General features: G+C 34.7%; 2 protein-coding genes across 2 annotated transcripts; both read left to right on the top strand.

Annotated features, from left to right (window-relative positions):
* The first annotated feature begins 28,332 nt into the window (after positions 1–28,332).
* LOC149240103 (MATH domain and coiled-coil domain-containing protein At3g58250-like) lies at positions 28,333–28,882 on the top strand. The gene is made up of 2 exons (XM_089367258.1): positions 28,333–28,552; positions 28,644–28,882. Exons 1-2 carry the CDS (start codon positions 28,440–28,442, stop codon positions 28,828–28,830), a joined length of 300 nt encoding a protein of 99 aa, XP_089223384.1. The 5' UTR covers positions 28,333–28,439; the 3' UTR covers positions 28,831–28,882.
* Positions 28,883–29,898: 1,016 nt separating this feature from the next.
* Positions 29,899–43,722, top strand: LOC149240102 (uncharacterized). The gene is made up of 3 exons (XM_089367257.1): positions 29,899–30,105; positions 30,535–30,797; positions 43,439–43,722. The coding sequence occupies exons 1-3, from the start codon at positions 30,087–30,089 to the stop codon at positions 43,634–43,636; spliced, it is 480 nt and encodes a 159-aa protein (XP_089223383.1). The 5' UTR covers positions 29,899–30,086; the 3' UTR covers positions 43,637–43,722.
* The last annotated feature ends 28,367 nt before the right edge of the window (positions 43,723–72,089 follow it).

Below are 72,089 nucleotides of genomic sequence, written 5' to 3'. Positions count from 1 at the left end.
GTTTTTGTTTTTGTTTTTTTGTTTTTTTGTTTTGTTTTTTTTTTTTTTTTTTTTTACAACTTCCTGCATAATGGAAAGAAATAAAAACCAAATTGCAACTATTTGATGAATGGAACTAATTGCAGAACTGGAAATAAAGAAAAACTATATTACAACTACTTGCTGAATGGAACTAATTGCAAAATTGGAAAGAAAGAAAAACCACATTGCAACTATCTACTAAATAGAACTATTTGTAGAATGAGAAAGAAATAGGGAAGGAAGGAAAGAAAGAAGAAATCACATATACTCAGACACCTCCCTGGCAACGGTGCCAAAAAGTGATGAGCACCAGTATTGCAGAAAGAATGTTGCAACTCCTCGGGCTACCAAATTTACTTTAGCAACCCGGGGTTCGTACAAACTTGGAGGTGACAGTGCTATATACACAAATAGATGTAATGGTCTACTCTTTGTCACTTTTCAACTGGGGCGATAAACCACTAGGGTTTCTCAAACCAATCTTATATTGACTAGAAAAAGTCTGACTACCAAATGGATAAGGGAAAATTATCCTTAATGAAAGAAAAGGAATGCTACCTACTTTAAGGAATGAAAGACTGAATTGGAAGATGCTTGTAAAGTGACATGAAATATTTTAGCTACTCATTGACACCTTTTTCTTGCAAAAGAAACCTATCTTATCCTTATTTATAACATGTGATGATCTAAACTAACTGAGCATGGAATCTGATCTAGGGAGTGTTATAACTGCTACATGCATGTGCTAATTTAGAAATTGTAGAGAAAACTCTTTTTTGATGTTTTCATTTTATGAATGCAAACGCTCATCTTTACTTGTTCTTTGGCAGGGGAGACAGGTAAGGAGGGAGAGGTCTAGACAAGTCTTCAAGGTATGGAAGCCAAGTGGAGGCCTAATCCAAGCTTAAATGAAAATTTTGCTAAATTTAGGCTCAAAACAAGCTACTACAAGGTTTCCTGTAGTACTACTACAGGATGTCCTAGTTCTACTACAGGATGCCCTATTTTACTATAGGAAATAGGTTGAAAGCTTAGGAGATTGTAGGAAAGGTGAATTGAAGTGTGGGAAAGGTATATAATGGTGGAATATGGTATGGAGGAGGTGAATACTATCCAAGGATCAATCAAATGCTTTAAGATGGTTAGATTTGCTCAATGGAAATGGAATTTTTGCTTACAAAACAAGAATTTGGATTTAGGGTTTAGTGGACTTTGGAAACATGGGTGGATAAGGCTTGGATGAGGAAAATGAGATGAGGTCTCCCTAAAATTTAGAAGCTCTTGTAACAACATACATTCTTTTCTTCATTTATGCACAAATTCATTTATACATGGGAAAGATTTATTAAATGGAAGAAAACAAAGTTATTAGCATCTAGTGGCTAATTTCATGAATGGAAGTGCTTTGAAACAAATGAAAAACTTAAGAGATCAACAATGAAAATTGTAACTCATCCTAAGAAATCCAAAGAAAATGACTTACTCATCAAGAAACCCTAGATTATACAGCAAAGAAAGAAATTTGTTTTTGGGCTAGATGAATAGAACCCTCAAGTCATGATCCCATAAGGGAGACGAGGTGAAATCTACTATCACCATCTTTTCTAGAGTGACTTATTTCACTATGATACCACTCATCTAACTATCCACAAATGGAAGCAAACTAATTAATCATTCAAATACTTTCAAATTAACAAAACCTAAATTACTTCAGCAACTAACTATGAATGTAGTTTAAGCATACATGTACAAAAAGAGGAACCTCTGCTGTTAGGGTTGGGCCCTAACCCAAGAGTTTCAGCCATGTGAATCAACTCAATTCTGGATCAAGGGAATGGTTTTCATTTTCATTAATATATTAAAAATACATAAGAGCCATGAGTCACAATGTCTTAGCTCGAAAATTCCTCTTGGCTACAATAAAAAAAGTCAAATCCTAATGAGGCTCTTGGCCTTATTATTTATACAACTAAAGTTACCAAAAACTTCCTTAAATTTAGGGAGGCTTGGCTCCCAAACTCGAGACCAATTGGTCTTCAACTATCACTGGCTTGGCTGCCAATGATCTTAATGGCTCTGTTGCTTGGAACTCCAAGCTGATGAGATTTGGTGGAGGAATCTTCGAGTGAGTGAGGAGTTAAGGAGGGATATCCAATCTCCTAAACTCCCAATTTCTTGTCTACTTCGAGTTCCTGCACTTTCATTACCCAAAAGTTGCTCCAAAACCTGAAATCAATGCACATTAGACCACAAGACATGAAATCTCATCTTTACCCTTCTCATTAAGAAAAATATAACAAAACATGTAAAGAAATGTGACAAAAGTTGATTTTAGTAAGTTGGAGAGTCACAATAAGGTCCATATAATTTACACATTGATGAGCCTCATCACTCTGCATCCTGTGATTTATTTACCTCTCCATCAAAGGTAGGTGTATTTTCTTTCTTAAACTCATTTTGAAAATACCCCTTATCACTCCTCTTGTAAGGTTGATATCGATGATGATCATAGTGCCTATCTGAATCATAACTAGAATAATACCTATGTCTATCCCCTCTCCTATTCGGAGTTTTCAACAATCTTCCATCTCTAACCGTGTCATCCCTATCTGATCTATGACCACCATGCAATATACTACCATATGCCCCATTAGTTTTGTCCTCCTACTCATGGCTGATTTGAAGTGGTCCCTGTCATTGCAAATCTGAAAAGATATAAATTATTACCGTATTTACCTCTACTAGATTTTCTTGTGCCAGTATGATTATGTCATTATATGCCTTACAACTCCTTATCTCTTCCTTCAAGCTCCTTAGTGTAAATGCCAAATTGGAAGAATTCCCAACACCATAATTCTCTTCTAATTCATAGGGAGATTCTTTGTAGTCAACTATCTTGCTATCTAATTGATATTTCTTCCTACAAGGTATATCATGTCAGCTAAACCAAATCACAATAAACCAACGTACCTTAGCATAGCTCGGGGAGCATACCTTGTCTACAAGATCAACAAACCATTGTGATGCATGTATAACATAATCATGACAACATATAGAAAAATAACATATAAGAATATAACCATCAAACTGCCATTCTTGCTAGGGTCCTGTCATCGATGCATGACCTTAACAACAACACATACTACAACCTCGTGCATGAAAACAACCACTACATCAATGTACATTTGACCACATGAAAACATTAATATACATAAGCATGACATAACCACACACACCATGATATTATGCATGATGACATAAACCGTACCATTGTATGTGGACAATGCACAACCACAATGTAGAAAATACACCAAACTACATGCAGATAGCACTCAAGCACAAATACAGACCACACCCACACGTAACACATATAGTCAAGCATAATTTAACAACACTTGCAACAACATGTAGAAATATGTAACCAAGCATACAAGAATGATACATGCGAACCAAACATGCAAGAATGTAACCAAGTGTACCAAATCATACATGTAAGAAACATATAATGACATATAACTAGTCATACACTCACGATGATGCATTCGACAATAACAACATCAAATTCCACATGGCGACATCACTACAACTATGATCAACATTATGAAATTGCAACAAGCACATGGAATGCAAGTGTAAGAGACACACATGTAACGGACATGCATGCATGACCAAACACACAACCCTTCTAGTGTGAGGGGCGAACCATGCTCTAATACCACTATGTAATACCATCCTCCCACATCTACCCAAGCAATCGTCCAATATGGGTAAACATGTGATGCGAGCCCACTGTGATATGATTCGAGCCCCTAAGTCACATTAAGGAAGTGGAACCAATGGAAACACACCATACAAACATTCAACATCAGCTACATGATCCCTGAGAATCATGCCAACACTTCAGGAAGCTTGCCCCTATGTCCCACAGAGCTTTTGGAAAATTTAACCGCCACTCACTCTCATGCTATAGGCATGCCAGTGTCTAAGGACCTTTGGTCTCTCTCACAAGCCTACTTGCCAGCATCCAAAGACTCTTTTTGTTAGTTTCATGCCAGCGTCCCTGGGATTTGAGCCACTTTTTCAGTCCCAAATCCCAAGCCATTTCCTAGATTTGGATCACATATTTAGAAAAGTAAAGTAACATTGAAATGATAGTACTAAAGAAATCACTTGGTTAAGATCTTGACTGGACCCATACTAGTCATGACAGACGTTTCGTCAAACATATCACGAATATGTAAACTATAGGTTTGAAGAATAAATCTTAGCATAGGGGTCTCATACTTAGCTGGGGATCGCTAAGAAACATTGATGCCTCAACACATCGACTATCATTCCATCCATTAGTTCATAGATACTTTGATCATTCAATTACAAGTCAAAACATGATAAGAGCCATACATAGCTACTATCATAAAACAAAAACATAACCAACATAATAAAAACAGAAATGATCATGAAAGTACAACCATATATATCACATATAATCCATCAATATACTCATAGAAATACAAGTAGAAATAACCTTTCATTAATGATGAAAAATCCAAACCCGAGATGGGACTTGCATGCTCCACCCAATCATAGAATGACTGAGCCAAATCTCTCTTCAATCATTCACTCCCTTGCCATATTCCAAGCATGAATGTGAGATCTCATAGAACACATCAATCCAAAACCATCCAAGGTTTCTAGAGGCCATCCACCTCCACCCATCAAACAGTGATTCCACCTCATGGTTGGACATCACAAAACCATCATTATATCGGTCTCTATCCAAGCCTTCGAGGGTTCCAAAGTGTTTGTCTAACCAAGGCTCCAGGACTAGTAACTAAACTCACAGCTTTTACCGGGTTCCAGAGCATCTGTACAACCAAGGCTCTAGGACTAGTAAGCCAACCCGCCAAGGGCTCCAAACCATTTGTCCAACCAAGGCTATAGGACTAGTAACTCAACCCAAGCTGATACAGGGCTCTAGATAATTTGTCCAACCAAGGCTCTAGGACTAATAACTCAACCCAAGATAAGGAAACACGAGAACAAATAAAAAGAAAAACAATGAAATGAAACCACAATATCCATGGTTATCCAAGAAATGGAAAGGCTAGGAAATCCACTGTTAATCCCGGTTATCCTCCATGCCAATGACAGATCACAACCAACAATCCACATGCATATGCCATGCATGCCAAAACTAATGAAGAAAAAATACTTGCAACTGGGTGCCTGCAAGAAAATTTGATGTAGTTGCTAACCCCAATGCCCTCTTGCACTTTGCTTCTCTTTGTTTGCCTTCTTTCTCCAAGAATCCAAGTTTTCTACACCCTCCAAGAGTGCTCAAATAAATATCTAAGTCTCCACGAGTATGAGAGAGAGAGAGAGAGAGAGAGAGCGAAGAGAGAGAGAGAGAGAGAGAGAGAGAGAGAGAGAGAGAGAGAGAGAGAGAGTAATGAGAGCTCTCCAACACTAAACTAACAAAAGGTTACCAACTGATCCTCAGAAGCCTTTTTATGAATGAGTCCTTTATTTTCTTCATTTTCCATTATTTTCATTCATTTTTCTCCTCACATGCAACCTGTGACATTTCACCTTCTTTTTCTCCTAATTTCCATTATTTTCATAAATAATTGTGCCAAAAATGCCATTTTCCTTTCCAAATCCTTAACGATTACCTTTGCCAATTTCCTTAGCCATTAAACAATTACAAGTGATCCCCATCACTAGGATTTTTCCCAACATTCAGCTTGGAATAATTGTCCCATCAACCGTGGTTATTATTTTTCCTTTATTAACTTTTATTACATGGAATTTTCACTAGGGCTTTTACATAAACCACATATAATCTAGTATAATACTCATACAAATACAAGTAGAAATAACCTTTCATTAATGATGCAAAATCCAAACCCAAGATGGGACTTCCACGTTCCACCCGATTGTAGAGAGGCTGAGCCAAATCTCTCTTCAACCATTCACCCCTATGTCATATTCCAAGCATGAATGTAGGATCTCATAGCACACATCAACCCAAAACCGTCAAGGGCTTCTAGAGGCCATCCACCTCAACCTGTGAAACAGTTATTCTACCTCATGATTGGACATCACCAAAACCATCATCAAATCAGTCTCTATCCCATCCATCTAGGGCTCCAAAGAGTGTGTTCCAGCTAATGCTCCAAGACTAGTAAATTAGTCGACAACAGTTGCTGGGTTCTAGAGAATTTGTCCAAACAAGGCTCCAATACTAGTAACTCAACCCACCAAGGGCTCCAGACTATTTGTCCAACCAAGGCTATGGGACTAGTAACTCAACCCAAGTTATTTTAGGGCTTGAGAGTGTTTGTCCAACCAAAGCTCCAAGAACTAGTAACTCAACCCAAGCTAAGGAAACATGAGAATGAAACAAAAAAAAAGGAAATAAACCTACAATCTCCATGGCTATCTAGAAATGGAAAGGCTAGGCAATCCACTATCAATCTAGGAAATTCTCCATGCTAGTGACATATCATGGCCAAAAGTCCACATGCTTTCCATGCATGCCAAAACTAGTGAAGGAAACATACATGTAACTCTGTACCTGCAAGAAAATTTGTTGTAGTTGTTTATCTCGATGCCTTATTTCTCTTTCTTGCTCTTACTCTTCCTTCTTGCTCAAAAATACAAGTATGCCACACCCTCCAAGAGTGCTCCAAGAAAAATATAAGTATCCAAGAGTATCAGTGAGAGAGAGAGAATAATGAGAGAGCTCCAACATTGAACTGACAAAAAGGTTACCAACTGATCCTCATAAGCCTTTTTATTAATGAAGCTTTTATTTTCTTCATTTTCCATTATTTTCCCTCAATTTCCTCCTCACATGCAACGTGTGACCTTTCACCTCCTTTTTCTCCTAATTTCCATTATTTTCATAACTAATTGTGCCAAAAATTCCATTTTTCCTTTCCAAATCCTTATCCATTATCTTTTCCAATTTCCTTATCCATTAATAACCAAATGAACACCCACACTAGGATGTATTGCCCACCATTTAGCTTGGAATAGGTGTCCCATCAACCGTGGTTATTATTTTTCCTTCATTACTTTTATTACATGGAATTTTTAGTCAAGGCTGTTACAAAAACTGAGGCTAGTAATGTATTAAATTTGGACTAGATAATTGGTGGATACCATGTAATGATGATGTGGCAGTGATGGCCTCTATGAAATGTCTACTATTGAAGAAAGTGATGTCAGATTCCCTATTGAAGTTGGGGCATCCCTATTAAGGCTATGGAATATGTGATGAATCTGGGGTCGTTATGGAATTTATGTTGACTTTGGCTCCCCAAATGGATATTATTGAAGAAAGTGATGCAAGAGTCCCTCCCCAAATGGTTATTTTTGAAGAAAGTGATGTCAAAGTCCCTGTTGAGGAGGATGTTAACTAATGCATCTGATTCGAGAGTCTTTGTTGGGGTTGTGGAGATCAACTCCCTTGGCTTTCATCAGGCTTCCCAAATGACTATTAATGAATGAAGTGATTTCAAAGTCCCTTTTCAGGCTTCCCAAATAATTTTTATTGAAGAAATTGATGTCAAAGTCCCTATTGAGGATGTAGAGATAAACTCATGGTGATGTCAAAGTTCTTATTGAGAATGTGGACATAAAATCCCTACCTAATTTATCAGACGCTTTTCACTTTGCAGATGCTCTCCATGTCTAGATAGTTTATGCGTCAACATATATTGCCATGCATCAAACATATATCATTTGAGTTAGAGAGCCATGGAAAAGGAAAATAGCCACAACAACGATGACGAATAGCCACACTAATGCTCTGCAAATGCTCTCCATGAATTAGGATTGTCTAGATATTTTATGCATCAATATATATCACCATGCATCAACATATATGGCCTTAGAACCATGGGAGATGCCAATAGCCACATAAACGATGACCAACATCCACACTATACAACGGAAAAATGAACAACATGCCAACAACCACACTACACATCAGACAGATGAACAACATGACAATAAACACACTATACTATACACTGAACACGCCACAGTGATAGCTAGCCACCAAACTCTGAGTAGATGGGCAAAGCATCAACCATACACCGTCACACATAGTCAAGAGTTTTTTTTTTAGTTTTTTTTAAAGATAAATAGAAATATCTTTTACATGGCCAAAGAAGAAACCATACACCATGACACATAGCCAAAGAGTTTTTTGAGTTTTTTTAGATAAAATTAAATAGCTTGTTTCATGGCCAAAGTGGCAGCCATATGCCGTCACACATAGCCAAAGACTTTTTTTTGAGGTTTTTTTAGCCAAAAGGAAATTTCTTTTCATTGACAAAGTGTGTTTTATGGAAAAGGAAATAACTTTTTTCACAACCCCATTTTTTTATGGAAAAGGAAATAGTTTTTTACATAAAAGGAAATTCCTTTTATAGCATTTTATATTATGGATTTCTTCCATTCCTTAATGAATCTCATCGCAATTCATTGTAACTATATCATAACTAGCACAACCACATTAATAAATTTGGTTGATACACTCCATGGGCATATAGGTCAATATTTCACCCAAATATATAAACTAAGTGTCCATACTAACCACACCTACGAAGTAATCCAATGTAAAACATTACAAAAATCCTCTATGAAATTGGGGAAGATAGTAAATGCTAGGGTTACATTTTAACACATCATCTAGTCTGCTAAAAATAGTGACCTCAGTTCATAAGTATTTGTAGCCTCACATGATCTGAAACTACCATAGATAGGGATGATTAAAGAAACAAAGGATTGAAAAAACCAAATATTTTAAAATATTCTCATTCAAGATAAATTTATAACTATACTACAAACATTTTCCCTATATCGTATAAATAGATTACTAATAATTTGGACAGTCAAAAACATTTAGCTTTTCTAGAAAACACTTTTGACTTCCAAGCAAGAATATATTTCTAGACATGGAAATTTGTTTTAATTATAAATGTATTATACCCAACTATAATCACCTCATAACTTGATTTGGCTTCCATCAATAACAATAATTTCATATGGTACTTATTAATTATTGTTACATTCATGCTCAATTCTTATATGATAGATATATTCAAAAGATAAAGGCACGATTTAATGGAGGAGTTACCAAAAGAGACGTTAATCTATGAATGCCCTCTGGTGGAGGTATATGTGGAGCTCTCGAGGGAGAGAATGTTTCCCTACAAATATTCTATACCATTTGCACTGTACTACTACTACTCGTTTGCTCTATGTAAGGAGTATCTTCCATTGTTCTCAATATTTTTAAGCCAGAAGACCACTGGCTAGATCTGTGACTTTCCTTAACTATAGTTGATTGGTTATTTTTAATATGAATCCGAGAAGCGATAGAAAACCCAAAGTTAACTTTATAATGGAATATGTATTTATGTTGTGCAATTGCAGGACACAAGGATTGGATATGATCGCATAAGATTGATCAAAACATTCAAATGTGATGGCCATGCAACAAAAAATGTTCATGGTTTTGGGAGCAACAGAAAAGAAAACCAGTCATTGAGTATGCGTATTTACATTTACAATGAGCTACTGGACAGTCATCTGGACAAAATGAATTGAAATCTCAATACTTTTTATGTTCATTTTGTTATAATTTTAAAATTTTCATTCCAAGTGAATTCTTGAATAGGAAATGAGATTGTTCCTCCACCTCGGGAATGGAAGTATTTTGTCCATTTATATTTTCTAAAGCATCGGGCAATACATATATGAAGGTTTTCATGTTAATGAGACTGTAACCACCCCTCCCATATCTACCCAGTTTCACAAGGTGGGTAAACATGAGAGGAGGAGCTACTATGACATGACTCAACTTCCTAGGTATAGTTCAGGAATTGGAATCGACAAACCAAAACTTTATTGACCTTCCTCAGGAGCTACAAGACCTCCATGAGCTGAAAAACTACTCTAGGTGCCCAAAACCTAAGATAACTTGCCTTTTTAGGGATCTGAACTCCCAGTCTCTTGCATCACAAGACAACCTAATGATTGTAACCCTCCATTCGCATGGATACCCTTCCTCCCAGTGACTGCAATTAAGAATTCCCAGTTTTGTGCATGTGACCCCGGAGTCTGAGCCACGTTTTTAAGGTTAGGGTCCAGACCTCTCCCTAGAACTTGATAGAACTTTCTAGAATGATAAATGAAACTAGGACAAAGATGTTAACACAAAACATATACAATAAATTGACCTATCTAGGCCTAACCATGACAGAAATTTCGTCAAACACATTGTGAACATGTAATCTACAGGCCACAAATGCATATCTGAACATAAGGGTCTCATACTTATCTGAAAATAACCAATAAGGTTTGATGTCCTCTCAAAATAGCTGCAAGAACATCTATTAGGTCATGCATTCAATAAGTATTCATTTACCAATCAAAACATGTTAAGATCCATATCTAGAATCTGTCATGAAAGCATGCTTATAACCAACATATAACTAGAATAATAATGATGATATAAAATTCATCAAAGCCACATAATACCAAGTATAAATACTCATGAAATACAAGAGGAAAACAACTCGTATTGTGTATGCTAATGCAACCAAATCAGGGACCTCCACATACCACCCGACCATAGATTAGGATGAACCAATTCTCTCTTTGAGCCAATCACCCCCATGCCATATTCTGAGCATGAATGTGGGATCTATTGGAATAAACTATGAAAAACTAGACCAGGGCTTCTAGAGGCCAAACCACCTTAACCCTCAACCAGTGATTCCACCTAATGATCAGAAATCACTAACCATCACCACATCGGTCTCTACCCAAGTTGTCGAGGGCTCTAGAGTGTTTGTTCCAACCCAACTCTAGGACTAGTAACTCAACCCACAATTTTCACAGGGCTCCAAAGAATTTGTCCAACCAAGGCTCTTGTACTAGTAACTCAACCCACCAAGGCATCCAGTGTGTTTGTCCAGCCAAGGATTCTAAGACTAGTAACTCAACCCACGTTTTTCCAGGGATTCTAGAGCGCTTGTCCAACCAAGGCTCCAGGAACTAGTAACTCAACCCACAACAATAAGGAACATGATAACCAATCAGAAAATAATCAAGTGGGAAAACCACAAAACCATGGCTATCTAGGAAATTGCAAGGCTAGGCAAAACCACTTTCAATTTAGGAAATCTTCCATGCCAATGATAGATCATAACCAAATAACCACATGCATATACCATGCATGCCAAAACTAGCAAGGAAATCCTACATGAAAATCAATAGCTTCCAAGCAATTCAGTTGTATCTAGTAATCTTGATGTCCCCCTTGCCCTTTCCTTCTTTTCCTTTTCCTCCTTTCTCCAAATCCAAAGTATGCCACAGCGCTCCAAGAAACTCTAATGGTGCAAGAGTATGAGAGAGAGATAGAAAATATAGAGAGAGCTCTAAGCTAGAACTGACAAAAGCAATGAATTGATCCTCATAACCCTTTTTATCATTGATGCCTCTATTTTTCCTTCAATTTTTCTCACATGAAATTTTATGACCCTTCACCTTCCTTTTCTCCCATTTTCCATTATTTTCATAAATAAAATGTTAATTAATGCCTCTTTTCCTTTTCCATTTTCTTTACAAATTTCCATACCCATTTATTAATCACAAGTGATCTCCATCACTATTTTTTTGCCCAACATTCAGCTTGGAATACGTGTCCAAGGACCTTGGTCTTATTTTGTTTTTATTAACTTTATTACATGGATGTTTAATTAGGGCTCTTACAGAACCCTCCCCCTTGGGGGAATGTTGTCCTCGGTGTTTAATGACACCTATAAACCAGAAAAACACATGATTCCCATGGAGATTTATAACGCAACTCAATGAAACATTTACATCATATCATACTACTGAAGACATATCCAACATATCATGAACATCATACTGCTTATTGGAGCTTTATAACATAGCTCTATGTGGTATTTACATACATACATATGCATATATAGACATAACCAAAATACAACATCAAAACACATACCAAAAGACATTTGCTCAACCAATGAATAGATAAGGATACATATCCTACATCTGATCAACCATCTCTCATGTAGCTTCATCAAGCCCAATGTGTTCTCACTGCACTTTAACTTGCTCGATTTCTCGATTCCAAAGCATGAGCATCTTTCATTGCAAAATGCCCTGAGGTTCCGGATGTAATTATCCTTCTAACTCCACCTGCAATACATACCATTCAATCACATAATCAACATGTTTCACATACTTCTTAAGCAATGATACATGCAAAACATCATGGACTTTCACTGTCGGTGATAGTGCAAGTCAATAGTCTATTGGTCCATTCCTCTCAAGAATCTTAAAAGGCTCGGAATACTGAGGTGCCATCTTGGCACATGATCCAACCCTCAAGGTGATCTTCTTGGGCTTGATGCGCAATTTCACTTGTTCCCCAACTTGAAAATCCTTAAACACCATATTCTAATATGCATAACTCTTCTACCTATCCTGTGCTACCTTTAGATTCTTCTTGATAATATGAAATTCTTGTTCCATCTCTTCCAACATGTCTAGTTTAGTCAACACTTTATTCACTGGATCACTCCAACATATAGGAGTATTACAACTTCGCCCATAAAGTGCCTCAAACAAACTCATCTTCAAATATTCTTGATACCCATTGTTACACGCAAACTCCACCAATGGAAGATACTCTTCCCACTTTCATTGTTAATGCATGATGTACATCCTCAACATGTACTCGTGAGTCTTGTTGACCCTCTCTGCATGTTCATATGCTTGTGGATGATAGGCTAGATTGAAGGACAACTCTGTACCCAAAGCTGCAAATAACTATTTCCAAAACCTAGACGTGAACTTGGCATCTTTGTCTAACACAATCTTCCTAGAATTACCATACAACCTCACTATATCCCTAATGAATACATGTGCTACCGCACTATATGAATTCATATAATTTATTGGAATGAAGTGAGCTACCTTTCTCAACCTTTCAACCACAACCATAATAGAATCATGTTTTCTTAGATTCCCTCGAAAAACCTATAATGAATTCCATGGAAATGAACTCCCATTTCCATCATAGAATTGGAATTGGCTGCAGTAATCCACCTGGATTCTTACACTCTTCTTTTATTTGTTGACAATCTAAGAATGCGCAACAAACTTTGCCACCTCTTTCTTCAAATTCATCCAATTGTAGGACTTCTTAACTATCGTCAATGTCTTTTGATATCCCAAGTGACCTGAATATGGATTAACATGAAATTACCTCAAGATAAGCTTCTTGATCTCATTGTTTTCTGGCACACAGATCCTGTCCCTAAATCTGACCAAACCATTAGTCCTAAGATGATAGTCCACATCCTATTCACCTGTACCCTACTATTGTAACCTGTGCTTAAGCTGTTGGTACCTATCATCCTGTTGTCCTGCTTGCGAGATCCAATCCTATAAATTTGTCCCATATGAACTCATAGTTGCTATGTGATTTACCTGTACTCTTCTGCTAAGAGCATATGCAACCATGCTCTCTTTTCCCTTGATGTACCTAATCTCGAAATCAAAGTCATTGATCATAGCCAACCACCTAGCTTGTCTGGCATTCATATTAGGTTGATCAAATACGTATCTCAATCCACTATGATCACTCATCAAAATGAATATCCTATCAAGGAGATAGTGTCTCCACATCTTCAATGCATGGATGATAACTGTTGACTCTAGATCATGCATCATCTAGTTACGCTCGTGCTCATTCAATTTCCTTGATTCATAACATACTACTTGCCCTTCTTGCATCAAAACCCCACCTAGTCATTTCTTACAAGCATCTACACATACCACATACTCTTTCTCCAGATCTCCAATATTTAGAACTAGAGCATTTGTAAGCAATTACTTCAGCTGATCAAAACCCACTACACATTCCTCTGTCCATTCAAATTTATTTCCTTTTTGATGCAATGATGTAATAAGATAGGCAATCCATGAGAAGCTCTTGATGAACCTCTTATAATAACTTTCTAACCCCATGAATGATGTGACCTAATCCACATTCCTAGGAGTTGTTTATTCCATGATACCTCTAATATTTTCTAGATCCATTGTTATCATGCCTTCCCTTGAAACCACATGCCCTAAATAATGAACCTTTATCTGAAAGAAACTACATTTAATAAGCTTGGCATATAATTGATGCTCTCTTAGAAATTTCAACACTATTTCTAGATGTTCTGCATGTTCTTCCCCATTCTTAGAATATATCAATATGTCATCAATGAATACAATAAAAAAACTTGTCCAGATAGGTACAAAACACACTATTCATCAAACACATGAAAGTAGTTGAAGCATTAGTCAAACCAAATGGAACCACAACAAACTCATAGATCCCATACCTGGTCTAGAAAGAAGTATTATAGATGCCCTCTTATTTGATGCATACCTAATAATATTTTGATCTCAGATCAATCATCGAGAACACCATTGGTCCCCTCAGCTAGTCAAACAAGTCTTCAATCCTCGACAAAGGACATCTATTATTAATCGTCACCTTGTTAAAATACCTATAATCAATGCATAACTTGAGAGTACCATCCTTCTTCTTTACAAAGAGTACTGGTGCACCCCAAGGAAACACACTTGGCCTGATGTATCCCTTTTCCATCATTTTCCTCAACTCCAACTTCAGTTCTACTAACTATGGAGTTCTCATCCTGTAAGGTGCCTTCGCTATTGTTGTTTCCCCTGCTACCAACTCAATAGAAAAGTCCACTTCCTTGTGAGGCAAAAAATCTAAAATCTCTGTTAGGAGCATATCCTAAAACTACTGTAAAACCGATTACCTCTTGAATACTTTCACATTGTCATTATCCTTACCTTTGTCACTGTAAATACACACCGCAAACAATGCACACCCTTTCCTTCGACTATGCTTTGCCTGGATAGTTGTAACCATTCTAAATGATGTCACATTCTTCTTACCTTGCAAGGTTCTCTGTGCTCCATTGTCATCCAAGAAATCAACAGACTTTTCATAACAATTCTACTTGGCCCTATGAAGACGCAACCAATCCATACTCAGAAGCATATTGTATGATCCCAATGGAAGTACATTCAAAATCATTGAAGTAGGCATACGATTCAACTCAAATGCATAAGTTCTTACCCAATGATGAATTATTTTCTTAGTACCTGTAGCCAACTACATTAACTAGGACGCTGCATTCACTTCTTTATTAAAATCACACTTATCCACCAAGTCAGGATTAACATAACTATAACTAGATCAAGGTTCAATGAAAATAGAAACAACTTGATCACAAAGATTACTATCCATCTTGATAATAGATTCCTAGTGATCCTCCTACCTATTATCCAATGCTGCATAAATCTGAGGAATAATTTGTCCAACATCCCCCGTTGTTTGTGCATCCTAAGAACTGTAAATCTGTGTTATGCCACCTTGATGCTGCGGGAAATCTCTCCTCCGATGATCTTTGCCACAAGTCCAACATTGTAAAGAATTCTTGCCATTACCCTTGATTTGTGTCCTCTGTCAGATGCATTGAACTTCTTCTGTGGCGCTGCATTCTCTTTGTTACTTGTGTCATGTAGCCTTCCTAGCTTCTTATCCCATTTTCCCTTAGTATTGTCATTACCTTTCCAATTTTTAGATTCAGACCCGTGCTTTGATTTCTCATAACAATTCTTCAACTTTCTGACGGCTTCCTCCAATGATCTAGGCTCATCAAACTCAATCTTGTCTTTGAACGATATTGAAAACCCACAGATGAATCTCTGAATCTTTTCTTTTTCCTCCTTAAGATAAGGCACATGCCTTAAGAACTCCAAGAATCTGCTAGTATAGTCCTTGTTGGTCATAGATCCAATATTCAACTCATAAAACTCCTTTTCCTTTTCATCAAAGTATCTCTCAGATAGATACTTCTTTCTGAAAAGTATTTCAAACTCACTCCAAGTAAACTCCTCTTCCTGAATTCCTATGACATTCTTCACATATTCCCACTAGATATCCACTTTCCCCTTGAGACTGAAGGTAGCTATCCTTATCTTCATGTTCTCTAAGTAATCATGAAATATAAAAAACTTATTCATTCCAAGTAACCAAGGTTCTGCATCCTGTGACTTCTTCATTTCTCCATCAAATGTAGGAGGCTTTGTTTTCTTGAACTCTTCTCGAAAACATTGTTTCTTACTCCTCCTATATGGATGGTGATGGTGATTACCATATTGTCTCTCTGAATCAAAACTAGGATATAGTCCATGATCATTTCCCCTTCGATCAGGTGTATCTAGAAATCCGTCATCTATTACTGTATCCTCTTTACCCAACCTATTTCCTAATCGAGACTTGCTTTCATATGCCCCATTGGTCATTTCCTCCTATCCATGATTGATCCTAAGTGGTCCTTGTCTCTACAAATCTGACAAAATCTGAAGAAACATTTCATTAATCTCTACTTGTTTCTCCTATGTCCTAGCAAGTCTTTCCTATGACTGAATTATTATGTCATTGTCTACATTACAACTCCTGATATCTTCTTTCAAACTTCTCAATGTATATGCTATGTCATGGGCGTACTCATCACCATGTTGCCAACCTAATCTGTAGGGAGAGTCAAGTGAACTGTAGTCCACCATTTTTTTTTCATGTTTGATCTTCTTTCTGCAAACATACTATGTCAGATAAACCAAACATAAACATAATCAACATATCTTAGTGAAGTTCAGGGGAGGTTATCTTGTTTTCAAGATCAATTCATATTGGCACAATACATGGATATACACAATCATGTCAATATATCGACATCACCAACATCAACATCATCAACCTCTACATGACGATACTACTGCAACAATGACAATTAGAATGCATACATAACAAACACACAGACAAATAACATGCATGCATGAAACACACACTCTGCCCATCTAGGCCATGTGTTGAACCTGAGAGCATTGATGCTACTCTATAACCAACCCTTCCATATCTACCCAATTTCACTGGTTTTCCAGGGTAAACATGAGAGGATGAGCTACTATGACATGACTCAACCTCCTAGGTACAGTTAAGAAAGTGGAATCGATAAACCAAAACTTCACTGACCTTTCTCAGGAGTTACAGGATCCCCAGGAGATGAAAAACCACTACAGGTGCCCAAACCTTTAGGTAAATTGCATTTTTAGGGATATGGACACTCAATCGCTTGCATAACAAGGCAAGCCAGTGACTGTAACCCTCTGTCACATGAATAACCCTTCTTCCTAGTGATTGCAATCTAGAATTTTCAGTTCTGTGCATATGACCTTAGAATCTGAGCCACTTTTTTTAGGTCTAGGGTCCAAACCTCTTCCCAGTACTTGTTAGAAGTTTCTAGAATGATAAATGACACTATGACAAAGCCATTAACATAAAAATTAAACAATAACTTGATTTATCTAGGCCTAACCATGATAGAATTTTCATCAAACACATTGGGAACATGTAATCTATAAGCCATAAATGCATATCTGAACATAGGGGTCTCATACTTATATGAAAATCATCAAGATATTATGATGCCCTCTCATAATAGCTACAAAAACATATATTATATCATGCATTCAATAGCCATTCTTTTACCAATCAAAACATGTTAAGAGCCATATCTAGAATTTGCCATGATACCATATGTATAACCAACATAGAACTAGAAGAATAACAATGATAGAAAAGCCATCAAATTCACATAATAACAAGTATAAATACTCATGAAATATAAGAGGAAAATATATCTTATTAACGTATGCAAATCGAACCAAGTCAAGGACTTCCATGTACCACCTGACCATAGATTGGGCTGGATCAAATCTCTCTTTTAGTCAATCATCCCCATGCCATATTCCAAGCATGAATGTGGGATCTCATGGAATAAACTAAGCAAAGCCATCCATGGCATCTAAATGCCGAACCACCTCAACCCTCAACTAATGGTTCCACCTCATGGTCGAACATAACTAACCATCAACAGATTAGTCACTACCCAGGTTGTTCAAGGTCCCAGAGCATTTGTTCCAACCTAGCTCCAGGACTAGTAATGCAACCCATAGTTGTTGCAAGGCTCTAGAGCGTTTTTCCATCCAAGGTTCCACGGCTATTAACTCAACCCACCAAGGGCTCTATAGTGTTTGTGCAACCAAGGATTCCAGGGCTAGTTACTCAACACAAGTTGTTCCAGGGCATCCAGAGCGTTTTTCCAACCAAGGCTCTAAGAACTAGTAACTCAACCCACAACCATAAGGAACATGAGGACAAATACGAAAACAATCAAGTGGGAAACCCTCAACACCATTGTTATCTAGGAAACAAAAAGGCTAGTCAAAACCACTGTTAATCCAGGTAATCCTCCATGCCAATGATAGATCATAGCCAATTAACCACGTGAATATACCATGCATTCCAAAACTAGCAAGGAAATCATACATACAAATCAGTGCCGAGAAATCCAAATGTAGTCGCTGACCCCGTTGTCCCACTTGCGTTTTCTTGCTTTTCCTTTACCTTATTTCTCCAAATCCAAAGTATGTTACAATTCTCCAAGAAATTCTAAGTGTGCAAGAGTATGAGAGAGAGAGAATAGAGAGATAACTCCAAGCTAGAACTGACAAAAGTTGTGAACTAATCCTCATAAGATTTTTTATCATTAATGCCTCTATTTTCTTCATTTTCCTCTATTTTTCCATCAATTTCCCTCACATGCAATTATGTGACCTTTCACATTCCTTTTCTCCTATTTTCCATTATTTTAATAAATAAAATGGAAATTAATGTATCTTTTCCTTTTTCATTTCCTTTTCCAATTTCCATATCCATTTATTAATCACAAGTGATCCCCATCACTATGTTTTTGTCCAACATTCAACTTGGAATAGTGTCTCATGACCTTGGTCTTATTTTGTTTTTATTAACTTTATTACATGGATTTTTAACCAGCATTGTTACACATATGAAAAAAACCAAACGATTGGATTTGAGTCAGGTTAATGGCTCCTTAATAGGTGGATAAATAATAATTTTTGAATTTAATATATTATTCTTGGGTTTGAAACCAAAACATGTTCAAATGTATTTCGTATCATCCTTGGATGATGTATTAGATGAAGAATATTCTTTTGAAATCAAATCTTGTCAACTCATTTATTTAAAAAAATAAAATTCCTTAAGCCCATTCCAATATAAACTAGGCCTAAGGCTTAATTGTATCATAATTTTTCAATTATAGGATATTAGATTTTCTTACCTAATTTTATAATAAGTCTTAATCAAATTTAAATTAATACTACTAAAAGAGATATCCTTCGCCACATACCATGCCTATACACCATACTCGTTGGTAGGTATAATAAAACAAAGTTAAATAGCAAATGAGAGGTTCTATTAAAAATAATTCAAATAAGTTGAATTTAAATAATAATATCAAAAGAATAATTTAAATAATAATATCATACTTTTTGGTTCACAAGTTTTGAATAGATGTTAAGGCATTCCTAGATGTTAAGTCACTTGTACAATTCCATACCTTCTTCAAGTTTTATTTTTGAACATAACCATAATATAACATCACTAATGAACTTACAAAAATATATATAATACCTTAAGAAAAAATGAATTTAAATAATAATATGAATATACTTCAAATAAAATGAGTTTAAATAATAGTATTATATCTTGAAGAAAGTTCAAAATAAATTAATATTTAGATATTATTATTACTAGAGACTAAAATTTAATATAATATAACTACAATATTTGAAATGTGAAATTTTATATTTTATTTTTATGGAAAGATAAAATAAACATTTAATTATACAAATTATTATTTATAATAAACAAATTTAAAAAAAAAATATTAAAAATTTTTAAACTATTTTATTAAACAATTAAATGAAATTAACCCTAAAAATTAGAAAGCTAAACTTTCTATTTTATTAATCCATGTTTTATTAAATATTATAGGTATATTCCAAAACATTTTTTATTAAATATATTAGACATATATATATATATATATATATATTTAACCATTTAATGTATTTAAAGCTATATTTTGTTTTTTGAATTATGCTTTATATTTTATTAAATATTATATATTTTTAAAAACCTTGCACAATATATCATATATTAATAAAAAAATTCTATAGACTAGCACAATTACATATATATATATATATATCCCAAACTCAAATTACAAGTGTCTTTCACCTTTATTACATAAGAATTGAAAAAACTATTTGCCCGAAAACCAAAAACCCTAGATTCACTCAATCATTTTCAAAAACATGTAACAACATTTTTTTTTTGAAATTCACATTCACATAAGCATGAAAATTCTTAACTTGTAAATATATCTTCTTACAATACCATTGGCCAATATCATGGCTTATCAATACCACATGCTCAATATGACATTAGTAATTGACATGTGTTTAAATGACATTTTCTTGAATTAATTAACTTAAGATAATTGAATTAAAAAAACATAGTTAACTTGGAGATAAATCCTAACCCTCCATCTGTGAATACTACTATGAATATTTTTGACATATTCCATGGAAGTTAAATCTCTACCTTCCACTTAATAGTTATGATAATTAAATTAAAATTGTGAAATCCCTATTTTAAAATAGATATACCTATCAACATAATTAAAAACTAATTATAAAATAAACACACTTATCTACATAATAAAAATTATTAAAAAAAAATCTATAATAAACACGTATATAATTATAATTATAATTGTGAAAAAATTATTAATTGAGATTAAAACTATCAAAAATCTATTATGAAATAAACATAATTAAGAAATCTTCCTATAGTAATTTTAAACGTTAAAATACCTTTACATTTAGATATTTTTTATTCACCCTTAACCAATCCTTTATTTAAAGCTGTATATTTATTTCAATTTAATAACAAAAAATATACTTTACTCCAACATTATACTAGTTTAGTAAAACTAAAATACTATACCTACATTTGATTTATATTAATTTAATAACATTAAAATGTTTTGTCAATTTTTTTATTAAATATTATAATAGTTTAGTAAAATTAAAATATTACAAAGAGTCTTTTCTATATAATTTATATAAAGGAAAAATTTTACTTATAAGGTTCATTATCAGGACTAGATGAAGATGCAGATCATGGCACAGGCTTAAATAGAAATTCAAAATAAAAAACCAAAAAATCATATAACTACTAATTTATGAAAATCAATATTTTAATAATAATAATATTCTTATAACAATTAATTAGGAGGAGCGACAAGAGGGCGAACAGGAGGGTTTCAGATAGTTTCAGAGGTTGATCCACATGGAGGGTCGCAGAGGAGGGAGCTCCACTCCCTCCTATAAGGAGGTCGTTGCCAGTAGAGGCAAGAAACCTCTAGAAAATGTCAGAGGTACTACTGAGGAAGGGAAAAGGAACACAGAAGAGGAGATAGAAGGAACCAAAATGAAGGAAAATAACAGCACAAAAGACAAGGAGGAAGAAGACAGAAATCAGGGAACTAAAGACAAAAAACAAAAGGGACCTTGTAAACCCAAAGCTGAGATCACACCCAGAGTAGTATTAAATGATCCTGCTCTGCAGGCGCACAGGGATCACATGCGGACCTATGCTATCATCTATAAATTCATGGGATTATGGCCCACTGGAAAAGATTTACAGACATTGGTCAAATACCATTGCAAGCATTGACCTACATCTTGGGTCAAAGGGTTTCTTCACTGTGTTATTTACAAACATTGAAGACAAAGACAGAGTGTTTGAAGGAGGGCCCTACTTCTATGCAGCAGCTGGCCTCTATATGAGACCTTGGATGATGAATTTTGTCCTGGAGCGGGAGACTTTTACTTCGGTACCGGTCTGGGTAAGGCTCTATTCTCTACCTCTCGATTACTGGCAAACTGAATCGTTAGCTGCCATAGGCAATAAATTAGGTCATTTTGTCAAAGCTTCTGAAGCCACTAGAAGGGGAAAATATACTTCCTTTGCAAGAATATGTGTGGAAATGGATCTATCTGGAGCTCTCCCGGATGAGGTAATCTTGGAAGTTTTTGATGAAGAATGGGTACAAACAGTAGATTATGAGCATATTCCATTCAGATGCCGTAGATGCCATGAACATGGGCACCTATTCAGAGACTGCCCTCTCAGTAAAGCAGAAAACAAAAGCAAAGCTAACATAATGAAGGACACTGATAGCTTTCACAAAGTGGTAAATAGAGGAAAAGGCGGTAAAAGAGGGCCAAAGCAACATCAAAATGAAGGGCAAAAGGTCAATCAGAATAAGTTCCAAGTTCTTGAAGAGGATGAAGAGATTACAAAAGAAGACCAAGCAATGGAAGGAAGTCCTGGGGAAAAGGAGAAAGAGGAAAACCGTGAACAAACACAGGATATGGATAATCAGAGACTATGATGAGTGATTCAGATCTGGAGATGGATCAAGAAATGACCCAGAGTTAAATGGAACAGGAGGACCATGAGCTACAAGAGATTCTTGACAAGGAACACCTAGATCTGGAAGGGTTCTTGATACAAGGAACCAAGGGAGGGGTAGATTCGTTACCTCAAGAAGAGCTCAATAGAATACAACAGTTGTTTTTATGGAAAACTTAGGCTAAAGAGTTGGAGAAAGGAAAAAGCATGGACAAGCAGGATAACAGAGGTGTGAAAACAATGAAAACAACTCCGGGATTAGCAACTAGAAATCCAGGAAAGAAAAGAGGTAGGAAAAAGCAGAACGAGCTCCTGATGGAGTGTGGAAAGCTAATGATAGATTCAGGTAAGATGAAAGATCTAGCCAGCTATTCCTTTACAAATCTTTAATTATGAAGTTCACATCTTGGAATATAAGGGGTCTAGGTAGTAAAAGAAAATAGAGAATGCTTAGTAATAGAATGAAACAAGCAATGTCGGATATAATCTTCATCCAGGAAACAAAATGTTCCATTCAAAAATTAAGACAAATTCATAGCAAATGGCTCAGTAGATTTGAGTTTCTAGAAGTCAAAGCAGAGAATACAGCAGGGGGCATTCTCACTCTTTGGAACCCCCAAAAATTGACATAAGAGATGCTGAGGCATCTAGGAATTATTTATCTGTAGTTATACAGCCTGTAGGAGATAGGGATACCTATCTGGTCACGAATGTTTATGGCCCTCAAAGAATAGATGATAAACTCATATTTCTAGACTCCCTTGTGGATCTTAGGGACAGACATGCAGGAATACCTTGGATCATGGGAGGGGACTTCAACATGATCAAATCTCTTTCGGAGAAAAAAGGTGGAACCAGAGCTCTAAGTAAAGACTCTTTAGCATTTCAAACCTTTACAGACAAAATGAAACTAGTTGATACTGATACGAACAATGGCCTCTTTACTTGGAATAATAAAAGAGGAGGAGAGGCTCAGGTAGCCTCCAAGTTAGACAGATTCATTATCTCAGAGGATCTCATGCTTATAGATAAGGAAATAACAGCGAGAATTCTCCCCTTTGGAGGCTCGGATCACTGGCCGGTTCAACTGGAGATCAAGGGCATAGGTTCTCCCAGGAACAGACCTTTCAGATTTGAGAATATCTGGCTTTCTCACCCAGAATTCATCAGCAATATTGAAAAATGGTGGTCAGAAGATTTGCAGATTCAGGGAACAAGAATGTACCTTCTTCACAAAAGACTAAAGCACATCAAGCTCAGGCTTAAAGATTGGAACAAGAATGATTTTGGCAACATTTTTGTGGATAAAAAATCTGTTGAAAACAAAATACAGGAACTCAACCAAGCTCTGATCACGGAAGGCTTTGATAAAGTCAAAAGTGATCAAGTTGATAAACATCATCAAGAATGGGAGAATTTATGTAAACAAGAAGAAATATTTTGGAGACAAAAGTCTAGAGTTCAATGGCTCAAAGAAGGAGAGTGTAATACTAGATTTTTTCATAGATCCACCATGGCAAATAGAGCTCACAACAGAATCTCTTCGATCAAGGACGAGGGTGGGGAGCTCCATATCTCCCATGAGGACATAGAAGCTGTGTTTGTTCAGCACTTCCGAGGCATAACTCAGGAAAACAATTCAGACAGAGAGCAGTTCATCAGAGACATTACTAGACACATACCTAAGCTGGTGTCTAGAGAGGACAATTTCAACCTTAATAGGCCAGTAACTGAAGAGGAGGTCTGTGAGGTCCTCAAAGATATGCAGAATGGCAAAGCACCAGGCCCGGATGGTTTCAATGTGGATTTTTTCAAAGCTTGCTGGAATATTGTTAAACAAGATATATTGGATGTAGTGGAGGATTCCAGGTTGAACAAAACTATTCTGAAAGTGCTCAATACCTCCTTCATCTCCCTGATCCCTAAACAGGATATCGCTCAAACTCCTGATAAGTATAGACCCATAGCTTTATGCAATGTGGTATACAAGATAATATCCAAGGTTGTGGCCAACAGACTCAAACCTCTACTTCCTACTCTAATTTTAGGGGAACAATCTAGTTATGTGGAAGGCAGACAAATTCTAAACAACATCATTCAAGCTCATGAGGTGGTTCACTCGTTAACTAGCAAGAGGCAAGCTGGGATGATCATGCAACTGGACATTGCCAAAGCTTATGATAAGGTGAACTGGACCTACATCAAGAAAGTTCTTATTGCTTTTGGATTTGATCATAACTGGGTCAGATGGGTTATGGCCCTGGTGACTTCCTCCAACTTTTCAATATTGGTGAATGGCTCTCCCTCTGAAATTTTTATTCCTTCTAGAGGTCTCAGGCAGGGAGACCCGCTCTCTCCCTTTCTTTTCATCCTTATGATGGAAGGACTTGGTCGATCCATCAAGCATGCTAAAGTAACGGGTAAGATTAAGGGCCTACAATTAACTGAGAATGGTCAGGCTCTGACTCATCAACAATTTGTAGATGACACCATGCTACAAGGAATCCCCATAGTCAAAGAAGCTACAACCTACAAACAAATCCTGAATGACTTTGCAATGGCTACAGGTATGGAAGTTAATCTCTCCAAATCAAAAATCTTTTTCTTTAACACCAATATTGCTATTCAGAGAAATATCTCCAGAATTCTAGGCTTTCAAAGGGATTCCCTCCCCTCAAAATATTTGGGAGTTCCTCTAACTGCTAAACCGATGCACAAGAGCATTTGGGAACCGTTGATCAATAAGATGCAGGATAAAGTCAGAAAGTGGACCATCAGATCTTTAAATCTGGCTGGTAGGTTGGTACTTACAAAGGTTGTACTACAATCAATCCCTGTTTTCATGTTATCAGCTCTCCCAGCTCCAAAAGGAGTCTTACAGCAATTCAGAAACATCCAAAGAGACTTTCTTTGGGGTAAGGAGGAAACAAGAAAGAAATGGGCCTTAGTTTCATGGGAAAAAATCTGTAGACCCAAGAGCCACGGGGGCCTAGGCTTGGATGACCAGGAGATTCTTAGCAATGTTTTAGGGGCCAAACTATGGTGGCGTTGGGTACAAGATCCAATGGCTCAATGGGCAAGTATTTGGAAAGAAAAATATGCCAGCTCCTGGCAAACTAGTGATCTCATAAGAATGTCTGGAAATATAAAGGGCTCATTCATCTGGAATAAAGCCTGGGAAAACAGAAGCCTAGTACAAAAAAATAGTTTCTGGGAAATCAGAGAGGGAGATCTAGCACTATTCTGGGAGGATAAATGGCAACAAGAACCAACATTGTTAAAGGAGGACTTTTTGGGCCTTAAGCATGAGACAGATACCCAAGGATTATATAAGGTAAAGGACTTCTGGGACCACACTCATAATTCAGGGAAGTGGAGAATCTGGAAAAACATTGATTGCAGAGATGACAGCCCCTTGAAAACAAAAACAGAGGCACTTATGAGAATGTTGAAACAAAGGATGATCTTAGTAATTGGGGGGCAAGACCAACTAAGATGGGGAAACAATAAAGAGGGCACCTTTAATCTTAAGGAAGAAAAAGGTATTCTCCTTGAGCTGGACTCCCATGTATCGGATAAGATCTAGCAGAACCTATGGAGGCACGAAGGGTGGATGAAGATTAAACTCTTCATGTGGTTGGTACATCACAAGAAAATCTTGACTTGGGACAATATTAGAAAGAGGGGATTTTTGGGGCTATCTAGATGCCAGCTCTGTGAAGCTCAAGAGGAGACAATGGAGCACATACTCAATAGCTACACTTTCACCTCCTGGTTATGGGATACATTTGCTATCATTTTTCAACAGATCGATAGGGACAAAGAGAGTATCAGTAATACCCTAAACAATTGGAGAAGAAACTTTTTGGATTATGAATTCCTTGGCTCGACTTGGAGCCTAACACCAAGCTTCATTATATGGAATGTATGGAAAGAAAGGAACAAGAGAATATTCAAGGATGAAAAAAATCCCCCTCATCGCCTGTTCGAGCTGATCTTGAAACAACTTAAGGAGACAGTTGGCACCACAGTACGTAATCACCCTAAGAATCCTCCCTCAGAGGCTGATTTGAGAATTCTCAGGCAGCTGGGTATGCAGGGGCTCATTCCTCAAGGCCTGAACAGGAAAGTTATCACAAGGGAAATGGAGAAGGATTTCTGGCATCCTCCCCTGAAAGGTTATTTGAAATATAACATTGATGGGGCTTCAAAAGGCAACCCGGGAACTGCTGGTTTTGGAGGGGTGTTAAGGGATGAAGAAGGTTGCATTATCGGCATCTTCCACTGCCATTTAGGTAAAGCCACCAACAACATGGCTAAATTAATGGCTTTGGAGCAATGCTTAGAGTTTCTGAAGCAGGACAACCGCTCAAATGTAATTGTAGAAGCGGACTCTGAGTTAATCATTAACTCAGTGAAAAGAATTAGTTGCGGAACAGGGCCAGAGAAAGTCTCAAAACACTGGAGGCTAATCCAGGTTTTCCAAAGAATTCAAGGTCACCTCCTAGGTCTTCGCACAGTCAGTTTCAACCATGTTCGTCGTAGGGCTAATAAACTAGTGGACATTCTGGCCAACCATGGTGTGAGCTGTACAGAATGTAGGGTTTCGATGAAGTGGCAGGAGCTGCCTCAGAGCAGACTAAAAACTCTTTGTTTCGAGCAAGCGGAAGAGGACAGAGAAGTATTTCGAAACAGAGCCGAGGAGGTAGGTTTGAAATAACTTTTTCTCAGAAAGTTTCACCAATGTCAATCAGACTATTTTTCGGTGGGGGCAGGCCACTGTCGGCCTCATAATACCTCGGTGTATGTTGACCGGAGTCCTCGGTTTTCCGGGTGGTCGAATAGTGGGAAGGTTCACAACTTTCCATGGTTTTGGGTTCAGGCACAGAAGAAAAAATGCGCAGCATGGGAACTCCGTCTTTTCCGGCAGCCGTAATAATCCTAATTTCCATTTTCGGGAGGTAAAACCGCCTCCATGGAGGTTTTCTGGTGATCGCATGACTATAAAGTGGGAAATGGTTTTAGCAAAATGGAAGCGATTCCATTCAGCTCCCTACACGTGGCAGGGGAGTGGAAAAGAATACCGCCCCCATCGCGCACTAATGTTCAGAGACCTTGAACCATGCGATATTACTCTCAACCATTGCTTTCAGCAGAGCGAATCAACGGTCAAGAAAGATTGAGCTATTTTGTGGAATTGGGTCGTTAAACTCCGATCATCTACGATGCGCGATTTCTTCCTCTGTTGTTGGATTGCGCGAGAAGATTAGACGGCTTTGATTGAAGATACAAGTACGGGGAGCTGTTGTGCCGGAATTTCCAAGGTTTTCCACACATTCTTCAGTCCACTTAGCAAAATCATTGTTTGTTTTAAAAGGGTTCGGAGGTAACCTTTATAAGTTTGGAGGGATTGTTTTAGGAGGTTAGCTTTTAATTACCTCAGTGATGGGTGGAAGTCTATACATTATGTAAAATATTTTTTAGCTTAATAAAATAGAAGAAACGATTCTTATTTCAACCAAAAAAAAAAAATGTAACAATTAATTAAAATACTTTACCAAAAAAAGAAGAGTAATTCTTTACTTATTACCTTGCTAAACTCTCCGCTTGTCCCAAGTATTAACGGATACCTTGCTAAACTTTACACTCTCTCAAAGGTTTAAGATACCTAACTGAGTGTTACACTCATAGCATTAACATTACCCTTTTAAACGCTGCACCTCTCGAGACATGAACACTGCAATCACCACCGAGTCCTAATCTTGTTTTGATTTGGGAAATTCTAGAATTTGTGGGCGGGCTCTGGTTTTTCATTGTGGGCTTTGACGTGCTAGCAGCACAAAGCGAGACAGTGAGCCTGATGGAGAATCCGCAGTTTGACAAATCTACGTTTACGTGGGCAATTCAACATATCTCCAGCTTGAATGGAGGAAGGCACTACTCCGAGATTTTCACAGTTGGAGGTCATAAATGGTGCGAGTGTTTCGGAAGTTACAATTGAATTGAATTGGGCTGTTACTTGCATTTATGTAGCTAATTTATTTTTGGATTTGTCATGGCGCAGGCGTCTGTTAATTATTCCCAAAGGGCTTAGCAGCGTGGACTACTTGTCAATTTTCTTGGAAGTTCCAGATTCTGCCACATTACCACCTGGTTGGAGCCAATATGCCGATTTTAGCCTGGCCGTTGTTAATCAGATTGATCCTCAGTTAACCATCAAGTTTGGTATGGAAATAATTGTTTTGAATTGAATGTACTTGTTACATATACTTTTATTTTCAGCTTTTACAACTTTAGGTTTGGATTGGAATGGGAGTTTTTTCACGTGATGGATTGGACCGACGAAGTTGTCCAGTAAGTGTAGTATCTTTTGAAAGGAGAAGTCGTTAGAGATTTCAGAATTAAGTTTACACGTTGGTAGAATTTTGAAGTTACACGAAATTTCAGGTAGGGAAGGCTTCAGAAATGTATGTTAATGCCAAGAACTTTAAGCAATGGGAAAATTTGTTATAAATGTCTATCCTGCAACTTTGATGTAATATGTTTTCTACTCACCAGTTTTAATTAGTGATCACAGCATTAAGAAGTGTCTTGATAATACATTTATTTATGGTTTTTAATTAGTATCTTAATAATACATTTATTTATTGTTTTTAATTAGTGATCACAACATTAAAAAGTCTCTTAATAATATATTCATTTACTATTTTTAATGAGTGATTACGATATTAAGAAGTGTCTTAATAATACATTCATTTACCATTTTTATTCAAATTCTTATCAGTTCCTACAAAATTAAAGATCTCATTATTTCAGTGTTCTACACAAAAAGTCTGTGAGGTATATGATTTTTATTTCAAATATTTCTAGCCATTTATAACCAGAATCTGTTAAATTTGGATAAGCTTGCCTTGATATTGTGAGAGTTTTTATAATTTACAAATTCTACCCACCTCAACCTTTCTCATAAAATTTCAACTAATAATTTAAACCAAACCTAACACAAATTAACTGATCTACACTTCTATGACTAAATATACCTCACACAAATTAACTAATGTACACTTCTATGACTAAATATTTAAATATGATTTACTGATTTACTATTTTTCTTACCCTTTAATAATTTATTCACTTTCCTCTCTCAGCCATTTTTTCTTTTTCTTCGTCAAAACTGTTTTGGAGAGTCTAAAAAAGTGAACGAAACTGTTTGAATATTACTTTTGTGAATACTATTCTCTGTACTAGTTAAAATTGCCCACTTAGATTATTTTGATGAAGTACCAAAAACTTGATTTATTGTCTTTGTGCATAAACAAATCATCTGTTTAATTCTCAAGAGAATGATTGGGGCTTCCCATTATTCATATTTCTACATGACGTCCATGACATCACAAAAGGATATCTGGTAAACGATACCCTGATTGTGAAAGCAGAAGTTAGTGCTCAAAGAGTAATTGCTTATCAGGAAAAAGATTCTACAAAACAGACAGGTTTCGATGAACCGATGAATGAAGAAACAAGAGGTTACATCACTTCCCTGCTTCATTTTTTAAAATTTATATTTTCTTATGTAAACTTATGCTTACTCTATTATTCTTCTGCTTCAATTTTTTAAATTTACCTAAAGCCTGAGCTATGGTTTTTTATGGAGTAGTCTTTAACGCGACTTTTTGAAAGCCTTTCCGGCGATTTTTTCCGGTGAAAATCCGGCAGTAATTTATTGGAATACAAGTTTGATAGCTAATTTCTGCACAATGAAATCGTCCCAGGGGTTTTTCAGGGTGCTGAATCCGAATATGCAGTTAAAAAACCATTTTAACTGCAACAAATCATGATTTCATCTCAATTTCTTCCGCCGGATTCCGTCACCGGAATCTCAAAAAGTCGCATTATAGACAACTCCGTTTTTTATTGGTACAGTCTACAGCTTTTCCATTTTTACGTGTGTGCAGGACAAGATGAGGCAGTGAGCCCTTCCCGAAGTAGTGAGGTAAATCCTCTGCCTGAGGCAGTGAGCCCTTCCCGAAGCAATGAGGTGAATCCTCTGCCTGAGGCAGTGAGCCCTTCCCGAAGCAATGAAGTGAATCCTCTGCCTGAGGCAGTGAGCCCTTCCCGAATTAGTGAAGTGAATCCTCTGCCTGAGGCAGTGAGCCCTTCCCGAAGTAATGCGGTGCATCCTCTGCCTGAAGCTGAGAGCCCTACTCGAAGTAGTGAGGTGAATTCTCTGCCTTATCATCTACATTAATGTTTGCTATGGTTTTATACTGTGATTTACATATGTTGCGTGAGGTTCACTTTTTTATTAGTTACCATGTTTTTTTTATACATTAATTTGACATATGTTAAGCTCCACGTTTTGATTAATTACCATACTTCCGCAGACTCCTCAGTCACTACACAGACACTTGAAAAACCTGAATTTCCTTCCCTTATATATCTTACAACTTGAAATTCCAAAGTTGGAATGACAGTTCCAAAAGCAAAATGGCTGCCAAACTGAAATTGAGTTGAAACGATAAGGAGGAAGCAATGTTTTCGTGGTACAAAATTCATATAAGAACACCACCAGAGATGGATACCAGATTTAACTAGACATTCGACTTACAAGGGTATAAGAATATATCGCTGGGCATTGTAAAGTGTATAAATAAAGATATTGTAAAAGAGTAAAGATTTAAACATGAATATTCTCCTGAAGGTTTTTAGCATAAGCAGGTTGCTGGTTGCAATCTTGACGGAGTTTACTGAAACTTACAACACGCTCACTTATGAGTTTGTTTTACCTTCTCACTTGTTTTGTAAGGACATTGTGTGCCAACGAGCACTTCTAAAGTGTGATTGTGTGTATGTATGGTACATCAGAAATAAGAAAAATGGTGTTATGTATTCTAAGTAAGGATATGTAATGGCGGAGGATTTAATAGATTTATTTTAGGAAGGAAAAGATGGATTAGTTTCTTTTATTTTCAAGTTAAGAACGGTATTGATGGGCATCTTTATCTTGATTGCCTATTTTTCAAATATTTGGCAATGGACATGGGCTCGGCCAAATTTTTTACCGCGCCCATGTCAGTCTGATTGCCGAATATTCCGGGAATCGTCAATGGAGATAAGCTTAGGGGTATTGATATCAAAATGCCAAGAGTCAAAGGGTTGTAATTAGGGTAGGGAGTGAGGACAAGTCTAAGCCATGAGTGTACAAACTCAATAATCCCACTTCTTTCTAATTGTATGTAGACCAAGACCTGTTCTAAAGATTTGGAGTCTTGACAAGAACATTAAAAGTAGAAGAAAAAAAAATTTGCAAAAGAAAGTGTGACAAAAGATGTTACATTTGGATTAAAGTGAAAACTCATCATGGAGAGTGGGGATTCAAGCCCAAATTTAGATGGAAGAAATCTCAAGGTTTCCAATATAATGGAAGTATATAGAAGGAAAGGAAGATGGATTTTGAAGTAGGATACAAGAAGTGTAGAAAGGTTGGAGGAGGTGTATCTAAAATCTTGTTTTCAATGCACATTGGAGAAAATTGTTTTGAGCCAAAACAATGGAGACAAAGACCTTAGGAACTCTATGAAAATTGCAAACTAGTGGAAGGAAAGAGATATAGGAGGCTTGTTGCAAAAACATATCCAAGGAACAAACATAGGGTTCATTCATTTCATTCTAAAGGAGTTATAAGAGGGATTGTGGAAGAAAATTGGCCTTCATGTAGAGGGTAAACTAGTGATTATGAGAAATAAATTTGTAAGTAAAATGGTTTTGGGTGAAGACATAACTATGGAGGAAGTCTTGTAGCTAAAGAAAAGGGCATTAACCAGAAGGTTTTATGGTATGTTGATATTTTAGAAAGTTGTGTACTAAGGGATGAGGGACTCTAGAACAAGAAACTAGGTTATATTCCAAATCATTATTTTGTAACTAAAGGATGGCTAGCTTTTGAACTCCAAAAAAAAGAAGACCCAACAAAAGTTGCATAGGAAGACTAGTTTTGGGTTTCTACATTATTATGTTGAAAATATGTTCACCTTGTTTTGTCTCGAGTTAGGAGAGAAAGACTTCATAGCTAATATGGGTTTCTTTTAGAAGTATGGAATGTGAGAGTGTTGAAAACATTAGGTAATATCCCATGAAGTTTTATAGGTTTTAATGAAATTTCTTTGTCAAAAACATATAAGATAGTATTAAGGATTTTGGTGGAAACAGATCTTATAGATGGTTTACTAGGCCTCATAAAGATAATGATATGGAACTTGAATCGTAATTTAATCTTAGACTATTGGAAACTATCATTTCATTGTGTAAGCTACAATGTACATGGTCAAGTGGTATAAAATTGTCAAAAGAAAGGAAGTACATGGGTATGGAAGAAAAATAACCTAGAAGGAAATAAAGAAGGGGAGGAAGGAAAACCCAAAGGAGGAGGAAATACAATATCTACATTGATGGGAGGGAAATTTGGTGTCGATTTTATAGGGGATGTTATGTATCCATTAAAAAACAGTGTCACATGACAAACAAAAAGGACATTGACATCACAATAGGGCACAAAACTACCATCATTTAGAATTCAAAGAAAAAGGAGGAAATTTTCCTGAGGACTTTTCAAAAAGTTGAGATATGAACCTAGTTCCAAATGAAAGGGAAAAGTAAAACTCATAATATGGATTCCTCTACATCTAGTTTTTCACTACCCTTAATCAAAATTTAGTAAAGAACGTGAAATTGAAGGTAGATAAATGCATGATGCCACTGAATACTTCAATTCTTTGTTATATATTACACTTTTAATCTTTTCCCTAGACATAAGTCATACAATGCCCTCATTAAGATTAATACAGGTATTATAACTTAGCTCTCCATCCAACAATCCTTCAAACCCTAGTTTTACTTTTGGAGATGAAGGTAATTGAGAAAAATATAGTAGATATTAGTTGAGGCCTAAGAAAGGCAAAGCCTAGGTAGAGGATAGAGGCATCGAAGGGGGACTTGAAATTTTAGAGGAAATAAGTAGATGATTAAGGGGCCCCTTAGAGTAAGGAGGGACTTGTGAAAGGTGAAAATATGATTATCTTGTCCCTTAATTCCAAGGGAGTAGGGGAATATGAAAAACGTTATCCACCAAGACGTTGGTCAAAAAATACAAACTTATAATTATCCTTATTCAAGAAACTATTTATGAATGTCCAAAAGGTAAAGGAATTATTTCTTCATTTTTAAAAGATGGTAACTTTAAATATCTAAACTCAAATGGGAAATATGGGAGGTCAATTTTGTGTTGGAATAGCTCATTTAATTCTATTGTTATAAATGTATGTTTGATCATCTAGTTATGGTATTTAGAATTAGGGTGGGCCTTATATGTCATAAACATATATGGGCATTATGATGATAGAAAATTATTTGAGTGAAACCTAAAGTATCTAGGGATTGTCTATAGGGATGATGTGATTTTGGGTGGGGGTGTAATTATCACCTTAATAAAAGAAAAAGTTTGAGGAGAAAGTGCTTGAGTGGATTCAATGGAAGAGTACATATACACCTCCTTGACGATGTAGCATTATGTGATGTGAACCCTCTAAAATTGGAGCTAACATGAGTAATATAAAGATATTTGATGAAGAGATTTGAAAGTTAAATGTACTTATGGTTTCTAAAAATGTAATGGTGGAAATAGATTGAATAAAATATTGGGTAGAGAAAGGGTGTGCTTTAAATCACCTACCAATTCCACTTTAGATAGAAAAGGATGAAAATAAACCTAATGAGCACTTTAAATTCACTTCAAGGTGGTTGGGGGTGGAGGAAATCAAAAGATTAGTAAAAATTAATAAGAAAAATTATGACCCTTTAACTCAAATTATGCAATGTTTTAATTGATGAAAAGTTTGAAAGTGGCTAAAAATTTTGAGTTGAATAGGAAAAACTAAATTTGTAGAATTCTATGGATGACTTAGTAGATGTGGAGACTCTGAAAAAAGAGGCGTTGGATTGAAATGTAAGAGGACCCTTCACATAAGAAGAAATAAATAATATGAAGTCTTAGGAGGAAAGAAAGGGAGGTTTTTGGAATTAGAGGAGGTGAAAAGTATATTAGTATGTTCAAAAAAAGGAAATGGAATACAAAGTTATTTTTGAAACTATTCAAATAATATGAAAAAAATTAACATGATGTAGGAAATGAAAACATAAGATGAAACATAAGAAAAATGGTGTGAATATATATCAAATGAGGGTGTATTACACTTTCAAAATATCTATAAGGAACCTCCTATAGAAAAATACTTAAGAAATTATTAAAATGGAAGCTTCTATATTGAGGTTCATGGAACGAGAAAAATGGAGAGGTAGGAGTGGAGGTAATAAGCAAATAACTTATATCTATAATAGGGTATTTTCAAAAGTTCAAAATTACAGGACTAGATGGTTGGATAGTTGAATTGTTCCTAGGATTATGTAAGTTAATAGAAGAAGACATTTTAAAGGGTGGTGATTGAATGAAGATTATCAAGTAAGATGTTTGACTTTATCAATTTGACATTTGTATCTCTTATACTTAAGAAGAAAAATTCAAGATGTTTTAAGGATTATAGATCCCTTTTTCATATGCAATACTATCTACAAGATCATTGTAAAGTTGATAGCCACTAGGCTTGAAAATGTACTTTCAACCTCCATATCTCAAGCGTAGTTTGTTTTTACATAGTAGGAAAATTTATGAAGAAGATAGTGGAGCAAAATAGGACCTTAGATCAATACAAATAAACAATATGTTAGCCATGGTATTAAAGCTAGAATTATCAGAAATTATGATAGGGTAAAATGATTGTACTTAAGGCTAATGTTCATTCATATAAATATGAATTTGTAGTTAGTGAATCCAATCATGGGATGCTTAGATTTAGTCTCATTTCCTCTCATAATCAATGAGGCAAAATCCTAGTTCTTTACCATTTCTAGGGGATAGAGAGAAGGTATTCCAATGACTCATTTTGTGTTTCTATTGGTAGTTGACAAGTTGAGAAAACTAGTAGGCACCAAAAAGAGAGAAGGAATTATAGGGTGAATAAATATTGGCATATATTTTTTCATGACATGCATACTCTTTGTATATGATGTCATATTATTTGGAATTATAACTATAAGAGAAGTAATAAATTACAAAGAAATATTGGACCAATATTGCAAAGAAACATGGAAGGAGGTCAATCAAAACAAATATAGTATCCTTTGCAATAAAATAGAGGAGAATGAAGAAGTAAAATTACTCAAGCACTACCATTTAAGGTTACTCCTTTTGATGATTGACTTAAGTACCCAAGTTCCTAGATAAACCTAAATGAATACAAGTTTAAGATTTGGATCTATAGAAAATAGAGTGATAAATGAGTGCTATCACAAAATAGAGTGATAAATGAGTACTATCACTGATTTTCTAGAAGAGGTAGAATCACATTGGCGAAGTTAATGTTAGAAACAATTTCTATGCATTGGAAATCACTAGTTCACATCCTTAAAAGAATGAAAAATAAGAAAGAAGTTATTTAATGTTTTATAGATTGGAAAAAGAAAGATAAAAGGAATTCCCTTAGTGAAATAGAAGAATATATATAAACCTAAAGAAGCTAAGGGATGGTGGATAGAAAACATTTGTGACTTTAGTCATGCTTTGGAAATGAGAAATTTATGGAGTCTAATTAAATAAGAAGGGATATGGAGGTGAGTGATTCTTTAATGATACATTGCTTCACAATCCATGAACAAATGGATATGATAAGGAAAAAATAAAATAAAGAAATCACATGTAGGCCTATTCTTAATAAATTAGTGAGAGATTTTCCAATTGTAGGTAATTAAATGGCATGGAAAATTGGAAAAAATATGAGGTAAGGATAGGAAAGGACCTGTGGGTGGGTTTTGTAGGGTTGCATAGACTCCCAAAACATTTAATCATCATCCTTAACACCAATGGTTTTTGTATTTATTAGAAGTAGTAGATGCAAAGACTCGTCCATTTTGGGGTCAAGTGTGGAAAGAGACTAATATAAAATGAATTCAAGGAGATGAAATTGAGTTATGAATATAATTTGTACACATGTTAAAATGAAATACTATAAGGTTAAAGGAGATATACGATGAGTTGATTTATTCCAAGAAATTATTAGGATGTAGTTTCACATGAGAAAAATGAGGGTACATTTTAAGAATGTAAAAGAAGAATAAAATATTAGCGATGGAAGAAAAATTAAAAAATAAAGGCTCCCTTAAAAAATAATATTTATATGGCATGTCTTGGAAAATAAATTTTTAACATATGGAAAATGTAAGAAGAGAGCCTAACATGGACTAGGAATATGTATATATGCCAAAAGGTAGAGGAAACAACCTCTCATATATTCATTGATGACCCCTTCATAAAGAAGGTCAGGATAGAGGCCTCAAAGATGATATGAGACAATGAAAAATGTTAGGAGGTTATAATGGAGGCAAAATTGGGTATCTAATTCAAATAAAATTCATTAAAATAATACATACATTTAATTTGTACAACCCTTTGGGCTTTGTGGTTTGTAATAAATGACATGATCTTCTAGGATACAGATATATGTTTCCAGTACAAGTAATGGAACATATAAATTTTATTATGAAGGAATATGGAAGCCTATAAAAGTTAAACCACTTAGACTTACAAAAAATGATGACTTAGATAAATATTATTCATAGGAATATTTGATGGAGCATGCTAGGGTGAGCATTGGAAAACTAGAGTAGGTGGCTTACTATTGTTTAACCACAATTATAATGTATGTTTCAAGCAAAGCATAGGTCTAAGAAGGAACAAGTAATTGGGTATAATTTAATCCATTATGGCTATTTAAGAGTGTAGTGAAGAGGGGAGTGGAACAGGTTCAAATAATGGGATATTCAAAAAATGTGATATTGTAAATAAATGGAAAAATAATATTTCCAAAACATGACTTTAGCCTCATAAACATATATAAAAAAGAACATTTCAAAGAAAAAAAGTACACATATCTATGTAGAGTTAATACAAAAGATGATATTGTCTCTAAAGAGGAACTATCTTACTATAGGTTTCTTTAGATCTCAAAGGTTCAAGTTGGAATGCAACTTGGAGCCACATCCAAGTACTATTTGGCTAACTCTCTTTAAATTGAAGGAGGAAATTTTGAAATAATGATAAAGCTTTTATGAGATTTTTAACCCAATAAATTTTGGACCAAAGTTAGAAGACTATGTCTCTTGTTATTTAAAAAAAATGAAAAAGTTATGCAACTGGAAGAGTGTGATTAAGTAGAACATATTAAAAGTTAATTTTTAGGGTAGAAAGGATTTATCTTTTTTTAGGCTTGGAAATGAGCTTTAATGCACATCAATTACTTTTTGATGTATTAAATTTTTAAATGAAATAATATTTATGTGATTCTTTTATCAGATATACACACACATATTGACTACCAACATTCAAGATATCATTTAGAACTAGCATGTGTGTTTTCTTAAGTATGCATCAATGAAAAATGTGAGTGAGTTAAAAGATTAAGGTGGATGACATAGAACTCCACTAGTAGACAAGGTAATGATATGTTTCACTATTACTTGGTATGTTAGTGGAGTTCCTACACATTATCTCACTGACATACAAAATAAGGATGGATTTGGTGACCAATTTGATGTTATGGTAAGGTCATGGATAATTAAATGATATGATTTTTATGTTTTCTAACTCTTATACCTATTGTGTAAGAAATAAATGAAAAATTCAAATTAACTAAAATACACAAACCTAAGACCATGCTATTGAACAAGTTTATTGGAACACAAACCTATTGATTTTCTAGTGCTAATTAGAAAAGCAAGAATTTATGCATCTAGTAATTACTTCAAATGATATATGATATCACTTTAGCACATCTCAAGAAATCATTAAGAAATTACACTAAAAATTCAACTAGTCAAATATTGGTATGGGGGATTCACTCAATGAACCTTTGACATATCATGTGTGTTCATGGCATACTAAACAATACCCTTAATTTGACTAGATATTGGAAAATGCCTCTAAAAATCACATTATTTAACTCCATACCATACAAACCTAATACACCTTCCCAAATTAAAAAATGTCTACTCTCACTAGATATTGTAGGTATCCTTTTCTTCATTAACGTTTTTTACACCCATTTATATTTTTCATTAAATTTGAGCTCCATTTTTTATACTTGCCAATATAAAAACCATTTAACCCCCTTTATATGCTCAATATATTATGTAATTTTGTGATGAGTGAGTGATTCTAGTGTACCCAAGAGATATGTCTCTTTGCAAATTAAATTTAAGATTAAATTAAATTTTCCTTATTTTAATTTAAAATTTATTTTTCCTTTCTTTTAAATTGTGTAGCTAGGGAATATTTCCTATAATTACCATAAAATCAGCACTCCCTCTTAGCTATGGAGGTATTCACCTTGACTTCCTCAAGATGTCCACTTAGATAAAAAAATTCTCTATCCCATGAAAATATTGAATGAGTTTGTTATGTTAATGTATCCATCCACTTCATGTTCCATTCCATAACCACATGGAAATCATCATGCATCAACATCATGCAAAGGATATAGTCACTCACTAGCCAAATACCCTTTGGCGATATGGTTAGGTACCCTCGAACGAGGGTAAAAACAAAATTATTCCTAGGTCACCAACTAATAAAGTCATCAATTGTAAACATGTTAAGTTTCTCCTAACTAATGGTGAAACCCTATGCCCATTTATCATTCTCCCATGTCATCAAATAATACTTGAATGGTAAAAATACTCATCTAATGCTTTGAAGCACTCACTCTATCCACTAGCCAAGTAACCCTTAGAAATATGGTCAAAACTTACTAACCGAGGGAGGACTCCGGGCCCTTATGCTATCTATGTCATTCATCCTAGCCACATTACAAGGAACTTGGCCTATACCCTTGACCTAGGAAGAATGTATGCCTCAATGCTACAACATCAACACTCCCTCTCAATGAGTGAGGGATACAAATTTCATTTAGGATAAAGGCTTTGTGAGAATGTAAAAAACTTGCTCATTCATAGAAATGTATTGGAGCCTCATTGCTACCTTTTGTACCATGTATCAAATATAGTGGTACTTGATCTCAATGTGCTTCGACCTGTCATGGAAAACTATATTTTTTAAAAGATTCACACAATTTTAATTGTCACAATGTATCTTGGTCATCTTCAGCACCTAATTAAAAAATCCTATGAGTAGCTTTTGAAGCCACATTGCTTCACAACTACCAAACTAGTTCTAAAATACTCAATCTCTAGAGTGTTGAGTGTAACAGATGTCTACTTCCTACTCATTCATGATATTAGAGTAAAACCTAAACTAAAGAAATATCCTAATGTTCTTTTCCTATCTTTGGAACTTCCTACCCAATTGGAATCTATGTATCCCTGTAGTTGTACTTCACCATTTGAGTCATATCTCAATACATAACTAATTGTACCATGGAAATATATCAATGCATAATTTGCCGCAATCCAATGTACATGTCCAGATTCTAGCATGAATTGGCTTAGAGTGTTCATTACAATACAAATATTAGGTCTAGTATTAACCATATACATTAAGGATCTAATGAGTTGTTGATACATAGATGGATCCATAAAATACGATTTAGATCCTCTCATCTTCTTCAGATTGGTCACAATGGGAGTTGTCATGGGCTTGCAGACCATCATCCCAAACCTTTGAAGGATCGTAATAATATACTTCCCTTGACCTAGGTATATCTCACTCGGCTTCTTCCACACTTTTAATCCCAATAAGTAATGCATCAAACCTAGATCCTTCATCTTAAACTTAGAGGTCAAATCCCTCTTACACTGATCAATGATATTTTTTGCTCCTGTCAAAAATAAGTCATCAACATATAACAACAATATCATGGGCTCACCTTTAAAAAACTTGTAGTAAATATTGGGATCCATGATTTTGAGAATACCAAGCCCAAGGTGGCTACTTGAGTCCATAAAAACTCTTCTTTAGTCTACATACATGAGACACACATGAGACTCCTTCTCACATACCTCAAATCCCTGAGGTCTCTCTATGTACTCATCTTCCTCAATCACTCTATTGAGGAAAGCAGTTTTCACATCCATCTAATGTGATTTCCAACCCATAATAGAAGCAATAGAAATAATATTTCTAATAGAAGTGTATCTGGTAACTGGAGAAAATGTCTCTTTATAGTCCACTCCCTCTTTTGGGAGAACCCCCTTGCCACAAATTTCGATTTTTACTTCTTTATGTTACCATCTACTGCATGCTTGATCTTATAGATCCACTTGGAAGTCACCATTGATTTCCTCACAGGATTCAACACATTTTCCCACACATCATTCTTTATGATGGACTGATATTCCTCCATCATGGCATCCTTCCAAACTCACTAGCCTGCTTCATCCTTATAGTTGGATGACTTAAAATCAATGATGTGACTCATCAGTGTTGCAAATCCTAAGTACTTGCTAGGATGTTTATTTTCCTTCAAGGTTCCATAGGGAGAAGCATGCCCCTCTGCATCCTTTAATGTACTTTGAAGCCATGACAACCTCTTCTTATATTTTTGGAACAACAACCCTAAGTGGCTCCAATATATCAATGGGCCATTATTGGTCTTCCTGGTGATCTAAAGGATGTTCCACATGTATAGAAAGACTTGAACCCACATCCTTGGGAGCCTCTTTCTCCTCATCATCATGAGAGACCCTTTTGATCTCTAGTAGGCTACATCCTTCCATTCTACCTAACTGTATGCTTCTTCTAAACTAGATGATCTTCCTATCATCTAGCATGGTTCTAGATATATGTACAATTTCTTCCTCTCGAACCAAAATCACTCTTGTTGGGTTTATGCTTGATCTTGAGAGAATCCTCTAAGATGTCTTTAAATCTCCTAAGTTTATTTATTATGGAGACTAGTGAATCTAAGTTTCTATTTACCCCACACATATTTTCTAACCATTTACTCATTAGTGATATAAGGTTAAATCTCTAATAATATTAAAATTTGTATTTTATTCCACTGAAATTAGGCTATAATCCACCCACATAGTGTTTGACTTTGTTAAATTGTTCCTCCATACCATAATTTATGCAATTCTTGCATTAATTTAAGTAGGAGTAAAAGTAAATATGTTTTACATAAGAATTGTAATAACCCAAAAAATTTAACACTTCCCACCATAATGTATCCTCTCATACCATGTTGATTTTTTATTGCTAATTAAACAAGCATGGAGCATCTAGTAATTACTTCAAATGATATATGATATTACTTTAGGGAACCCACCCTAGGAAACCATTAAGCAATTACATATAGAAAATCCATTGTCAAACATTGGCTGTCTTAGAACTTCTACTCCTTATAAACTTCAGCCTCTTCCTCATATTACATCCCACTTGTAAGAGAGAGAGAAAAATGTGTGTGATGAGTGAGTGATGTGTGTGTATGAAAATGAGAAGCTTAAGTGTCTTTTTATAGTGATTTTGGAGTGCCCAACAGACATGTCTCTTTGCAAATTAAAATTAATTTTCTTTTTTTAAATTTAAATTTTATTTTTTCTTTATTTTGACTTGTGTAGTTTGGGAATACCAGTTTCAGCTACCCAAAATTCAACAAAAATAATATATATGTAGCCACCAAGTGCCCCCCGACAAGCTATGGTGGTGGAAGACATAAGAAAGACTTCACAATATGTGAATGGTAAAAGTATGGTTAAAAGGGGTCATGAGAGTTAAGATGATAAAATTGGCCAAGTGATTTAGGACATATGCAATTGAAAAACATGTTACATCCTGCAATAAATTTTTAGAAATAAATATAAATTAATGCAATCAACACATGTGAATGATAGTAGGGAAATGCAAGAAAGTGGACTTTGGACAATATCTTTGATTCTGTTAAATAATGAATCCATACAGGTGATGATGGTTTTAGATAAAGAGGAGGAATGACCTGTTACAGAGTTTTGTGAACCCAACGTTTCGGACTGCCAAGTGAGTCCATCATCAGGGGATGCGACAATATCTTCGATTTTCCCTTAGGATACTACTAAATGCATGTGCATATCTTTAGGGTTCATAATTTCAATTCATTATTTGATTAAATGGACGGCACCAATAGATTTAGGAAAATGAAAAATAATAAAAATCATTCCATATTAGAAATATTGGGAAGCATAGAAGGAAGAGACGGATAAAAAAAAATTGTGTATATATAAAAAGGGAAAGGATAATTGCATCTTTGCCTTTGTTTTTATTTGTGATGACGAGACAAGAAAAAATTATTGAACTATTGAATCACTTGCCATCCGGTTGTTGAAGAGGAATAATCATGGTATATGTAAAACTTCTATGACACCAAAATTGAAATTGTTGAATTATTTAAACAAAATTGCATGTTCTAGGGTTAGATAAAATTTTAATTTTGTGTTTATTTTTAGCTAAATTCTATAAAATTTGAACAATTTATTTTGTAATTTATAGAACAACTTATTTTGTAATTAAGTATCACTATTTTTAGGTAAAAATAAAAAAAATATTGCTAGTTGTTATTGTAAATTTTTAGTTGTGGAAACATGATTCCATTAATGCATATTTTATTGATGGTTTCACATTTCTTATCAATGATAAGGACATGAAAGTTTTATCTAATTAATGAAACCTACACTGAAAGAAAACAATACTATAATTTTGAAAATACATGCATTTTTAGAAATTTGATTATAACATTCACTAATGGTTTTTTTATTTGTTTACAGGATGTTGGGGCTAGACTTAAAGAGAATGATTATTTTGACGTATATATCCAGGGGAGTGATTATGAGGGGGATACACCAAAGAGGTCTCAGAAGCATAAGGGTGGAGAGATAGGAGGAGAGGGAGAGGACCAAAATGTACAAAGGAGTGGGGTCTTGCCAGAGGCTCCTAGAGGTATGTGGAAACGATATAAACTTTGATATTTCATTTCCTTTTCGTTTTTGTCCTAGATATGATCAAAAGGATTAATTAAATTTGTTTGGATGGATGCACATTAGGGAGGATAATGTCTGAAGAAAAAATAGTGATGGTTTTACAAGACATCACTAGAGGGTTAATACCCACTAACCTAGAGGATCCTCGATGGCCCTCAAGTGCTGGGGAGATGTCTCAAACCTTTGCCCCTGTGGTCAAATTGGTTGATGAATTTAAGGCCATGAAAGAGGAGGTACAAAGACTACGTATAGGGTTGATGACCCTAAGTGAAACCATGAAATTATTGTGTTGAGAAGGTGTAGCAAAGACATAAGTCCTCTGTCTCTACATGTGTGTGTGTGTGTGTGTGTGCGAATGCACACTTTGAAATGTGTGTGTGTAGGTGTGCATGTGCGCTCTAAAATGTGTGTGTGTGTGTGTGTGTGTGTGTGTGTGAGAGAGAGAGAGAGAGAGAGATGGAGAGCGAGATTGAACTTGAAAACTTTATGTCCACATATGTTGTTTTGTTTTATGAAATTTAACTTCTATTTTATGCAAAAAACAAGCCAAAATACATTCTAATGGTGTGTAATGTAAATGAAATGATAATGAATGACATATGCATGTCATCTAAATATTTTGTTTTAGTTGCATTTATTTATCTCAATATGTATGGAGATTTGAGATTTGAGACTTCTATGATATGAAACATAATAGTTCCGAATATTTGGCTTTAGCTAAGAATTCTAATAAAACAAAAAATCACATTTGAATTCAAAACACTTGTATCCTCATTAAAATTGATCACTCTCACCATAGAAAATTTAGGGAAGCCCTAGAAATAAGTAAATATCCTAAAGACCTGAATAAAAATGAAGACTAGAAAATTAATGAGAATTAGACTTCCACCATAACCTCAATATTCATCTCTAACTAACCCCATTCTCCTTCATCTTTTTTACATTAACTCTTTGCTTATTAATACAATATAATAATTTAAAAAATATAATAATTCACATTATTTAATATATATTATTTTATATTATATTATATCATATTCCACATTACATTCCCTAATATATTAAAATTGTAAAATATATTCATCAATTATTCATTCCCTAATATTACATAAAATTATGTTATAATACATTCCATAATATATTAAATAATATAATAATATATTATATTATATCCTATATATATATCACATTACATTCTGTACTGCATCATATTTTATTATTATATTATATTCTTCACACAAGATTTTATTACTCTATATAATACTATAAAATATAAAAACTTGATATTCAAATATTAATAATAATATTTATCCTTACTATCTATATTTACCTTATATTTGGTTATTAGGTTTTTCTTACACACAATATTCTTTGTTAGCTACTTTTTCCCTTAGGTTCCTTATATATATGTTTACAGTTGGATTGGTCTTTCTTATCTTGCATTCATCCTAATGATGAGCCACATAGGTTGGCTCAAAATGTCAATAAAGAAAAATTCTATCTGATGGATTTAGAAGCACTTCAACATGTATCGAGATGGCAGAATACAACAATAGCATCAAACAAGTGTGACATGTAACTTATTCCATGTGATGAACAATAAGAAAAAGGAAAAAGAATACATATATAGAAAACATATTTTACCTTACTGAATAAAGAATTAGCTAAATTGCATTTTTTTTTAAGTCATCTCTTTTTGTTACATACAATTTGTCATGTGGGAGTATTGGAATCATGATATGAAGAATAATCTTGCTAAAAGATAGCAATAGTGAAATTGAAAATGTGTATCATACGAGAGATAAAAATAAGAGTAAAATTGAGAAACAATGACCTAGATTACCATGCCAAGGGAAAGTAACAATACAATGCAATGTAGCATTTGGGAGCTTTCTCATTAGTTCTCAATAGAAATCAATGGGTCAAAGGGAGGTGGTGGATCCCTCTTTTCTTCAAATTGGTTTAAGCATGCAAGTGTAATATTTAGTGAGGATAAATAAATATACAAAATTGTCAAACAAAGCTTGTGGAACAGTCATAATATTTTAAAGTTTTGATCTCCTTGTGGAACAAATTTATATGAGGATTCTTGGTTGGAGGGGTTAGTATTATCAATCATAAGGCTCCTTAAAACATGTATATCTTGATTTGGTTGAGCTATACGTGGGACTTTATTTTGGGCTTACTTTTTATATCTCTTGATCCTTTTTTAGATAAGAAAATTATCATTACTGTGGGTTACATCTTGGTATAGGCTACAATATTTGTTGGGCTAGAAGGGTGAAAGCTTTCTCTTACGAGACATATTATTTTTTACTTTGATTTGATTATCTTGTTTTTCCTTGGTTGCATTTTTTTTTTTTTTATAAAGTTATTTATATCTCAATATATGATAATGTTGATGTTTCATCCTACATTAGCAGTATGGTTTATGGTTATAGTATACACCTATGCCAACCTTAAGTCTTGATGCTTCCCAAGAAAGGAAATTTTGCGGGGCATCCTCATATGATGGTGGATGTTTAATGAGTTCATTAAATAGAACTGAGTCTTCAATAATTAGTGTTTTTAGAGCTTATGAGAATAATATAAAATACCTTTTGAATAAGATGCAACTGACAAATCGTATTTATTCTTGTTAAATTTTCCTAAGAGTCGCAGTTGGACTCAAAAAGAATTGCATAAACATGAAACATGACTCATTGGGGTTGAACATGTATTATATGGGTTTTGAACCTTGGTGGTGGAAAAAACGATATCCTCTCTTTACCAACCAAGCAAACCCATCTTGATATGAATGAAGAAATCAATGACAAATATAAATAAAATATAATTGTATTTCATACTTTTGTTGTTTAAGGGTAAGGAAAACATTTTTGCCAACATCACAAGGTCTCATGACGTCCTGGTGTTGGAAACAAACATACACAAATTGTTAAAACTAGGTGATGGAACCTTGTAATGGATAATGGAACCACTTAATGATTTCATCATTGAAGTTTAAAGGGATCAATTTAAGGATAACAACATCGCACATCTAATTGGAACATGCATTTCCAATTGAGGTTTCTTTAGGGGCTATTTTGAATTTAGATATTTGAGTAGATTTGAATGTAAAGGAATTATAAGAATATGGGGAAATAATTTATTTTCAAGGTAGTTAATATAGGAAGGGTTAATGAATTTAGTGGTTGAGGTGTAACACATTGTACATGTAAATATTAAGATCCAAATTAGGGTTTGGTAGAGGAATTGCATTTATAGTAGATGTGCTTAACATATAATTGTTGGATTAAGGTATATGATGTGCATAAGGGTTATATGGGAATTGATAAGGGTAAGAAAATTGAGACAGGAATTTAAAACATGTTTTAAAACCAAGTATCATGGCCAAAATTTATTATTATATTTCACTGAAATTACACAGCTTGAAAAGGAACAAATCAATCAAATGTGGCTTGATGTAGATAAATAAAAATGTGGTTGGAGTGTGGTTGAGAACATGTCCTATGAGATGATATGAATTTTAAGAAACCTATCTATGTTTAAAAATGAAGTAGGCCTTGAAAGACACCCCTTAAGTAAAATAATTTGTGGGTATGACCTAAAATAAGGATTATTTGATGGTTCACGAGAGTAACATGATAAGTGGAGGAATGATATATACTTATAAGTATGACCATTGTTATGAAACCAGCTCACAAAAAGATAGAAAAGATAGATCAAAGCCTTAGAAATAAGCCTCTTCGAGGGGGCAACCTCCTTTACATTACACAAATGAACAATTCTTGGATGATACAAATGACAAGACTCCTTTCTATATATAGGAGTCTAAGGGGTCATAATATAATCAGAACCGACATAACAATAATAATGTAAGGGCACAATAATAACAATAGTGGGCTTCTATGGGGCACAATAATAACAATATGGGGACTACATGGGCGCAACAATATAATAAGGGGGTTGTAATAATAAAAATAAGGGGTTACACTAGTAGTATAGGGATCTAACATGCCCCTCTCCTTCAAAAAGTGTTGTCCTCAACGCTTGAGTAGTTATTGATGCTTCTGTATAAAATTCTTGTCCTCCCATGTAAAATATTCAGCGGGTAAGTTCTTTCACCTGATGAGATACTCTGAAATTGATCGATTTCGTAGCTGTTGGGTTTTTGTTTCTGTGACTGCTCCAGGTTCCAATATGATTTTTCCTTCCTCATCAAGTTCTGGCAATATTGTTTGAACTAGGATCTTCTACAGATTTCGAATGAGTGGCCACACTTCTTCGTCCTTCTTCCAATCATCCCTTGCTTCATTTATCCAATCTAGTTGGATAATAGACATAGCACAAAACAATGCTTCCACATCCTCATCCTTTCTTGAGAGTGCATCTGCAACAACATTTTGCTTCCCTTTTTTGTAGATGATTTCAAAGTCATAACCCAACATAATTGTGACCCATTTTTTATGTTCTTCTAAAGATAATATTTGTTCTAAAAGGTATTTAAGGCTATCATGATCCATTTTTACCTTGAAGTGTCTTCCCATTAGGTAAGGTCGCCATTTCTTAAGTGCATGTAGTATTGCCAACATTTCCTTCTCATAAGTAGTTTTCTTGAGATGTAGCCGTAAAAATACCCAATTGCCTCCATCAAAACTTATTTCACTGCGATGTTGATCTTCCTGTTTATTCATTTGATTCTGCACCAAAGTGGAGTTATCGTTTAAAAGTTGGAGAACTTGTTATTGATGCTCGATGTGATCTTTCACTACTTGAATTTTTTTCTTCTTGATATGTCCTTCTATCTTGAGAGTTTGACGAGTGGTAATTTCTTCCAATGCATTACAAGATATGGTCAGATTCATTTCTTGATGCTCAATGTGATCTTTCACTTCTTAAACATTTTTCTTCTTTATATACCCTTCTATCTTCATAGTTTGAGGGGTGGTAATTCCAGCCAATGCATTACAAGATATGGTCGAATTCATTTCTTCTTTCTCAATGTGATCTTTCACTTCTTGAACCTTTTTCTTCTTGACATGTCCTTTTATCTTGAGAGTTTGTGGAGTGGTAATTCTTGCCAATGCTTTACAAGATATTGTCAGATTCATTTCTTGATTATCAATGTGATCTTTCACTTCTTGAACATCTTTCTTCTTGATATGTCCTTCTATCTTGAGAGTTTGAGGAGTGGTAATTCTTGTCAATGCTTTACAAGATATGGTCGGATTCATTTCTTCTTTCTCTGGGGTTGTTTCCTGGTGTATATCCTCTTCTTTTGACGTTCCTTGATTCTTTTCTTCCTCCTCTTCACACTCAATGTAAAATAATTTCTTCTCAACACACTTATGACCTTTAATGTATTTGTTATCACAATTATAACAAAGCCCTTTTACTCTTTTTTCTTCCAATTGTGGTGGTGTCAACCTTGTAGGTTGTGGAAGGCTAGGAGAAACAACACTTCCATATTTATAGTTGTGAGAGGTAGACTTACTTGTTGCCATAATTTTGCTTTCCACTTTTCTTGCCAACTTGAATGCATTCTCCAATGAATCAAGTTCCCAAAGACGAACCTCATGTTGAATGTTATCCTTTAAAGTCCCTATGGAGACATCAATCCTCTGCTTCTTTGGAATATCATTTTCCCTTACATTAAATTTTTGAAAGTCCTCAATGTGCTCTGCCATTGAACACTTTTTTTTGAGATTTATCAATTGGCTAAAGAAGGTGTTTCTCTTTATATCCTCATAATGTGCTATCATTTCCTCCATGAAAATTGACCATGTAACAAGTGGTTTACGAGAACAAAGCCCTTTATACCATAAAAATTGATCTGATTCTAAATATGAAGATGCAATACGTACCTTTTTTAACAATTGCACCTCATGTATATCAAAATATTGCTCCATCTGTAGCATCCAATTTACCGGATCCTTGCCATGAAACTTCCTTATATCGCCTTTTCTTGATTTTAGGAGCTCTATCTTGAAACGATTGTAACTAGGTAATTTTAGTTCTCTAAGTTCTGAGATTGCATCCTATAGTAGCCCTCTGTGTTCTCTTTCTAACCCCGCAAGTTTGATCAAGATTGGATTCTGCAAGGAAGAGTTATGTCAAATCTCCCACGATGACCTTATTGTAGATGAAATTCTGGAGCTTACAAAAACCATAACTTCCTCAGATCATAACTCCAAAAATATAGCGAGACAAGATCTGAAATTTAGACCGGAAGTTCAGACCAATTTCTTCTGAAATGGGTTTTTGTTTTAGCTTCTGACACTTCATAGAAAAAGTGTTATAGCACAAATTCCACAATGACCTGTTTGGAGCAGCGAAAGCCTATATCCAAAGCTCTGATACCAAATGTTATGAAACCAGCTCACAAAAATAGAAAAGATAGATCAGTGCCTTAGATATAAGTCTCTTCGAGGGGGGAAACCTCATTTACATTACACAAATGAGCAATTCTTGGATGATACAAATGGCAAGACCTTCTTTCTATATATAGGAGTCTAAGGGGTCATAATATAATCAGAGCCGACATAACAATAATAATGTAAGGGCACAATACTAACAATAGTGGGCTTCTATGGGGCACAATAATAACAATATGGGGACTACATGGGCGCAACAATATAATAAGGGGGTTGTACTAATAACAATAAGGGGTTAAACTAGTAGTATAGGGACCTAACAACCATTCTATATGAGGGTTGATTTTGAACTAAACCATAATATGTAAGAGGAATCCTAACAAAAGTAAGTAGTTATTGCAATACTAGATTAAGTGGTAGTTGATTAAGAAGGAGGTGAAGCTCAATAAGCCATGGGAGAAAGAATAAGAACTGATGAACTATATCTAATAGCTTATTGATAGCATATAGGAATTTCCATGGGAAAAATGTTTGGAATGTGTGTATGTTTTCAAGTTGATTTCCATATTGATGGGTGCATAATGTTGGATAGTGTTGGAAATTCCGCCAACATAGAGGATCTCCCTGGTATAGAGTCCCAATTAGAACCTACATTGTTTTGAGTGGGATTCTCATCTAAAATGATGAGTAGGATACCATTTTTTTGAGTTTATGATATGCCTTGGTGAAGTTCAACAACATAATTGAACCAATATAACTTTTGAGACATGCAAGTAATGTTAGCTTTGTGAAATATACAATTATAATGTGCATAAAATACTTCCACGAAAAAAGTAAATAATGTGAGATTTTAGAAGAACAATGATAACACTACTCTAATAAAGACACACATAAAAGGAAAGAATTGTTAATTGATTTGAAAAATAGTTTTCAAACAAACATGATCATGAAAACATATAGGACATACAATTTCAATTAAGATATGCATTAAAGACAATAAAATAGTTCATTCCCTTCAATACATGTGAATACAAGCACATATTGTATCCCTTACAAGAGAATTCTTACAAAAAGTTTTGATACATGCGTGAAATATATGTATGTTTCAAATATATTCTTATGATTATGTAGAAGTACCAAGATGCACAATTACAAAGACATTTCACTTGTTCCAATAGTGGAACATGGAATCCACAACTTGCTTATCAAAAGAACAATCCCTCTCTGCTATGCTAACAAGAGAAGTGAGGGTTACAAGCCCTTTTGCTTGAGCTATGAATGTCCATATATAAGGAGTGAAGTGACTTTTCAACTACCTTGTGATTCTTGAGCTCCCCCATGAGTCTTTGTATTCCTCGTGACCTTTATACTTCTTTGTGACTTTTCATCTTCTACATGTATTTTCATTTTCTTTCCTTTTCTAATTACAAAATTTGTTCTTTTAGAAAGTTGTGGCCAAAATTATGAAAATAAAATACATTTATGTACAACTTTGAGGAAATTGTAATTCAGGCACTACGACATGGACCTCCTTTGTAATGTACTGGTGACAAGGCTTGTATTTTTTTGCTATGTCTTTTACCTTTTGTGATATCTCTCATATGTATCTCATTCTTCCCTCCAATGAATATGGAAATATTATTTTTGAGCCCACATGTATATTGTTCCACAACATAGTCAGCTTCATGTGCAGCTTGACTGGTTCAATGACATATTGCAGAACAATATCCTTGGTTACCTCCAAGTCATCTTGAGTAGCTACATGTCTTATGATGTCCAAAAGCTCCTTCAGCTCCTATTTAATGGCCTCTCTATTATTCACCTCTCAGGGTGCACCTACCAACAATATCTTATGCATTTGAAACAAAGCTTCCAATCTGGAATGAGATATCATGTAGGAAGATGTAGTGTTGGTTTTACTATTATTTAACTGATTATAAGTTTGCAAGAGGATCTTCACTTCAACCCTTTCTAGTTCAACTTCCATTTTTCCCTTTCTAGGAAACTCTGTAGGTGCATTTAGGTATTTGGTGCCCCATTCTTGAATAAGATCTATAGCCATGTGGGCTATATTTACAATTATCATCTTTTCTTCCACATCCTTTTTGATTTCATACAAAGGGGCCACTACTTTATGAAATTTCATCATCTCATCATATATTTGTTTTTTCATGTCTTCTAATAGCTTAAGTTCCTCAAGTATTGTGGACTACAGACCTCCTCTACTGGAACTTGTGGAAGACACCCTTTGATTTTTAGTAGGGAGATGCTCATTCTTTTTCTTTGCATTATCTAGTTCTTTGCTCAACTGCTCAACCTCAAGAGTCCAGTAATCAATGTTATTTTCAATGGCTACTACAAACGTTGCACCTACCGAAGAAATTTCTTTTGGATTTATCTTTGTTTTAAAACAATTTATCTTTCCATATTGATAGAGATTGATCGATCTGGCACATTCATAAATTACTTCCTCCTTTATTGAATGAGTTTGTACTTGAGTTGATCAAATGTGAAATTGGAGATGTCTAGGATTTTTTCTTCTCCTAGAGGAAAGATACCCACTTCACTATGAGGAAGATGCTCACATGTTAGAGGAGTTGGAGGTTGAATATTTTGAGTAGCTACAATTGGCTCAAGTTTCATTGATTGATTCTCCTTTGCTTTTTCATCATCTATATCTTGAGTAACTAACTCTTCTTCTAGTTTCTTCTCCAATTATTCTTCTTCTTCTCTTGCTCAAGTTGTATGCTTCATTGTTATTCCTACTCCTTTTGCTTCTTGAGGGCATCCTCTTGTTATTTATTCAAAGCTTCATTCTCTTTCTTTTTCATCTATTCTTATTTTCTTATTTACTTGGCCTCTTGTTTGAGTTTTTATTGTTCTTTCTTCTTCCTCTTGCCTCTTCCTTTTAGCCTCTTCATCTTATTTCCTTTTATTTTCCTATTCAAATACCTCTTTAGTATATTTATCAACTTTGAACTTTTTTTCTTCTTTCATTTACAGACTCTCGCTCTTGTTTTCTCATTAGTTCAATATTTTCTCACATGTTCATCTCATCTTTTTCTCCTCTCTGTAGCTCATTTTGAACGTTTGTTCGATTTGAAGGACCTACTTCTCCATCTGTTCTAGTAGCTTTAGAGGAATTTTAACAATTATTTATTTTCTCCTCGTCTTTCCAAGAGACCGAGGAAAATTACCATGTATTAGGTTAGCACAATGTTGTGTAGTTATGCCTCTAAGATCATACTGGTGGTATCCCATGTTGGGTGTGGGTTATATTCTTTCCATTACTAGTCGCATGTGCCGAGCATAGTAGGGGGGGTGCAAGCCTCCCTATTGGGGGGTTTCAGGGGGGTGATAACCCCCTTGCACGAGATCTGGAGCAGTGCCCCAAGAAATTTTTTTTGGACCCTATATTAGGTGGTCGTACCTACCTATTGTTTTGTGCATGGGTTTCGCATATGATTTTGGGCATGATGGTTTTCTACCCATGGTATTTTCTAGATCCGATCAAGGGAACTACAGTTATGTTCTAATCCAGGGTTAATGATTGTGGTTTATGAATGTTTCGTCATATATGTGTGTGTGTGTGTGTGTGTGTGTGTGTGTGTGTGTGTGTGTGTGTGTGTGTGTGTGTTGTAACATTGAAAGGAATATAATGAAAAATCAATCTGGTAGTCGCGATTTTTGGATCCAAGGGAAAATATCTGTGATTTGTTTTTTGTATTCTCATCATTGTTTATTTTCTATTTTTATAATTCATCTGCAGGTAATTTCTGTACAAGGTTAAAACCTACATTTGGTATTAGAGTTGTTTCTACTTCAAGGGGATGCCTTTGCTGCTGAGGGGTTTTTCTCAGGCCTGTGGTAGACCCTATTCAGGTGGAGATCTGCGAGATTGATTCTTGCAGTGAAAGAATATGGAAAATAGTGGAAAGATAGAGATCAAGAAATTTAATGGCTAGAGTTTTGAGTCGTGCAAACTCAATATAAAGGATTTGTTGGTGGATAAAGATTAGTGGATCATGGTAGATCTGCATACTAAACCAACAACAATGTCAGTAGAAGACTAGGCAAAGTTGGATCGAAAGGCAAAGAGCACAATATGGTTGTGTATCTCTAATTCAGTATTGTTGAATGTATCATGGGAAGCTACGATGAAGGATTTTTTGGTCAAGTTAGGGATTTTGTATCAATCTAAGTCTTTGGTGAGAAAATTGTTCTTGTGGAAAAATATGTATAACCCGAGGATGAAGGATGGAAACTCAGTGATAGAGCATATAAACGCATTTAATACCGTGGTAAGCCAGTTTTTATCCGTTGATATAAAAATTTTAGAAGAAAATAAGTGCATTAATTGTTGTGTTCTCTACCAAATTCATGGGATATTCTGGTTGTTGTTATAGGTAGCAATACAACTACCTTGAAGTTTGATGAAATAGTCTCATCCTTGCTGTCGGAGTTGATGAGACAGAAAAATATGGAGAGCCAAAATGGAGATGCCTTTTCTGTATGAGGATAGTCCCATAATAGAAGTAAAATAAGTCATTGAGTGGGAGATCTAAATCTAGAGGGATATATAAATCTCCAAGAAAACCTGTAAACGTATGTTGGAAATGCAGAAAGGAAGGACACTTCAAAAAGGACTGTAGATATAAAGCTCCTAAGAAAGGAAAGGGATCTGATGATGCTCCTTCTGTAGAGGCAAAAATCACCTCAAATGAAGGTGGGGATGTGTACTTGGCTTCTTCTTCAAGTACACATGTAGATCCTGAGGCATGTTTAATTGACTCAAGGGTATCCTTTCACTTCACTCCCCATAGGGAGTCACTCTGTGAGTATGATAAATATGATGGTGGTGATGTCTTCTTAGGGGATGACAGGAAGGCTAGAATCGTCGGATGAGGAAAAGTCAAACAGAAGTTATCAGGTGGAAGGATTAGAAGTAGATAATCTGCATATTCTTGCATTGGCTAGAAATCTGATTTTTATAAGAAAGATGGATGATGCAGGTGTAAAAATAGTGTTCGAGAAAAATACTTTGCAAGATGGTTCGGGGAGCACTAGTATTAATGCAGGGACTTCATATTGGAACTATGTACAAGCTTCTGGGTAGTATTTTTATTGATGGGTGCAACATTTATGTGGTTTTTGAAAGTGGAGCATAAAATCTAGTGGTCTCTAGATAAAAGACCATGCTATGGCATCAAAGGCTTGGAAATATTGGAGAGAAGGGCCTTTGAATACTTCATGGTAATGATATGGTAGAATGTATGTCTAATTTCTCCTTGGATTTCAATTTCTATGAACAGTGTGTATATGGGAAGCATAATCAGGTGAGTTTCCCCTCTGGTGCTAAGAGGGAGAAAGGGATATTAGATATTGTGAACAATGATGTGTTTGGACCTATGTCGATTCCATCACTGGATAAGTTTGTGTACTATGTATCATTTATAGATGACTTCTCAAGGAATACATGGATATATTTCCTCAAGAATAAATCCAAAGTTTTTGACAGGTTTAAAGAATTTAAGGCTATGATGGAAAACCATACAGAGAGGAAGATAAAGGTGCTGAGAATAGATAATAGTGGAGAATTCTGCAAGAAGGAATTTAAAGAGTTCTATAATAATTGTGGTATAGCATGGAAGAATACTACTCCATACACACCTCAGCAAAACAAAGTTGCAGAAAGAATGAATAGGACATTGATGGAAAAGGAAAGAAGCATGCTCAGTGGTGTCAAGTTAGGACAAGAATTATGGGCAGAGGTGGTGGAGACTGCATGTTACCTGGTTAATAGATCACATTCATCAACATTGGAGGATAAAACTCCACATGAGGTATGGACTGGTAAGAAACCCTCTCTTTCACATCTGAGGGTATTTGGTTGTGATGCATATGTACATGTTCCAAAGGAGAAAAGAACCAAGTTGGATAGTAAATCTGAAAGGTGCATCTTTATTGGGTATAAGGATGGTTTAAAAGGTTATAATCTTTGGAACCCAGAAACAATGAAGGTTTTGTACAACCGAGATGTGGTGTTTAGAGAGATGAAATATGTTATTAAACATGAATTCATACAAAAGTAACCTAATAAGATAGAGTTTGAGCTAAAGGAGGAAGAATTAGAATCTACAACAGAACAGGAATCATAAGATGAAGAGCCACAAACTCCATCTGTGAGAAGATCAGTTCGAGAAAGAAGGAAGCCAAAAAGGTATAGTCCATATGATTTTTGTTCAAATTTTTCTTTATCTACTAATAAAGATGATCTCAGAACTGTTAGGGAGGCAGTAGATTCTAAGGATGGAAAACTCTAGAAAGAGGCCATGATTGATGAAATGGAATCTTTGGACAAAAATGAGGCTTGGGACCTAGTGGAGTTTTTGGCTGGAAGGAAACGCATTGGAAGAAAATGGGTGTTTAAGAAGAAGATGAATGCAAAGGAAAGGTGGAGAAATACAAAGCTTGGTTGGTAGAAAAAGGTTATTCCCAGGTGTCGGGAAATGATTTTGGTGATATTTTTTATCCTATTTACAAGGTAGCTTCTATTAGATTACTTTTATTTGTTGTTGTTTCTTTTTATTTTAAGGTAGAACAGATGGATGTGAAGACAACATTTCTTCATAGGGATCTAAAGAAAGAGATTTACATGAAGCAATCTGAAGGCTTTGCGGTGAAGGGAAAGAAATAACTAGAATACAGGTTTAAAAAGTCTTTGTATGGGTTAAAACAGTCATCAAGGATGTGGTATTAGAAATTTGATACATTTATATGGGGACTTGGCTTCACCAAAAGCAAAGTGGATCATTGTGTGTATTTTCAATTAATTGGTGACCATGTTAATGACAAAGAAATTATCTAGGATTTGAAGACCCAATTTTCCTCCAAAATCGATATGAAGGATCTTGGTGCTGCAAACTATATTTTGGGCATGCAAATTAAATGAGATAAGGAAAAGAGGAAGCTCTGGTTAAACCAGAGAAAGTATGTTGAGACAATACTACCGAGGTTTAGTATGCAGGATAGTAAATCAGTGAAGGTTCCTATTCCTGCAGGTGTAAAGTTATCTATTGAATAGTGTCCCAAGACACAAGAAGAGGAAGATGACATGTCTTGTTTTCCATATGAAAGTGTAATCGATAGCCTAATGTATGCAATGGTTTGTACTAAACCAAACATTGCACATGCAGTGGGAGTATTGAGTAGGTTTATGTCAAAACTAGGGAAGGAGCATTGAAAAAGCAGTGAAGCGAGTTTTCAGATATTTGTGTGGCACTAGTGATTATGGTTTGTGCTACCAAGGAAGACCAGGATTGGACAAAGTTTTGGACATCCGTGGCTTTGTTGATGCAGACTGGGCTGGAGATCTAGATCGAAGAAGATCTACAAGTGGGTATGTGTTTAACCTATTTGGAGGAGCAATCAGTTGGATGACCAAGAGACAGTTTATAGTGCCACTTTCAACTACAGAGACATAATACATGGTAGCCACTCATGAAAGCAAGGAATTGCTTTGGTTACAAAGATTGTGTTCAAGTATGGGGTTAGTACAATGAGTTATAAGAATAGACCGTGATAGCCAAAGTGCAATTTTCTTGGAAAAGAACCCTACTTATCATTTAAAGACAAATCACATTGATGTTCAGTATCACTTTATGATGGATATGGTTGAGGAAAAAAGGGTGTTGTTAGTAAAGGTGAACACTTTGAAGAATGTTGTAGATGCATTAACAAATTTTGTGAGCACTGAGAAGTTTTCTTGGTGTAGAGAAACAATGGGCATTGTAGGGATGGACCAATGACTAAGCTCTCATGTGACCCCTTGTGTGGAAAAGGAAAAAACAAGTGGGAGAATGTTGGGTGTGTGTTATATTCTTTCCACAACTAGTTGCACGTGCGGGGGGTGGAAATAGCTCCCCCGTTCATTTCTTCAGGCACAATAGAGGTGTCAAAGGGGGGGAGGGGGGGAACATCCCCCCCTATTAGGGTGTTTCAGGGGGGGCGGTAGCCCCCCTGCTCGGGGTTCGGGGCAACACCCCTGGAAATTTTTTTTGGACACTATATTAGGTGGGTGGACCTACCTATGGTTTTGTGCATGGGTTTTACACATGGTTTTGGGCATGATGGTTTTTTTCCCATGGTATTTTGTATATCCATTCAAGGGAACTACAATTATGTTATAATCTAGGGTTAATGGATTGGGGTTTATATATGCTTCAACATGTATATATATTTATTGTAACATTGAAAGGAATATAACGAAAAATCAATCTAGTAGTCCTAGTTTTCAGATCCAAGGGAAAATATCTGTGTATTTGTTTTATATTCTCATCATTATTTATTTTCAGTTTTTACAAATCATCTGTAGGTAATTTATATAAAGGTTAAAACCTATATCCCATCTCACTAAACCTGAGCCATTCTAGTTCTACAATGTCTTCCTCTGCTACCTTGAAGCTCTTGAAGTTGTATTATCCAATACGCAATGGGTAGATGGGCCATGGACACTTATTTGACCTCTATAATTAACCATAAAACCTTGTGGAAAGTTGATAGCCAACCTTTTGTATGAAAACCTCATCTGTGATGAACAAAAACATGAGAAGTGGGCTTCTGTATGCAACAAAGGCTCTCATAAATGTTCACTAAGGTGATGCAAACCATTCTACAATATCAACTCAGGATTCCCTTGCTTGATCTGTTATGAAACGTTCCTGAGAACCAAATATCATCTAATATAGTACTGAGAGAAATAACTTAGTTATCCTCACATATAATCCCCTGTAACTTGTTTCTAGAAGTATATTTCAATACATATGCACCAAAGGTATCTTGTTAGCATATGCCCATTTTCATTCCAACCCTAGGAATTTGTTCTTAGCACATATTCCATCTAATAGACTTGAAGACATGTAAAACTTTGGTTTCTATCCTTCTAGAACATTATTCACTTTTCTGACACTCGTCTACAGTTGTTGAGCTACGAGGTCAGACCAATTGAAAATGGTTCCCTTGGTAGTGCATGGGTGCACCATATAAACTCATTTTTCCTCAAATAATTTGGCATTCTCATGTCCATATAGCCTGCAACACATGGGCATTAAGTGTTGGTACACTTTCTTCAACACCTTAGTTCTGTAAATTCCATCAAGTTTCTGAAAGAAATTGCTCGTCTCTTGCCACTAAGTTTTGAGAATATCCTTTGTATATTTTTCAAAACTGACATAGAATCTTGAATTAAGATATTCTTTAGGCTTAGGAAGCTTGTAGTACATGTGAATGGCATGGGCATGATATGTTGTAGTACTTCTTCCTTTGAACTTCTAACAATCATGTTTTGAGGGTCAATATATTGTAAGATCCACCCAATTGTCTCTGCACAAGGTAGCACTAGACAATGGCAAGTGATTTTGTAAAACCTAGAATGGTTAATTTTGAGGTAGATCTCACTGTCTTCATTTTTTAGAATTTCTTTCTTGGCAAAGTCTTTGAATATATTTGACAAGGATAGGGTCAATGAATTGTCGATAAAACATGTGGTGTCCTTGAGTATGGATTTTTTAAGCTTAAAACTATCAACTATTTCCTCAATACTGCTTTCAATTATTTCCCTCATAGGGCCTTTTCTTGTAACCGGATGGATGATTTCTATTGAGGATGGTAAGATGATACATTGAAGATCTTTGACACCTATAATATCAAAATCATTAATGTCAAGATGCATAATTAGTCTTAAAAAAATGTATCCTATGACTTTTCAATTTGTGTAAAGTCTTCATTGTGAAAAAGTAGTGCGCTAGCCTTCACGCGAGCACATATAACATAGCAAACATGTGGTTAATTTGGGACTAGCAATGTATAGGGCACTAGCACTAGTACTTAGTTCATGCACATAGGATATATGCAAAGATTGACATATATCTAAAGACTAAAAACATGCAATGTTTTAATGTTGGGTTGAGTACAAATATGTGAGGCGCCAACATGATTTGTAGTGAAATAATATTTGGGTGATGACTCTAGAATATGTGTGCATGCAACACAAAGGATGTGATACTCAAGGCATGGTGTTGATGGGGTTTGTAGAGGTAAGGTCATGACACCTATGTCTTTGATTTTTTTTCAACACACCAAATCACGAGGAGAATCAACATGGGTGCAATTGCAAATTATAGAGGCAAGGGCATAATGCTTAGGCTCTGTAGTGCACGTGTGTGCCACTGAGAGGCTAGGTTAAGATGCAACAAGAAAAACCAAAATATTGGTTAATTGTGGGAAAGAAAGAGACAAGAGAGTGCAAGGAAACCAATCCAAATGAAAATCCACATAATATATATATATATATATATGTAGGTATGTATGTATGAATATATATATATATATATATATATATATATATATATATATATATATATATATATATATATATATATATATATATATATATATATATATATATATATATATATAGATACACAATACATACATACATACATACACACACACACACACACACATATATATATGCATTCAATTATCTAATAGAATATGAAAGGTTGTGGAATTTAAAGAGTTACATACAAACAAACTTTGAGAATTGAAACGACACAACAATAATTGAAAACTTTAGGTGTGAAGGAAAGAAGCTTACCCAAAATGTGTGTGTGGCGTTGTCATAGAGTGAAAGGAGATGACTCTATGCTTGAAACTTGCGCAGAGCTCTACAAAGACAAAATAACTTTGAAATGAAGGTTTGAGATTGACTTGTACATATAGCTTATCCCACACGTGTGACCTAGTGCGGGGATGTGAACCAGGTTGCTAGACTATGATTGTAAAGTGCGCTAGCACTAGGAAGTAAAGGTGCAATTGGCTAGGCACAAAAGTGCACTATGCTTGTGAGTGAACAATGCGCTTTCACTTAGAAATTTTCAAGCAAACCATTGATGACTTAAACAATTAGGAAAACTTTAAACAAGCTCACGATGACCTCAATCACTTAGAAAAATGCGAGAACATGGTCTTTGATGGTTGATAAGGACTCCAAAATTAGCTGAAGTAAAAAATTTTGGAGGGTGTTGTAGCAGCTACAATATATAGCATAGAAATTTCTATTATCTTCATCCTTTTATCAACTTCATCTAGTCTCTTCTCTTAAAATCGGTTTTAATTCTTCTCATGTGAGGGTTTGAACTTTTTTCTAAGGCTATTCATGTTATTAATTTTAGTTTTTAAACATATGTTTCTTGGAGAGAACCTACAATTATGAATAACCATGAAAGAAAAATGACAAAGTGAATTAACAAATAAATAAACCAAAGACAAAAGAATTTTCATGTTGAAAGTGAAACAGTGTATGGTAGTGCAACAATCAAAGTAAACGCATTATGCTTCCCAAAAGAATATTAAGGATATGAGGGTCCCATGTCAAACTCAAGGTGTCAATCATAATGTATTCACATACTTCATAAGCTATAAGATTGTAAGTAGTAATTGGGACCCATATTATGTGATTTCCATTTCAAGGTACCATTAAGGGAGAGTGTTGATGTGATTCTAAATTTTTTAAGTATAATGTATAAGTACAATATTTGCATGGACTTATGTTTCCACATATCAACATTAAAGGGGGGAGCGATGATAAATTATTATTTATTTTTTGGGATTGAAATATTACTTAAGTTCACTTAAGTGGTGTCGTGTTGGCCCATGGGGTTAATTCAATTGGATATCACCATTACTCTTGGAAGTTTGGATAATCTATGTTGGAAGATACCCTATTTGAATCTCTATAGATGAGCCACAATAGGCTACATTAAAGGGTTTACTAAAAAAACCTTCCAAGAATGTGGGGAAGCATCAATTCGGTTTCCCAATGAGGTTTTCCTTGGAAAATAAAGTGGGTTGTATCAGCTAATGATATGGTGAAACACTCATGATGTGTATATGTATCTATATTTTAGGAAAAGTTATTGATATTCTTATAGTTATTCACTTGCACACCAACCTTTCATGGAGGAATATAATGCATCACACACAATAATAAATGCACACAATACTCATCAACTATGATATCAAGCCAAGTTATAAGCCTTTCATAATCTTAACATCCAATATAACATAACAACTCTCTTACATAAAAAAACTTAATCATATCAATGGATCTTGTTATTAACAAGGAAAATTTTAAGGATGGAAATTTATTTTAAGTATAAGAGCCTTTGATGAATCTTACTTGTCTTAAATATGCAAAATATAAAATGTTTGGTGATAATTTTATAAAAATATATAAATTTCTAATGATTTTATATAGTTTCTATAAAATTTTGGCAATTTTGAATGCAAAATAATTTTATCCTATAAAATTTGGACAAATTACTTTTAGGAAAAATTGAAATTGGAAAATCATTTTTTGTGAAAAAACATGGAAAATTAACCCATTGGAGAAATTTGTCCCATAAAACTTTCCTCAAACATTAATGAATAAAACCCAAAAAATGAATAATGCATTTGAAGCTAGTTGTTACAAGACTAAATACTAATAAAATATGTACTTGTGTTTATATGAATAAGATTAACAAAGATAAAAATTGGCATGCAACACAAACAAATCATAACTTTGTTAACATAAAAAAAATATAAGGCGCACTTTACAAATTATCATGCAATGGTTTCTTCTCAAGTCGTATGACACCAAAATCCTCAATTAACATTACTAGCAAATTGCTAACTCATAAGACAATCACAACTTAAGGTTCACGAGATAAAATATCTTACTCAAATGGATCTTTCATATCAAAGTATAATTGACTATATCAACGTCAAAATTGTCTCGTTGAAAATGGTATAATATTTAATTTTGTATATGGCCAACCTTGTAATGTAATCAGTATTACATTTATAGGTTTATCTAAGATTGAACTTGTACATGTAAGCTTATAACCCTTCTTAGTGAAAGCACCTTAGTCCTAAGTTATGTATAACTACACAAAATCTTTCTTGTAATTCATCATCATGAGATTATCTTTCTCCTAATAAAATATTTTCCCAAATGGTAATTATAAATGGTAACTATAAAGTTTTGGGCTCTATTTTACTTTGGTCAATTTCTCTTTCTAGCGCACTTGTTCTTGGGTCTACTCTTTCTAGCATTCACTCTTCTGGTCTAAATTATTCAAGTGTTACACCATGCTAGTGTTGGTTAATGTTTCTCTTTATTGAAGAGTTGGGATTTGTGGTGGTTTTATTTCTTTCTTTCGCTATATATCAAAACCTTAGCATGGTATTAGAGTGGGTGTTAAATGTACTTTAATCAATTCAATATTTTATCTAAATATTTTTATCCAGTAACATGGTCTATAGCGTGCACAACTAATGTTTGGGTCATTTATAGTTAAACCCTTCTTCAAGGGAACATGTCAATAGTTGATATAAATAAATTTTACTTGTGACATTGGTGAAAATTTCTTTGCAATTTCAAAACTAATGTTTTTTATCATATATTTTTCTAGGTTTTCAACCCTTCTTCAAGCTAACATTTTTTTAATAGTTTTACTTAAGGTTTGTTAGGGCCTAAATCTACCTCAGGCTGAGAAAGGCAGGTCTAGGGTAACATCAAACCATGCTTAACCTGGTAGCTAGCCCTACCAGGTCGGGAGAGGGCTCTCTCCTTGTCAATCTCAGGAAAATATAGCAAATGAGGCTTGAGATGACTGATGTAAAGACTAATTTTAGGCTAGGTATATGCTCAGAGGAGTTTGATTGAATTTTATGTTGGTTTGCTGGATCAAATGTGAAAGGCAGTTTTGGGTCCAGGGAATGAACTTAGTCTTGCAGAGATTTCTATGGGGCGAGGTAGGAAAATGCTTTAGTACTTTGAATTAAGTGAAATGGAGAGTCTTAAGACTGGTGAGGAGTTGGAGAGGGCATGGAAGTGTCATGAGTCCTCTTCAAACAGTAGAAAACATGTAAAACTAAACAAACCCTAAGGTAGAGCACTGCAACATCAATGATTTCCACCTTTATACTTGATTCATTTAGTTAAGCTGAAAATAGAGAGATAATGGCACACATAAACATATGATAACTTGAATTATAGAAGGAAAAAAAATACTAAATCACCTTGCCACAAGAATCCCACAAAATGCTCCAAACCCTGGTTTATTTCCTTGCCAAACTATAGAGATGATATACAATAGTGCTCAAAGAATTCACAAGAGTCCAACCTTCTACCAAAGTCCAACCCCTACACTATGAAATTCATAAAATATATAAATTTTCTCATCCTTGTACTAAGGGAATTGAGCTCAACCATTTTCTTCAAAATAGAATCAGTTACATAAAACTTGGACTGAATTTCTTAAAATAGGTGTTGAAGATGAACTCGTATCTCCTAAACCATAGCACCTGTTACAAAACTAAAAAACTTTTTTGTAGATAAGGTCATGCTGGAGAAAAACCTCTCTCAAATTTTGGAAATTCGTTTCCAGTTGCTCGTAATATGTGGAACAAAATCATCTCTAAAACAGAAAATCATTAAAAATTTAAATCTGTGAAAATGAGCTGTAAAGATCTAGTCACATATCCCAATTCATGACACCTGTGAATAAACCGAAAGAGGTTTTTGTTATATGGCTCGTGGTTAAAAAACAAATCCTTGGGTTTTACAAAATTACTTTCCATCTGTTGTAAAATGGCACCGCACTAAAATGACTAAAACAGTAAAAAATATGAAAAATTTGCTTTGTTTTAATGTAGGCTCCAAATATCATTGTATATCTCCCACATAGTAGCACCTATGCATAAATTGAAGGAGGTTTTTGTTTTTGGTATGTGATGAACAAAAACCTCTTTCAATTTTGAAAAATTCCTTACCATTATTTCAGAAACTGATCTTGTAGTAAACTTGTCGTTGTGTACAACAACTGACCTCAAAATATGCATAACCAAGAATCACTCATTCATTTCGATCATATCTTCCAATCCGGGAGCCGGTTATGGGAGTGTGATATACTGTTGGAAAGACCTTTTTGAGCTTATCTTGATGAACATACTTAGGATATGCTTTGCACTGAAACTCATGTGCAAAACATCTCTGAAAACCAGACATAGTAAGAGCCCATTTTGATCCTTGGTGACAGGCTGCGAAGACTGGAACTAACAGGGTTTAAACCCTTATTTAACAATAATGAAAATTTCTAGTATTTCCTAGAATTTGAATCCCCTATAAGGATATTGCATTTATTTTAGATCTTTTCCAAGGGTTTACACTCTACCTCAAGTCTAATGCACTTTTTCTACGGTTTCCTAGTTTTTTTCTAATTATTTAAACCTTCCTTCAAATCAAGCATTCTCCCTTCCTTGTTCCGTAATAAATAGCGGCATACTATGGTATTTTTTCCATAACAATATATTACAACTCTATCTCTCTATCCATCAATGTGAACTCCTAAGTATTCTATAGAATCTTCGTCGTTTCTTTTATAAAACTTGATGGACTCATCTTATATTGCACATTTGTTTGTGTACTCCACATATGGGCCTTTCATTTCCAAATATTGAGAAAAAAATAATATAGGGAAAGAAAATATTGATGATATTAGTTAATTTCATACTCATAGTTGGCTAATATATTCTCCACTGCTTCTTACAGTTGATTTCCTTGTAGATGATCCTCACCAATTTTTAATGGATCTCTTTCCTTCACATTAGGATTATAATAGTATTTCCTCGAAATATCCTCTAACAATTATTTAGAACATAGATGTTGATCACGTGGACCTTATTGATGACTCATTTAAATCTTATCATGTAGGAGTCTCTTCTTCTATAATGGTTGTTATGGGTCATCTTCTCTAGCGTGTGGATACCTACTAGTTTGGGAGATATTGTGTTATAAAAGGACTTATTATGTAATGTATTATTTATGTGGCCCTTATTCATCATTAAAGGGGGTGGGAATATTGTGATGTAATGCCTTCTTTATAAGGATCTCTATTCAAGGTAATAGAAGATGTTAAAACTATGGGTGTAGTCTTCATTTTCAACCAACTTGTTGGATCTCTATACACCCATTTTGATTTGTATTTTAGCTAAGATAAGACTTATATCAAGTCAGATATTTATACATCCACATTAATTTTTATTTCAACCATGACCAACCTTACATTGATTTGAGTATCTATACACCCACTTTAATTTGCATTTCTATCACCAAATATCTTATATTGAATCGGGTATTATAATCCCATTGTCATTCTTATTTCAACCATAGATGACCTTATATAAGTTGGGTATATATATACACCTACTTTTATTTTTAGCCATAACTAATCGTACATCGAGTTTGGTATTTATCATAGGGACTTCACCCAATGAACCTCTGACATATCATGTGCATTCATGGCATACTAAACAATACGCTTAATTTGACTACATATTGGAAAATATCTCTAAAAAGCACATTATTTAATCCCCTAACAATACAAACCCAATACATCTTCTTAATTAAAAAAATCCTACTTTCACTAGACATTGTAGGTATCCATTTTTTCATTAACATTTTTTATACCCCTTTATATTTTTTCATTAACTTTGAGCTCCATTTTTTATACACACCAATATAAAATCCCTTTACCCCCTTATTATATGATCAATATATTATGTCAGTTTTTCCTCAATATGTATACAAACGCACGTGGTATGGTATTTCTCCCCTAATGAAACCCTCATGGTATTTATACACTCATTATCATCTATGTTCATCATTCTTCTTTGTGGCATCCAATTCAACTTAACATGAACATTTAGAATAATATAGATTCATGTTTAGCTATAATCAACCATGTATCGTATTCATTATTATATTTTTGTGATCACCTAAGGTTGGCCTTGTACATGTACGTTCGTAACTGCTCTTGGAGAAAGTGACTTATTTTGAAGTTTTATAAATACACAACTACTTCTTCACCACATTATTTTCTTTCTTCTAATAAAGTATTTTCCTTAAAGGAACTATTGGAGGGCTTATCAATTCTGAAGATAAGTTAAAAACATGGTTGGGTATTTATCAAAATGGTTTCTACCTTCCACTCATACAAATGCATATATAGATTTGAAACCATGATATGTTTGGTGGTCATTAATATGCTACAAAAATAAACTAGTTTCTAGTTCCACTACTCCTTTCTCCTCTTCCTCCTTCTATGTATGCATGATTATATGTTACTTTAAAAACATATGTTATATATTATCACTATTTAACTACAAAAGTGGTAGTTTATGTTGTGTAATCCTATAGATTATAGCACTGGTTCCATTATTATTAGTACATGTTTTGAGATTAGATAGTAGTTCCATGTATTTGTAGATGCTGACTATAGAGGAGATTCACTAATGGTGGTAGAGAAAGTCATAAAATTACTTGAAAAAAATTCCCAAAAGAATCCACTTAACTCTCACACAGGAAAGTGTGCAGTGTTTTACTGAAAGTTATAAGAAATTATTGGAAGCAATATTAGAGTAGACAAAGAATAGATTGATAAAGATACACATGAATAATCAAATGAAGGACAAGGAATTGTTATCAAAATTAATTAAAAGTGATAAAACTAACCTCTATGATTGGGTCAAGCATATTGTAGAATATTGTTGTGATGAGTAAGAAATAGAAGGCCATAGATCCTAACTAGCCAAATTGTCTAACCATGACCTTCTCTTAGAACACAAATGAACTTCAACTGAAAAAATAAGCAATAAGAATAGGAGCATTTTCTAAAATTCGATTGCAAAAAAGACCAATATAGTAGGAGTATTTTTGAATTGGCCCTTGGGGGCTATATATTAAAGTCCTAATAATAACTAATTATTATTATATTTGTTATATTAATAGGTTGGATAGAACCTTTCACTGCACCCTTTCATTATATTTTTACTCTTGGTCTCCTATGTGTGTGTGTGTAGATATATATATATATATATATATATATATATATATATATATATATAGATATATATATATATATATATATATAAGGCCTAGTCTAGGAGATCACAAATTGCCTTGGAATTGGATTTTTCATGAAAAGAGGTTTTCCCCTTGAAGTGGACTATTATTCATTAATTTTTTATCAATTTCAAGTTGTGGTACATGACTTTTGGTATAAGTGCTATGCTCCTAGGGTTTTGTTGCTCTAAATGAGATATCTTAGAATTTTCACTACAACTTCTTTATGGGAAGCTTTAGATACTAAAATTTTAATAAGAAAAAGCTAAAATATCAAAGTAAAAGTACTTAAAATTTCACATTTTGGTTCAATATATTTTCAGAGATATACCTTGTGGTATCAAGGGCTTGTGACTAGTCTTGAAAGTAGTTTCAAATGAGCCATCTAGAATTGTTGCTATAATTTTTTGTTTTAGAAAGTTTTATATAATGAAAATTTAGGGATAATAAAATTAAAAATGGAATCACATATGATCAAAAAATCAAGTTTTGGTTCACCACAATTTTATTGATATATCCTACGGAAGTTAGGGTTTGTGAATAACGCTAAAATTAACCTCAAACAAGCCATATATTTATTTTCTCTATAACATATTTTATAGAAGGTTTCATATAATGAAATTTTGTGGATATTGTAGAGACACATTATAATACATGTGATAAAAAAATAATATTCTAGTTTATTCTAATTTTAGAAATATAATCTAAAGGAAGATATAATTTACAACTAATCCTGAAATTAGTTCTATAATAACCATGTTCGATTTTTTCCTATAAATTTTTCTGTGAAGTTTCAGACTGAAAATTTCAAAATCATGTGGAGACATAGTGAGTGACATATCATTCTTTTAAATACTTTTACTACTTATAACTTATGAGATATATATTATGGAATTTTAAGTGATTTTAAGAGTGTTTTTGGGGTTAGAAAACTCTTTTTTTTTTCTTACAAACATGCTTCGACATATTGAAATAACATGTGATCTATCATTCAATAAGTAAAAATGGGGTTGGGAAATAATACACATGGTTTCACCTTATTGAAAATCCCTATAACTATTATTAATACCCCTTTGAGTAGTACTACATCAAACAATACATGTATATGGAATTTCACTTCCACATACCTTTTTGTAAATAGGAAGTCCCCTAGGTGTACCCAAAACCAACTTTAGATAAGATATTCAATCATATTGTTTCTATAATACATTATGAACAATACTCAAGGAGACCACTCTCTAGTACCTAGGTATTCAGGTAGTACAACTAGGTGAATGATTAGTCCTTGTTAGTTAATTCCATGAGATATTGGGTGAAGTACTATTATTGAACCTTGAATGTATATTGGAGTTCTATATCACTTAACACTCCCTTGTCCTTAAGACTTAAAAAAAATATTCCATGGCTCCAAAGAAATATCCAAAATTGAATTCACAAATTAAACCTCTAGAAAGCTCATCCATGACTCACGAAGAAATAGAAGATGAGTAGTATTGGTTTCCCAAGTTTGAGAAATAAGTTAAGGAAATAAGTGATACTATGAACGATCAATTCTCATAGATGCAAGAATTGATTAAAATATGCATGGAAAAAGGATGGATGAAAATAAGGAATAAATGGATAATTACATGAAACAAATGGAACATAAGATAACACAAGTCCTATATGAGAGGCTTCCTAACATTTATAATGTGAAGGATGTAGAAATTACTATGTAGATTTGATACTGCTCATGAATTTTTCTAAATCATAAGACTAAAAGCTACTTTACTGATCGACAGAATTCAATTTATAATCTAGAGATAAACTCACAAACATGCAATAATAATCATCATACATACATAGATATTTATCTAGGGGAAATAAATTGCTCAAAACCCCTTCCTAACTATATTACTTTAATCAAAGAAGAGAGATGAATACATATGTTTGCTCAAGCCTGAGCACAACCTGCAACTGTATAGTTTATCCCTCTGCCTGAATGACTGACTCTGACCAACACCTAGCCAATTTTCAAGCCCTTCAAGCCCCTACTTCCTTGCGTTTTTACTTGAGGAATTATTCCCCTATTAAGTAGAAAATTCCTCAATTTGGATTGTCCAATTCCTTAGGTTTATTCTCTAATGCATGCACCACCTGTACACATTGGAATAGTCTACAATTGTTAGTACACTACCTTAGAATCCCCATCTCAACTAGGTAACTCAAATTATTTGCATGCAAAAACTATTTTGGTCTCATTGATCAGTTAATTGGTTGATCACTGAGTGTGATTGAAGTCAGACAACACAACTTAACCTTCCACTAGTTCCTCCAACAGTTAGAACTAATGTAACTGAAAATAACTCAATTTAATTGAATTAAATTACTAAAGGTTATAAATAACTCATGCTTAACTTAAATTAAGACCTCTATCATGAATTAAATGAGTTAAATGAGTAACAAAAGCCATGTTACCTTATTTAACTACCTCAAAGATTTTTACAGAAATGGAAATTCAAATTTTCTCTAGTTTGACCAAGGAAAAGTCAAGTTGAGAATTTCTTACTGCATTTTTCAACGCTCCCTCTGAGCAAGAAAGGGATTATCAACTACCCCAAACCTGCCTCTATGGAACTCAAATTTACCCTTTGACAAAGACTTTGTCAAAATATCTGCATCTTTTTCCTCTGTAGGAATGTATTCCAACAACATTATTCGCCTGTGCACATAATCTCGTAGATGGTGATATTTGGTATCTATATGCTTGGATCGATCATGAAATATAGGATTTTCAGAGAGCTTGATGCAAATATGATTATCATAGTAGATCAAATTTGGATCCATCATCTGACAAAATAGTTCCACAAAAATATTTCTCATCTAGATCACCTCACATGCTACTTGACTGGCAACCATGTAATTTTCTTCTACTGAGTTGAGTACCACTGATATTTTCTTCCTGGTGTGCCAAGAAAATGTTGCAGACCTAACACTAAAAATTCCTCCTAATGTACTCTTCTGGTCTGATGGACTCCCCGCCCAATTTGCATATGTGAAGCCACATAGCTTCACTCCCTCTATTCGTTTGTACCATAGTCCAAAATAGGTGGTGCCTCTGAGGTACTGTATAACATGCTTATATGCCTTCCAAAATAATTTGGTTGGCTTAACCATAGCTTGGATCAGCCAGTTGATTTCATATCACATATTTGGTTGTGTGTTCACAAGATATATTAGTGAACCCACAAGCTACTGATAAATGGTAGCATCCACTTCCTCACTTGAAGTGGCATCCTCTTTCCTCCAAGTGGTTGATATAGGAGTCTCCATGGGTTTTCTACTCTCCATGCGAAAGGTCTTCAATATCTCATTTTCATACTTTCCTTGAGAGACAAATATTTCCCCATCCTCTTTCCACACTTCTAATCCAACGAAGTAGTGCATGAGTCCCATGTCCTTCATTTCAAGTTCTCTTGCAAGGTCCTCCTTGCAAGTTCTGATCAACTTCTCATCACTAGTTAAAATCAAATCATCAGCATATAAGATGATAATCAAAAATTTACCTTATACCAATATGTGATAAAGGTTTGCATCCTCTTCACTTTTGGTGAAGCCCAAACCGATGAAATAATTGTCGATCCTGGTGTACCATGCACAAGGTGCTTGCTTGAGATCGTGCAATGCTTGCTTGAGTCTACACACATGAGACTCATGATCCAATGTCTCAAAACATTTTTGTTTCTTAATGTACACCTTCTCCTCAATAAATCCATTGAGTAATGTTGTTTTTACATCCATCTGGTGGATATTCCACCACCTTTGTGCAGCCAGTGCAAGAATTGATCTAATGGATGAGTACCTTGCTACAAGAGCAAAGGTCTCCTCATAATCAATTCCCTCAACTTGAGATAATCCCTTGGCCACAAACCTAGCCTTATGCTTGTCTATGCCTCCGTCTTCTACATTATTTACCTTGAAGATCCATCTTGAACCTACAACTGATTTATCTGTTGGTCTTGGGACAACTTCCCAAACACTGTTCATTACAATGGAATCACATTCCTCCACTGTT

The sequence above is a fragment of the Pinus tabuliformis genome, chromosome 8, assembly GCF_031772625.1.
Source record: "Pinus tabuliformis cultivar Carrire ecotype Pingquan chromosome 8, CPIR1, whole genome shotgun sequence".
In the NCBI taxonomy this organism is placed as follows: domain Eukaryota; kingdom Viridiplantae; phylum Streptophyta; class Pinopsida; order Pinales; family Pinaceae; genus Pinus; species Pinus tabuliformis.
Note: the sequence above shows the minus strand (reverse complement) of the source record. Positions and strands in the feature narration are given on the sequence as shown.

Excerpts from the sequence above, each read along its gene's own strand:
- LOC149240103 (XM_089367258.1), top strand. The coding sequence starts at position 28,440 with ATGGAGAATCCGCAGTTTGACAAATCTACGTTTACGTGGGCAATTCAA. Across the intron at positions 28,553-28,643 it reads ACAGTTGGAGGTCATAAATG|GCGTCTGTTAATTATTCCCA; the intron begins GTGCGAGTGTTT and ends GTCATGGCGCAG.
- LOC149240102 (XM_089367257.1), top strand. Across the intron at positions 30,798-43,438 it reads GCCCTACTCGAAGTAGTGAG|GATGTTGGGGCTAGACTTAA; the intron begins GTGAATTCTCTG and ends ATTTGTTTACAG.